Raw genomic sequence first — 61,482 nt, forward strand, 5'->3', positions numbered from 1 at the left:
TGCCTCTCGTAAGCCCACAGTAACTGGCTGGGCGCACTAATGTAGCGCGGGCACTTATTTTGTGAGCGCTCTCCAGCCAGTTACGCCCCCTACACACGGCGGCGTGCGTTGCCGCTTCAACGATTCACCGAACTGCATTGTGGGAGCAAAGCGTAGCTTCTCTCGAGGTGCTCGCTGCAAAAGTAGAGCAATGTTCTACTTTTGCCGCCTCGACGGAGGCGTCAGCCAATCAAATCCCTCGTATGTAAATCTGACAGTACAAGCAGTAGCCAATCAAACCGGGTGTATGTTGGGAGAGCCAGACCGCAGCTATTTCCCATATGTCAACAAAAGGAGGAGAAAATGATCGTGCGGTAGGGAACATACAGGGACACAAACCGGAGGAGCCAGGCATGGGGGGAGGTGGCAGAGACAGTGGGGGAAACGGGTAGGTTGTCGCTTGTTTGGGGAGTTTATATCCAGTGTGCTTCGTTTGAATGGACAGCTAGCAAGCAGACAGTATATTTAGCCAGCATGGATGTAGCATGAATGCTTTGCTTTGTATGTCCGGGGCGGGACATTCATGTGGTTGGTTGTTGGTCGGGCTGCTCGCGTTGACTCCCCAAGCTCAAGACACGCCCACCGCCAAGCGGCAACGCACGCCGCCGTGTGTAGGGGCCGTACTGTGGGGTGAGGTGAGGCACAGATGAGCCCTGCCTCACCTCAGAATGCGTCACCCCACAGAAACTGGCTGGAAGCGGGCCCTCAGCGCATGCCTGCACCATCTCACTGTATGTCACCAATGTAATGTTTGTAGATCCCTTTATTACATTTATCCTCGCCATCCATAATCTCTAAATAACTTATTTCACGTATATATGATATTTAGGCTCGCTGGTCTCATCGTACAACAGCAATGAGAAAAGCACCAGGGGAGGCAGCCATAACCTCTGCCGCACTGAAGGGGGCGCACGTGAGCCCACAGGTTCTTGTTGCTACTGTTATTCTACACAGGGACGGTAGACGCGAACAACAAACTAGACTTTTGAAACTACAGGAAGATAAGGAGGACTTTTACAAACAAGTAATAGAGATTGCTGTCCAGAAGGAGAGCATGGACTTCATCTTCAAATCAAGGTAATGAAAATGGAATGTTACTAAGAAAGAACAATCCAATATTTAGATTGTGGGTATCCTTTTGTTGAACGGTCTCTTTAAAATGAATCGAAGCATCAGACTAAAAAAGCTTTTGAAAATAACCGAATATTTCGATTAAAGGTGGGGTAGGTAAGTTTGAGAAACCGGCTAGAATTTGAAAATACACAACCAGAGAAAATCTGCCACTTCCTCACAGAGCCCCTCCCCCAACACACACGAACGCGCACATGACCAATGAGGGCACGAGATAAGTGTGTGCCCTGATGGAAGGCTGACAGGCAGGTAGGCCATCAGTATCACGGCTTCTACAGATGACATTTTTGTATGGATTTGTTGTCAAAGCACTTCAGATATTCATTGCTATCGGGATGTTAAGAGCATTCCATGGAATATAACAACAAGTGTATCTCGAGCCGGTTTCTGAAACTTACCTACCCCACCTTTAAGGTCAAAATATAATATTTGTAAATCTGACTCTGAGTCAGTGCCTCACCAGCCATGAAGCTCACCGCACGTCACTGTAATAGACTCATATTAGAATACAATCTCCACAAAAAGAGTTTTAAATTATTGTTACAGTGGATGAAGGGGGGGGAGGGGTGTCCAAAGTCAGAGATGAATATTGATAGGGCCACATTTCACCCCGAGTGACTCAAAACTATTCTGCTGGGTCTTCCCAGACCCGAACACCAAATTATACACTTTCAGACCTTCAGACTTGGCTAAAATTGTCAAAATCAGTTGTGTTCATATAGCTGTTGTGGAGGATATCATGAAGCCTGAACTTGAAACGGGTCACGGGAGACCCGAACACAACATAAGGGTTAAACAAAAATATTTAAAACATAAATACTGGGCTCTGCTGCCATCTACTGAGTAAAAGCTGCATTACATGTAAATACATTTGGTTCAGTGTAAATAAGATTAAATAAAATGTACTTTATGAATCCCAATTTTGAAAACAAGGCATTGCACATAACAACAAATTAAAAGAGTGGAAATAACACATTCTAAAATAGAAACATGTCACAATAGAAATAAACCAGCATTAGAGAGTAGACAACATATACAGATGACCGTGAAGATAAAACATCTATAAACTGTCTGACAAATAAAAACACTATTGAAGGGCCAATTTTCTGTTAACACAATATACATAATATAAGCAGTATATTATTAAGTGTGCATGGAATGGAGTATTCAATTCAATTCAATATCAAATGTACAGTGTGAATGTTATAAGTCCAGTCACAAGGAGAAACTATGGAGAAGTGAGTTCTCTGCCAGCCAAATGTAAATGCATTTTGTATTCAGACCTTTTGTTTGAATTTTAGCAGCCTGTCCTCCCACAAAAAACGACCAAATAGGTCGATTGTTCAGCAGCTTATTACGACCTAGTCACGTTTTAAAGTGTAGCACCTCTAGTGGTCGTGTAAGTAACAACATGCTCCCGTTGATTGCAAACGCTCCCGAGGGTCGTTTATTCACAAATAACCCTTTCTGGAAAATCCTAAATTGTGCAATAGTTTGGCCATTAAAACGCTTTCTGATTCGAAGTGTATATTGTACTCTTAGAATCCACGTCCAGTCGATGTGTAGGATCTATAGTTTGATAGATATTACGAAGATGATTTGAGGTCTCGCCAGGAGAACGTGTACTACGTCTTTACGCAGCGTCAATGTAAAGTTGGAGTCAACCCTCATGGGGTGAAAACAGTTTTTCCGGTCTCGAAGTTTTCATAGTAAAACCGGAAGTATTCCCCTCTCAGTCAAATGATTACAGTGATATCTGCATTACTCATCCACTAAAAAACATCAGTGTATCCTTGTTAATCACACAATATTGATTGGTTTAAATTGTGAACAATGCTTTTGTGTTTGTTCGATTCGGCACTACAGTTTCCGAAGACACTACACTACCCAGAATCCTCAGCTATCGTTTGGGACTACAACCTCTGCTTTGCTTTACAAACCACGTGATTAGTCCTCAAGCTCTGTGATTGGATGTTGGAGTGGCAGTGTGACAAGGTTACGCAGAGCGTCAACAGCTCTTTGAAATGGAATGTAACCACGGCAGACTTTCCAAAACTGGACTCCGAGGGAGGATTGCGCACGACCACTAGAGCACCTAGTGGTCGTGTAAGAAACAACATACACTTTAAAACGTGTCTCTGGGTCGTAATAAGGGCATGAACAATATATGGTCGTTTTTTGTAGGAGGACAGGCTGATACAGTAATACTTGGTCTGGTTATATGATCTTGATGTAGGAACAATTATGAACCTTAACATGAATATTATTGTTGTGGTGAAAGGTGAGGGGTGACAGTATGATATGATTCTTACCTGATGTATATTTAAAAAAATATATATTGATTGTTTTTATTAATACATTTTAATTATTGGTTTATATAGTATTTTTTCTCTCTGTTTTTATTAGTTTTTGTTGTTATTTTGAGTTCAATTATTAATTTAATTAACTATAATTGTCATTTCTTTTTAATTATGTATTTTTCTGTATCTTGTTCATTTTCTTGAAATCCAATTCAAAATTGAGAAACAAAGAGAATGCATATGTTTATGCACACATGAAAACACACACACTTGTATGTGTTTTCATTCATTTAAGTTTGAGATCGTATTCAATCGAATTACCTGTGTAAATATATAAAATGTATGGAAATAAAGGTTGGTTAAAATGACTTCTTTACACACATAGAAGTGTACATTCATGTCTTTATTGTGGTCCAAAGCATGTTAACAGAGTAACCGTTTTACAGTGACCTGGTTCAATCAGACATAATGTAACATCTCAGTTGCTAAGGACAAGTTATGCGAGATGCACAAACTGAGGGAGAATAAGCCCAACAATATGTATCGTTCCATTTAGGATTGTGGTTGGTGTGGCCACAGTTTTCTTTTCCATTGTTATTGTTCGGCTCTCCTGATTGCCAAAAGAATACCTTGGCTGCAGACCCATCAGACCACATCCATCTTCCTTCTTGGTGGACGTCACTGAGTCCGATCCAGGTCAATCCCTCACTAGGGTCAAAGTTCTTGATCAGTGATGTGACAAAATCATCTTCGGCCTGACTGTGGATAGACACCAGGTTGGCTCCGTCTGACACACAGTGGAACTCTGCTTCAGCCCAGGTCAAATGTGCGGCGGTGTACTTGTAGCAGCGGTCGTTGAAGGCGAACCAGAACATAGGACAGTTGCCACGCTGAAGCTTCACTTGAGGGTCATCTGAAGGAGACGCAGCACCCAGAGCCAGACCCAACAGGAAGAGGAACAACAGCATGATGATGTCTCTCCGTCACAGGCGCAGGAGGAAGGGTTGGTTGTCGGTTGAGTTTATTTGAAGCGTTCGATGGGATAGAGACTCTGAAGGATACAGATGACCGGGTGCTTTTTATATGCATCGGAGAGGGTGTTTTCACTGTTGGCTTAATGTTATTGGTCAACTGAACTTGGCATACTCTGTCTGTTTCACACAACCACACAGTGTCTGGACATCAGCTAAAAAAAGACTACCGGCTCAGCTGGCGATGTCACACGAAATCAATCATTTATTTTCAATCAAACCAAATACAGGTATTAAATAAAACGTTTGGACTGCCAAAGAGTCCCAGAAAAACATGCTTTTCCGCAAGAAAATGTTAATGGTCAGTGATCACAGTCTGTCGAAGTGTGTTGAAATAAGATTTTCATGCAAAGAAATAGACTAACCAGCACATCACACTAAAGACAAAAAAGTGGGTCCGCACTTTGAAATCATCCTTTCTGAATGTTCTGTTGTTAGAGATTGTATACGTTACTTTGCTGTGCATGTGAGAAATGATGAAGAACACTTTGTTAAAATAATTGATCGTGCATTGTACATTACTCTCCACGGGGCCTGAGTGAGACAATATGTAAAGTGTGTTAATCTGTCTGTCTCTCAATCACAACATTTCATCAGTGAGTGTGTCATAAACCTTGATGTGTGTGTTCGTTAAAAATATTCCAAGAGTAGGTACTGATGGGACTTGAACAGCTGTTACACTCATTAAACCGCTCTTAAAAATAATAATCTAGATGCTTCAGTAATGAACAATTACAGGCCCATATCAAACCTGCCATTTCTAGGTAAAATCATTGAAAAAGTTGTTTTTCAACAGTTGAGTAATTTCTTGCATTTAAATAACTGTTTCGATGTGCTCCAGTCAGGCTTTCGTCCAAACCACAGCACTGAGACTGCTCTTGTAAAGGTCTTTAATGACATCCACTTAAACACAGACAGTGGCAGAACTTCAGTGTTAGTATTATTAGATCTCAGTGCTGCGTTTGACACTGTTGACCACAACATATTACTAGACCGACTGGAAAACTGGGTGGACTTTCGGAAACAGTTCTAAATTGGTTTGAATCCTACTTAAAGGACAGAAACAACTTTGTTTCTAAAGGTAAATACATATGTGAGTTGACAAATATGACATGTGGGGTTCCTCAAGGCTCCATCTTGGGGCCTCTTCTCTTTAACATCTACATGCTACCACTGGCTCAGATAATGAAGATCAACAAAATAAGTTACCATAGCTATGCAGATGACACACAAATGTACGTAACAATTTCACCAGGAGACTATGCTCCAATTCAAACACTGAGTAAGTGCATTGAACAAATCAATGACTGGATGTGTCAGAACTTTCTCCAATTAAACAAAGATAAAACTGAGGTAATGGTTTTTGGAGCCAAGGCAGAACGTTTAAAAGTTAGCGCTGAGCTTCAGTCTGCAATGTTCAAACCAACAGATAAAGTCAGAAATCTAGGTGTAGTCATGGACTCTGACCTGAGTTTCAACAGTCACATTAAAACAGTTACTAAATCAGCCTACTATCACCTAAAGAACATATCTAGGATTAAAGACTAATGTCACAGCAGGATTTGGAAAAACGTGTCCATGCCTTTATCTTCAGTAGACTCGACTACTGTAATGGTGTCTTCACAGGTCTCACTAAAACATCTATTAGGAAGCTGCAGCTGATTCAGAACGCCGCTGCTTGAGTCCTCACTGACACTAAGGAAGTGGATCACCTCACTCCTGCTCTGAAGTCTTTACACTGGCTTCCTGTGTGTCAAAGAATAGATTTCTAAATACTGCTGCTGGTTTATAAAGCACTGAATGGTTTAGGCCCAAAATACATTTCTGACCTCCTGCTAAATTATGAACCATCCAGATATCTCAGGTCTTCAGGGACTGGTCAGCTTTCTGTCCCCAGAGTCAGAACTAAACATGGAGAAGCAGCGTTCAGTTATTATGCTCCAAGTATCTGGAACAGACTCCCAGAAACCTGCAGGTCCGCTGCAACTCTGACTACTTTTAAATCCAGCAAGAAGACTTTTCTTTTTGTCGCTGCTTTTAATTGAACTATTAATATCTTAAACTGCACTGTAACTTTTATCCATGTATTTTTCCTTAATGTTTATTTTATTAGCTTTTCTTTTTTAATGCTTAATGTCTTTCATTTTTTTGTAAAGCACTTTGAATTGCCTTGCGTTGAAAAGTGCTATATAAATAAACTTGCCTTACCTTGCCTTGCTGTTGGCACCTGTGCTGTTCCCACACTTATCTAATACACTGAGACTGACGTGGACAAAAGACACTTTAAAATACCAACAAGCAGGTGATACATGTGTATAATGAAAAATCTCCATGTTGATACTGTTGGGCGGTGGTGGCGAAGTCGATAGGGACTTGGCTTGGCAACTGGAAGGTCACCAGTTCAAGTCCCGGCAAGACTAAGTGCTACGAAGTGCTACCAAGGCACCGTTCCCCACACTGCTCCCCGGGCGCCTAACACTAGGATGGGTCAAATGCAGAGAAACAATTTCCCCACGAGGGATTAATAAAAGTCCATCTTATCTTATCTTATCTTGTTCACTGTTCCTGCTAATTATTTGAATATTACCTGTGTACTTGCACAATGAACACGAAAAGGAACAATTCATTTATAACATCCTTTTAAAACATTTTATTTAGGACACCACATTACCAGAGTGACTTCTCAACGTAGGCTAAATGAATGTTGATAAAATGACCTTCCCACATTTGTACGAAAATTCCGGACCTCCGACATACTTTTCACGAGACCTTTCTCCGACACTTAGTATGAACAGATCACCGCTCTGATTTATAAGATCTAGCTTTCCAACAATTATTTACTTTTTTTTTTACAAAAAGCATCTTTAAAACTACACGATGCATCTTTGATGAGAGTTATAACTTTGAGATTGTCTTTGAGATCCCGTCGACTTTCCTCATTTTTATTAAATTACATTTGCTCAAAAAATGAGTTTCGTCCCTGTTCATATTACATTACATTACATTACATTGCATTTAGCTGACGCTTTTATCCAAAGCGACTTACAATAAGTGCGTTCGACCAGGAATATAACCTTGAAGAAAACAGAATCATAAAGTACATCAGGCTTCATAGAGCAAACATTTCAAGTGCTACTCAACTGGCTTTAGATAAGCCAGTCCTTTATTAGTATATAAGTGCTTTGTTAATAGTTCTATCGCTCGAACTGGAGTCGAAAGAGATGAGTTTTCAGTCTGGAAGGTGTGTGAGCTTTCTGCTGTCCTGATGTCAATGGGGAGCTCATTCCACCATCTTGGAGCCAGGATAGCAAACCCACGTGTTTCTGCTGATGGGAACTTGGGTCCCCCTCGCAGCGAGGGTGCAGCGAGTCGTTTGGCTGATGCAGAGCGGAGTGCACGTGCTGGGGTGTACGGTTTAACCATGTCCTGGATGTAGGAAGGGCCAGATCCATTTGCAGCATGGTACGCAAGTACCATTGTACGCAGTGGTCTGTGCATCCGATCATCAGATCAAGGGGGGTGCTGGGGAACTCCAGTTCGAAACCCGCTCATGCCGCCACTGCGTCAGGCCGTTGTCCGGGCAAGACACTTCACCCGGATTTGCTCCTGTGGGTATTGTCCACAGTACATGTATACTATCAATGTGTACTTGTAAAAGCGCCTCGATGACCCCGAGGCGTGAAGATGGACGGTGTGGCGCAGTGCGCTGTGCATTGATCAAGGGGTGAAACCCCGCCGCTGCTGCGTCTGTAAAGCCGTTGTGTCCTTGGGCAAGACACTTCACTTGAACTTGCTCCTGTGGGTATTGTCCACAGTACATTGCATGTATAACAAATGTGTGTATTTGTAAAGCGCTTTGAGCATCTGGAAAAGCGCTATAATAAATGTAAGGAATTATTATTAGTCTAGGCGTTGAGGTGACGAGAGCCTGGACCAGAACCTGCGTGGCTTTTCTGGGTCAGCTGGGGACGTATCCTCCTGATGTTGTAAAGCGTGTATCTGCAGCAGCGGGTTTGTAGCAGCGATGTTTGCAGTGAAGGACACGTTGTTATCGAGGGTCACACCCAGATTCCTTGCAGTCTGAGTCGGGGAAAACAACAGAGGTGCCGATGTTGATTGTTAATATGTCATTTGAACTTAAAGTTAAAAAGAAGATAAATACTTTTCATTGCAAACCATTTCTGCGTTATTGAACCATATCTTTCACAGAGCTCAGTGAGACGGGATTTTAAGTTGTTTTGTTATGTTCGTCAACAGATTGCATTTTTAATAGTGAGTTATTTGAGAAAAGCTGAGGTGAGTATTCATCACGACCCACATGTTAGATGTGTAGTGTACGGTTGTCTGGAACTGTTGTTACAGCTGTGCTGCTCCCACATGTATCTGATACAGAGACTGAAAAAGACATGGAAACATGTTGCAATAGTTTGAATCAACACAGACAAGCAAGTCAAATACAGCATCTGTGGATACAAAATGTCACTGTTTACTGTTTTACTAATTCTTTGAATATTACATTTGTACTTGCATGATGAAGATTAAATGAATGTTGTATTATTGCATAATGTGAAACATTTTGTTTGAGCCACAACAATAGAGTGACTTCCCAACTTAGGGTAAATGAATGTTGATGAAATTACCTTTGAACATTTGTAATTTCAGAGCTCTAATGTATTCACACGGAACAAGTAAAAACCTAACTTTAACAGTCAGACCTTTTGGATGTCCTGCTCATTACAGCATGTAACACCAAGAGGACACTGACCTGCTCTCTCAGCTGCTCTCAAGTGAAAACAAAACATATAGAACTATAAATAATACAAAAATACATAAATACAAATTACTACATTGAATAGTAATTTAATAATAATAATAATAATAATAATAATGCATTTTATTTTTAGGCACCTTTCATGACACCCAAGGACACCGTACTATTTAAAAAAAAAAATTCAAAAAAAAAAATTCAAATAATAAAGTAAAAGCTAATAGGCAACAGAACATGATAAAAAAATTAAAAAATTAAAAAAATGGATACATTTGATAACACAATCATTCTGTTTGACTAACACAATGACCAGTGGAGTTTGTGTGTATGTAAAGTTTATAGTAAACATTTCTAACAGAAGGCCTTATGAGCTGACCCTCTCTGATTTATTAGATCTAGTGTTTCAACAACCACCGACGTTGCTTAACCGCTGGCGGGGTCTTAACAGGTTTTTTTCACGACACTGCGTCTCAGGGCTTCTTAATATTTAAAAGACTATGAATGTGTCATATCCTCCTAACGGGAAGAAACTCAGCTAACTGATGATACGAACCATGTTTACCGAAACAAAACACAAGTCTCACAAGAAGAGTCTAAATGAGCCCTGAGCGAAAACATGCTAACGCACTTAGCACAAAACTCTAGGTATAAATCGATCGGTAAGGTTATCGGATCTGCACAAACAAGCTTAGCTAGCATGCTGAGAGTCCACAGATTATAGAAATATAAGTCTCATCACTGAGCGATCAGAACTCGCGACAGGGGAAGCAAATACAGACAACACATCACACAACGTAGCAAAACACGGAGATACACCTTTAGCTGTTATTCTGATCAAAAGTCGAGTTCAATGGCATTAAAACGATAAAAACGCGGCTGAACGTTAATCCATAGGTTAATCCAATGTGTCTGTCACTTTTGAAAAAAGTATTGATAATCCATCATTCGATTTGTATGTAAAAATCGGAGAATAAAATGTAGCTGCTAATGGTAGCCACCAGAGTGTATCGCAGCTTCCGGTTGTGGCTACGCGTCACTCTCACTCCTTATTTGGTAACGTGTGTGTGTATGTGGAAACTTTCCCTCGATTCCATTGGCTCTAGCGGCTAGAAAGAGATGGCAATCAGCAAAACCGACCAAGGGGGGCCAAGAGATAGGCAAGATTCCACCCAAATGACCCCAGAAGTGGGTTTTTTGTGCTAAATCTCTCTAAAAAGGTCACATTTCACTTGTTTGCATCAATCTTGAAACAGGGTACTTATTATATGTTATAGTTTGAATTCCTAAAGCTTTTAGTCTACCATCCCATCATTCAAGGGTGGTTTTCACTATAAGTAAGGGTTTATGTGACGGACCATATAATTTACATGTTTTTACTATGTTCAATCTGAATTTACTTTAAAATAAAAAACATCGATATTAATTCTGACTTTTCTACATCCAACTCACAGGTATATCAATACTTTGAGAAAAAATATTATTAATGTAACTCTTTTAGAAGGGAAGATATGGTCATTTGTTCTGGGAATGTCCTTTTCGAGCCTGAGACCTGAAAAACAAGCTTGGGGCTTAACAGGAAATACTAGATAGTTTTGTCATTATCCCATTACTTTCTATAAAGACTGCAGTGTTGCATTGTCCAGAAAAAGTTACTCAGTCTAGCTTTAAAGGGGAGATCCATTCTCCAAATGTATAAACAAGGCTCAATCAGTGTCCTTGTGATTATGTCAGACCATTAATGCATTTCAGTCAGACAACTTACGTTTGTAATGTTTATTAGAAGCAGCCTTTAGTTTGAGTTTGGCATCTAGGCTTGGGCCTCATCACTCCACAAATGTACATAGAACATTGAGTGATGATTAAATAACAATCCCATTGAACCTACAGGGGCGGACTGGGACTACAAATCACCCCGGGACTCTCGACCGCCCCACTTTGGTACCGCCGGCCCACCTCGGTAACGCAAGTAATTATCCGACCGGCAAGTAAATACCGCTAGCGAATTGTCAACGGGGGGGTTCTAGACTTATCCGACCGGCCCACATCGTCCGACCGGCCCACTTCAGTACCGGCCCATCGGAATTCGTCCCGAACGTCCCGATGGCCAGTCGGCCCATGATGCTTGGGCAGAAGCTGGGGTGGTGGGGGCTCAGTAACGGCCCGTCCACACAGCGGCGTGCGTTGAAAGCTTCACCATTCACTTTAAATGGGGTGACGTCACTTTTCGTCGAACTGCATTGTGGGAAGCGACGCGGAGCTTTCCTGGCGTGGCTCGCTGCAAAAGTTGAGCAATGTTCAACTTTTGAAGCCTCGGCAGAAGCGTCAGCCAATCGAATCATATGCCAGTACAAGCTCTAGCCAATAAAACTGCTGCTTGTGAGTCAGGGGGCGGGAGATTCATGTGATTGGTTGTTGGTCGAGTTTCAGACACGCCCGCCGGCAAGCTTCAACGCACGCTGCTGTGTGGACGGGCCGTGACTCTTTGTAACCTCTGGCACAACAATTTCCTTCGGGATATCTTATCTCGTATCTTAATAATCCCTTCACCAGCTCTACCAGTTTAATAAAACGTGCATGTATTCAATCTGAAACTAAACTTAATGGGTAGAAGTGAAACAAGTCTGTGCCAGTGGTTGCAACACCATGGAAGATGTTGAACACATTATTATATACTAGGGATGCACGATATTGGTTTTTTGAAACCGATACCGATAACTTCCTGCTTCTCAAGACCGATAATAAAAAAAATGTTACGCCACTAATTATTTTAACGCGATTAACGCATGTGTATTTTTTTTCCTCGGCCGCCCCGTAGTTTCAGAGCGCATCGAGTTTAAAATACCATCTACAAGCTGATGCTGACAGCCCCGCTCCTGCTGCCTGTGGCAGACCACACTTTAGGAAAATCCTAAATTGTGCAATAGTTTGGCCATTAAAACGCTTTCTGATTCGAAGTGTATATTGTACTCTTAGAATCCACGTCCAGTCGATGTGTAGGATCTATAGTTTGATAGATATTACGAAGATGATTTGAGGTCTCGCCAGGAGAACGTGTACTACGTCTTTACGCAGCGTCAATGTAAAGTTGGAGTCAACCCTCATGGGGTGAAAACAGTTTTTCCGGTCTCGAAGTTTTCATAGTAAAACCGGAAGTATTCCCCTCTCTGTCAAATGATTACACAGTGATATCTGCATTACTCATCCACTAAAAAACATCAGTGTATCCTTGTTAATCACACAATATTGATTGGTTTAAATTGTGAACAATGCTTTTGTGTTTGTTCGATTCGGCACTACAGTTTCCGAAGACACTACACTACCCAGAATCCTCAGCTATCGTTTGGGACTACAACCTCTGCTTTGCTTTACAAACCACGTGATTAGTCCTCAAGCTCTGTGATTGGATGTTGGAGTGGCAGTGTGACAAGGTTACGCAGAGCGTCAACAGCTCTTTGAAATGGAATGTAACCACGGCAGACTTTCCAAAACTGGACTCCGAGGGAGGATTGCGCACGACCACTAGAGCACCTAGTGGTCGTGTAAGAAACAACATACACTTTAAAACGTGTCTCTGGGTCGTAATAAGGGCATGAAACAATATATGGTCGTTTTTGTAGGAGGACAGGCTGATACAGTAATACTTGGTCTGGTTATATGATCTTGATGTAGGAACAATTATGAACCTTAACATGAATATTATTGTTGTGGTGAAAGGTGAGGGGTGACAGTATGATATGATTCTTACCTGATGTATATTTAAAAAAATATATATTGATTGTTTTTTATTAATACATTTTAATTATTGGTTTATATAGTATTTTTTCTCTCTGTTTTTATTAGTTTTTGTTGTTATTTTGAGTTCAATTATTAATTTAATTAACTATAATTGTCATTTCTTTTTAATTATGTATTTTTCTGTATCTTGTTCATTTTCTTGAAATCCAATTCAAAATTGAGAAACAAAGAGAAATGCATATGTTTATGCACACATGAAACACACACACTTGTATGTGTTTTCATTCATTTAAGTTTGAGATCGTATTCAATCGAATTACCTGTGTAAATATATAAAATGTATGGAAATAAAGGTTGGTTAAAATGACTTCTTTACACACATAGAAGTGTACATTCATGTCTTTATTGTGGTCCAAAGCATGTTAACAGAGTAACCGTTTTACAGTGACCTGGTTCAATCAGACATAATGTAACATCTCAGTTGCTAAGGACAAGTTATGCGAGATGCACAAACTGAGGGAGAATAAGCCCAACAATATGTATCGTTCCATTTAGGATTGTGGTTGGTGTGGCCACAGTTTTCTTTTTCCATTGTTATTGTTCGGCTCTCCTGATTGCCAAAAGAATACCTTGGCTGCAGACCCATCAGACCACATCCATCTTCCTTCTTGGTGGACGTCACTGAGTCCGATCCAGGTCAATCCCTCACTAGGGTCAAAGTTCTTGATCAGTGATGTGACAAAATCATCTTCGGCCTGACTGTGGATAGACACCAGGTTGGCTCCGTCTGACACACAGTGGAACTCTGCTTCAGCCCAGGTCAAATGTGCGGCGGTGTACTTGTAGCAGCGGTCGTTGAAGGCGAACCAGAACATAGGACAGTTGCCACGCTGAAGCTTCACTTGAGGGTCATCTGAAGGAGACGCAGCACCCAGAGCCAGACCCAACAGGAAGAGGAACACAGCATGATGATGTCTCTCCGTCACAGGCGCAGGAGGAAGGGTTGGTTGTCGGTTGAGTTATTTGAAGCGTTCGATGGGATAGAGACTCTGAAGGATACAGATGACCGGGTGCTTTTTATATGCATCGGAGAGGGTGTTTTCACTGTTGGCTTAATGTTATTGGTCAACTGAACTTGGCATACTCTGTCTGTTTCACACAACCACACAGTGTCTGGACATCAGCTAAAAAAGACTACCGGCTCAGCTGGCGATGTCACACGAAATCAATCATTTATTTTCAATCAAAACCAAATACAGGTATTAAATAAAACGTTTGGACTGCCAAAGAGTCCCAGAAAAACATGCTTTTCCGCAAGAAAATGTTAATGGTCAGTGATCACAGTCTGTCGAAGTGTGTTGAAATAAGATTTTTCATGCAAAGAAATAGACTAACCAGCACATCACACTAAAGACAAAAAAGTGGGTCCGCACTTTGAAATCATCCTTTCTGAATGTTCTGTTGTTAGAGATTGTATACGTTACTTTGCTGTGCATGTGAGAAATGATGAAGAACACTTTGTTAAAATAATGATCGTGCATTGTACATTACTCTCCACGGGGCCTGAGTGAGACAATATGTAAAGTGTGTTAATCTGTCTGTCTCTCAATCACAACATTTCATCAGTGAGTGTGTCATAAACCTTGATGTGTGTGTTCGTTAAAAATATTCCAAGAGTAGGTACTGATGGGACTTGAACAGCTGTTACACTCATTAAACCGCTCTTAAAAATAATAATCTAGATGCTTCAGTAATGAACAATTACAGGCCCATATCAAACCTGCCATTTCTAGGTAAAATCATTGAAAAAGTTGTTTTTCAACAGTTGAGTAATTTCTTGCATTTAAATAACTGTTTCGATGTGCTCCAGTCAGGCTTTCGTCCAAACCACAGCACTGAGACTGCTCTTGTAAAGGTCTTTAATGACATCCACTTAAACACAGACAGTGGCAGAACTTCAGTGTTAGTATTATTAGATCTCAGTGCTGCGTTTGACACTGTTGACCACAGCATATTACTAGACCGACTGGAAAACTGGGTGGACTTTCGGAAACAGTTCTAAATTGGTTTGAATCCTACTTAAAGGACAGAAACAACTTTGTTTCTAAAGGTAAATACATATGTGAGTTGACAAATATGACATGTGGGGTTCCTCAAGGCTCCATCTTGGGGCCTCTTCTCTTTAACATCTACATGCTACCACTGGCTCAGATAATGAAGAACAACAAAATAAGTTACCATAGCTATGCAGATGACACACAAATGTACCTAACAATTTCACCAGGAGACTATGCTCCAATTCAAACACTGAGTAAGTGCATTGAACAAATCAATGACTGGATGTGTCAGAACTGTCTCCAATTAAACAAAGATAAAACTGAGGTAATGGTTTTTGGAGCCAAGGCAGAACGTATAAAAGTTTAGCGCTGAGCTTCAGTCTGCAATGTTCAAACCAACAGATAAAGCCAGACATCTAGGTGTAGTCATGGACTCTGACCTGAGTTTCAACAGTCACATTAAAAACAGTTACTAAATCAGCCTACTATCACCTAAAGGAACTGGGATTAAAGGATTAAAAGACTAATGTCACAGCAGGATTTGGAAAACGTGTCCATGCCTTATCTTCAGTAGACTCGACTACTGCAATGGTGTCTTCACAGGTCTCACTAAACACTCTATTAGGAAGCTGCAGCTGATTCAGAACGCCGCTGCTCGAGTCACGTCACTGACACTAAGAAAGTGGATCACATCACTCCTGGTTCTGAAGTCTTCACACTGGCTTCCTGTGTGTCAAAGAATAGATTTCTAAAGTACTGCTGCTGGTTTATACAAGGCACTGAAGGGTTTAGGCCCAAATACATTACTGACCTCCTGCTAAATGATGAACCATCCAGATCTCTCAGGTCTTCAGGGACTGGGTCAGCTTTCTGTCCCCAGAGTCAGAATAAACATAGGAAGAAGCAGCGTTCAGTTATTATGCTCCAAGTATCTGGAACAAACTCCAGAACCTGCAGGTCCGCTGCAACTCTGACTACTTTCAAATCCAGGCTGAAGACTTTTCTTTTTGTCGCTGCTTTTTAATTGAACTTTCATATCTTTAACTGCACTGTAACTTTTATCCATGTACTTTTTCTTGTAATGTTAATTGAACTATTCATATTTTAGACTGCACTGTAACATTTATCCATGTATTTTTCCTTAATGTTTATTTTATTAGCTTTTCTTTTTTAATGCTTAATGTCTTAATAAATAAAACTTGCCTTGCCTTGCTGTTGCCACCTGTGGCTGTTCCCACACTTATCTAATACACTGAGACTGACGTGGACAAAAAGACACTTTAAATACCAACAAGCAGGTATACATGTGTATAATGAAAAAATCTCCATGTTGATACTGTTGGGCGAATTAGATAGGGACTTGGCTTGCCAAATGGAAGGTCACCAGTTCAAGTCCCGGCAAGACCAAGTGCTACCGAAGTGTCCTGAGCAAGGCACGTTCCCACCACTGCTCCCCGGGCGCCGTTCAAAATGGCAGCACACTGCTCCTACACTAGATGGGTCAAATGCAGAGAAACAATTTCCCCACGAGGGATTAATAAAAGTCCATCTTATCTTATCTTGTTCACTTCACCGGCTTTGCTCCTGTGGGTATTGTCCACAGTAGATGTATAATACTAATGTGTACTTGTAAAAGCCGCCTCAATGACCTCGAGGCGTGAAGATGGACGGTGTTGGAGCAGTGCGCTGTGTGCAATGATCATCAGATCAAGGGGTGAAACCCGCCGCTGCTGCGTCTGTAAAGCCGTTGTGTCCTTGGGCAAGACACTTCACTGAACTTGCTCCTGTGGGTATTGTCCACAGACATTGCATGTATAAAAATGTGTGTGTATTGTAAAGCGCTTTGAGCACTGGAAAAGCGCTATAATAAATGTAAGGAATTATTATTAGTCTAGGCGTGAGGTGACGAGAGCCTGGACCAGAACCTGCGTGGCTTTCTGGGTCAGCTGGGGACGTATCCTCCTGATGTTGTAAAGCGTGTATCTGCAGCAGCGGGTTGTAGCAGCGATGTTTGCAGTGAAGGACACGTTGTTATCGAGGGTCACACCCAGTCTGAGTCGGGGAAACAGCAGAGGTGCCGATGTTGATTGTTAATATGTCATTTGAACTTAAAGTTAAAAAGAAGATAAATACTTTTCATTGCAAACCATTTCTGCGTTATTGAACCATATCTTTCACAGAGCTCAGTGAGACGGGATTTTAAGTTGTTTTGTTATGTTCGTCAACAGATTGCATTTTTAATAGTGAGTTATTTGAGAAAAGCTGAGGTGAGTATTCATCACGACCCACATGTTAGATGTGTAGTGTACGGTTGTCTGGAACTGTTGTTACAGCTGTGCTGCTCCCACATGTATCTGATACAGAGACTGAAAAAGACATGGAAACATGTTGCAATAGTTTGAATCAACACAGACAAGCAAGTCAAATACAGCATCTGTGGATACAAAATGTCACTGTTGTCACTGTTTTACTAATTATTTGAATATTACATTTATACTTGCATGATGAAGATTAAATGAATGTTGTATTATTGCATAATGTGAAAAGAAAACATTTTGTTTGAGCCACAACAATACCAGAGTGACTTCCCAACTTAGGGTAAATGAATGTTGATGAAATTACCTTTGAACATTTGTAACATTATTTCAGAGCTCTAATGTATTCACACGGAACAAGTAAAAACCTAACTTTAACAGTTTTGGATGTCCTGCTCATTACAGCATTTAACACCAGAGACAGAGACACTGACCTGCTCTCTCAGCTGCTCTCAAGTGAAAACAAAACATATAGAACTATAAATAATACAAAAATACATAAATACAAATTACTACATTGAATAGTAATTTAATAATAATAATAATAATAATAATAATAATAATACATTTTATTGTTAGGCGCCTTTCATGACACCCAAGGACACCGTACGATTTAAAAAAAAAAACTAAATTTAAAAAAAAATAAAGTAAAGCTAATAGGCAACAGAACATGAAAAAAAAAAAAAAAAAAAAAAAAAATGGATACATTTGAAAACACAATCATTCTGTTTGACTAACACAAGGACCAGTGGAGTTTGTGTGTATGTAAAGTTGTATAGTAAACATTTCTAACAGAAGGCCTTATGAGCTGACCCTCTCTGATTTATTAGATCTAGTGTTTCAACAACCACCGACGTTGCTTAACCGCCGGCGGGGTCTTAACAGGTTTTTTTCACGACACTGTGTCTCAGGGCTTCTTAATATTTAAAAAACGATGAATGTGTCATATCCTCCTAACGGGAAGAAACTCAGCTAACTGATGATACGAACCATGTTTACAGAAACAAAACACAAGTCTCACAAGAAGGGTCTAAATGAGCCCTGAGCGAAAACATGCTAACGCACTTAGCACAAAACTCTAGGTATAAATCGATCGGTAAGGTTATCGGATCTGCACAAACAAGCTTAGCTAGCATGCTGAGAGTCCACAGATTATAGAAATATAAGTCTCATCACTGAGCGATCAGAACTCGCGACAGGGGAAGCAAATACAGACAACACATCACACAACGTAGCAAAACACGGAGATACACCTTTAGCTGTTATTCTGATCAAAAGTCGAGTTCAATGGCATTAAAACGATAAAAACGCGGCTGAACGTTAATCCATAGGTTAATCCAATGTGTCTGTCACTTTGAAAAAAGTATTGATAATCCATCATTCGATTTGTATGTAAAAATCGGAGAATAAAATGTAGCTGCTAATGGTAGCCACCAGAGTTGCTCGATCAGCTTCCGGTTGTGGCTACGCGTCACTACTCTCTCAATCCTTATTTGGTACACGTGTGGTGTGTATGTGGAACTTTCCCTGTTCCTCGATTCCATTGGCTCTAGCGGCTGAAAGAGATGGCAATCAGCAAAAAAACCGACCAAGGGGGGCCAGAGATAGGCAGATCCACCCAAATGACCCCAGAAGTGGGTTTTTTGTGCTAAATCTCTCTAAAAAGGTCACATTTCACTTGTTTGCTCAATCTTGAAACAGGGTACTTATTATATGTTATAGTTTGAATTCCTAAAGCTTTTAGTCTACCATCCCATCATTCAAGGGTGGTTTTCACTATAAGTAAGGGTTTATGTGACGGACCATATAATTTACATGTTTTTACTATGTTCAATCTGAATTTACTTTAAAATAAAAACATCGATATTAATTCTGACTTTTCTACATCCAACCTCACAGGTATATCAATACTTTGAGAAAAAATATTATTAATGTAACTCTTTTAGAAGGGAAGATATGGTCATTTGTTCTGGGAATGTCCTTTTCGAGCCTGAGACCTGAAAAACAAGCTTGGGGCTTAACAGGAAATACTAGATAGTTTTGTCATTATCCCATTACTTTCTATAAAGACTGCAGTGTTGCATTGTCCAGAAAAAGTTACTCAGTCTAGCTTTAAAGGGGAGATCCATTCTCCAAATGTATAAACAAGGCTCAATCAGTGTCCTTGTGATTATGTCAGACCATTAATGCATTTCAGTCAGACAACTTACGTTTGTAATGTTTATTAGAAGCAGCCTTTAGTTGAGTTTGGCATCTAGGCTTGGGCCTCATCACTCCACAAATGTACATAGAACATTGAGTGATGATTAAATAACAATCCCATTGAACCTACAGGGGCGGACTGGGACTACAAATCACCCCGGGACTCTCGACCGCCCCACTTTGGTACCGCCGGCCCACCTCGGTAACGCAAGTAATTATCCGACCGGCAAGTAAATACCGCTAGCGAATTGTCAACGGGGGGGTTCTAGACTTATCCGACCGGCCCACATCGTCCGACCGGCCCACTTCAGTACCGGCCCATCGGAATTCGTCCCGAACGTCCCGATGGCCAGTCGGCCCATGATGCTTGGGCAGAAGCTGGGGTGGTGGGGGCTCAGTAACGGCCCGTCCACACAGCGGCGTGCGTTGAAAGCTTCACCATTCACTTTAAATGGGGTGACGTCACTTTTCGTCGAACTGCATTGTGGGAAGCGACGCGGAGCTTTCCTGGCGTGGCTCGCTGCAAAAGTTGAGCAATGTTCAACTTTTGAAGCCTCGGCAGAAGCGTCAGCCAATCGAATCATATGCCAGTACAAGCTCTAGCCAATAAAACTGCTGCTTGTGAGTCAGGGGGCGGGAGATTCATGTGATTGGTTGTTGGTCGAGTTTCAGACACGCCCGCCGGCAAGCTTCAACGCACGCTGCTGTGTGGACGGGCCGTGACTCTTTGTAACTCTGGCACAACAATTTCCTTCGGGATATCTTATCTCGTATCTTAATAATCCCTTCACCAGCTCTACCAGTTTAATAAAACGTGCATGTATTCAATCTGAAACTAAACTTAATGGGTAGAAGTGAAACAAGTCTGTGCCAGTGGTGCAACACCATGGAAGATGTTGAACACATTATTATATACTAGGGATGCACGATATTGGTTTTTTGAAACCGATACCGATAACTTCCTGCTTCTCAAGACCGATAATAAAAAAATTACGCCACTAATTATTTTAACGCGATTAACGCATGTGTATTTTTTTTCCTCGGCCGCCCCGTAGCTTCAGAGCGCATCGAGTTTAAAATACCATCTACAAGCTGATGCTGACAGCCCCGCTCCTGCTGCCTGTGGCAGACCACACTTTAGGAAATCCTAAATTGTGCAATAGTTTGGGCCATTAAAACGCTTTCTGATTCGAAGTGTATATTGTACTCTTAGAATCCACGTCCAGTCGATGTGTAGGATCTATAGTTTGATAGATATTACGAAGATGATTTGAGGTCTCGCCAGGAGAACGTGTACTACGTCTTTACGCAGCGTCAATGTAAAGTTGGAGTCAACCCTCATTGGGTGAAAACAGTTTTTTCCGGTCTCGAAGTTTTCATAGTAAAACCGGAAGTATTCCCCTCTCTGTCAAATGATTACACAGTGATATCTGCATTACTCATCCACTAAAAAACATCAGTCTATCCTTGTTAATCACACAATATTGATTGGTTTAAATTGTGAACAATGCTTTTGTGTTTGTTCGATTCGGCACTACAGTTTCCGAAGACACTACACTACCCAGAATCCTCAGCTATCGTTTGGGACTACAACCTCTGCTTTGCTTTACAAACTACGTGATTAGTCCTCAAGCTCTGTGATTGGATGTTGGAGTGGCAGTGTGACAAGGTTACGCAGAGCGTCAACAGCTCTTTGAAATGGAATGTAACCACGGCAGACTTTCCAAAACTGGACTCCGAGGGAGGATTGCGCACGACCACTAGAGCACCTAGTGGTCGTGTAAGAAACAACATACACTTTAAAACGTGTCTCTGGGTCGTAATAAGGGCATGAACAATATATGGTCGTTTTTTGTAGGAGGACAGGCTGATACAGTAATACTTGGTCTGGTTATATGATCTTGATGTAGGAACAATTATGAACCTTAACATGAATATTATTGTTGTGGTGAAAGGTGAGGGGTGACAGTATGATATGATTCTTACCTGATGTATATTTAAAAAAATATATATTGATTGTTTTTATTAATACATTTTAATTATTGGTTTATATAGTATTTTTTCTCTCTGTTTTTATTAGTTTTTGTTGTTATTTGAGTTCAATTATTAATTTAATTAACTATAATTGTCATTTCTTTTTAATTATGTATTTTTCTGTATCTTGTTCATTTCTTGAAATCCAATTCAAAATTGAGAAACAAAGAGAAATGCATATGTTTATGCACACATGAAAACACACACACTTGTATGTGTTTTCATTCATTTAAGTTTGAGATCGTATTCAATCGAATTACCTGGTAAATATATAAAATGTATGGAAATAAAGGTTGGTAAAATGACTTCTTTACACACATAGAAGTGTACATTCATGTCTTTATTGTGGTCCAAAGCATGTTAACAGAGTAACCGTTTTACAGTGACCTGGTTCAATCAGACATAATGTAACATCTCAGTTGCTAAGGACAAGTTATGCGAGATGCACAAACTGAGGGAGAATAAGCCCAACAATATGTATCGTTCCATTTAGGATTGTGGTTGGTGTGGCCACAGTTTTCTTTTCCATTATTATTGTTCGGCTCTCCTGATTGCCAAAAGAATACCTTGGCTGCAGACCCATCAGACCACATCCATCTTCCTTCTTGGTGGACGTCACTGAGTCCGATCCAGGTCAATCCCTCACTAGGGTCAAAGTTCTTGATCAGTGATGTGACAAAATCATCTTCGGCCTGACTGTGGATAGACACCAGGTTGGCTCCGTCTGACACACAGTGGAACTCTGCTTCAGCCCAGGTCAAATGTTGCGGCGGTGTACTTGTAGCAGCGGTCGTTGAAGGCGAACCAGAACATAGGACAGTTGCCACGCTGAAGCTTCACTTGAGGGTCATCTGAAGGAGACGCAGCACCCAGAGCCAGACCCAACAGGAAGAGGAACAACAGCATGATGATGTCTCTCCGTCACAGGCGCAGGAGGAAGGGTTGGTGTCGGTTGAGTTTATTTGAAGCGTTCGATGGGATAGAGACTCTGAAGGATACAGATGACCGGGTGCTTTTTATATGCATCGGAGAGGGTGTTTTCACTGTTGGCTTAATGTTATTGGTCAACTGAACTTGGCATACTCTGTCTGTTTCACACAACCACACAGTGTCTGGACATCAGCTAAAAAAAAGACTACCGGCTCAGCTGGCGATGTCACACGAAATCAATCATTTATTTTCAATCAAACCAAATACAGGTATTAAATAAAACGTTTTGGACTGCCAAAGAGTCCCAGAAAAACATGCTTTTCCGCAAGAAAATGTTAATGGTCAGTGATCACAGTCTGTCGAATTGTGTTGAAATAAGATTTTCATGCAAAGAAATAGACTAACCAGCACATCACACTAAAGACAAAAAGTGGGTCCGCACTTTGAAATCATCCTTTCTGAATGTTCTGTTGTTAGAGATTGTATACGTTACTTTGCTGTGCATGTGAGAAATGATGAAGAACACTTTGTTAAAATAATTGATCGTGCATTGTACATTACTCTCCACCGGGGCCTGAGTGAGACAATATGTAAAGTGTGTTAATCTGTCTGTCTCTCAATCACAACATTTCATCAGTGAGTGTGTCATAAACCTTGATGTGTGTGTTCGTTAAAAATATTCCAAGAGTAGGGTACTGATGGGACTTGAACAGCTGTTACACTCATTAAACCGCTCTTAAAAATAATAATCTAGATGCTTCAGTAATGAACAATTACAGGCCCATATCAAACCTGCCATTTCTAGGTAAAATCATTGAAAAAGTTGTTTTTCAACAGTTGAGTAATTTCTTGCATTTAAATAACTGTTTCGATGTGCTCCAGTCAGGCTTTCGTCCAAACCACAGCACTGAGACTGCTCTTGTAAGGTCTTTAATTGACATCCACTTAAACACAGACAGTGGCAGAACTTCAGTGTTAGTATTATTAGATCTCAGTGCTGCGTTTGACACTGTTGACCACAACATATTACTAGACCGACTGGAAAACTGGGTGGACTTTCGGAAACAGTTCTAAATTGGTTTGAATCCTACTTAAAGGACAGAAACAACTTTGTTTCTAAAGGTAAATACATATGTGAGTTGACAAATATGACATGTGGGGTTCCTCAAGGCTCCATCTTGGGGCCTCTTCTCTTTAACATCTACATGCTACCACTGGCTCAGATAATGAAGATCAACAAAATAAGTTACCATAGCTATGCAGATGACACACAAATGTACGTAACAATTTCACCAGGAGACTATGCTCCAATTCAAACACTGAGTAAGTGCATTGAACAAATCAATGACTGGATGTGTCAGAACTTTCTCCAATTAAACAAAGATAAAACTGAGGTAATGGTTTTTGGAGCCAAGGCAGAACGTTTAAAAGTTAGCGCTGAGCTTCAGTCTGCAATGTTCAAAACCAACAGATAAAGTCAGAAATCTAGGTGTAGTCATGGACTCTGACCTGAGTTTCAACAGTCACATTAAAACAGTTACTAAATCAGCCTACTATCACCTAAAGAACATATCTAGGATTAAAGACTAATGTCACAGCAGGATTTGGAAAAACGTGTCCATGCCTTTATCTTCAGTAGACCTCGACTACTGTAATGGTGTCTTCACAGGTCTCACTAAACATCTATTAGGAAGCTGCAGCTGATTCAGAACGCCGCTGCTTGAGTCCTCACTGACACTAAGGAAGTGGATCACCTCACTCCTGCTCTGAAGTCTTTACACTGGCTTCCTGTGTGTCAAAGAATAGATTTCTAAATACTGCTGCTGGTTTATAAAGCACTGAATGGTTTAGGCCCAAAATACATTTCTGACCTCCTGCTAAATTATGAACCATCCAGATATCTCAGGTCTTCAGGGACTGGTCAGCTTTCTGTCCCAGAGTCAGAACTAAACATGGAGAAGCAGCGTTCAGTTATTATGCTCCAAGTATCTGGAACAGACTCCCAGAAACCTGCAGGTCCGCTGCAACTCTGACTACTTTTAAATCCAGCAAGAAGACTTTTCTTTTTGTCGCTGCTTTTAATTGAACTATTAATATCTTAAACTGCACTGTAACTTTTATCCATGTATTTTTCCTTAATGTTTATTTTATTAGCTTTTCTTTTTTAATGCTTAATGTCTTTCATTTTTTTGTAAAGCACTTTGAATTGCCTTGCGTTGAAAAGTGCTATATAAATAAACTTGCCTTACCTTGCCTTGCTGTTGGCACCTGTGCTGTTCCCACACTTATCTAATACACTGAGACTGACGTGGACAAAAGACACTTTAAAATACCAACAAGCAGGTGATACATGTGTATAATGAAAAATCTCCATGTTGATACTGTTGGGCGGTGGTGGCGAAGTCGATAGGGACTTGGCTTGGCAACTGGAAGGTCACCAGTTCAAGTCCCGGCAAGACTAAGTGCTACGAAGTGCTACCAAGGCACCGTTCCCCACACTGCTCCCCGGGCGCCTAACACTAGGATGGGTCAAATGCAGAGAAACAATTTCCCCACGAGGGATTAATAAAAGTCCATCTTATCTTATCTTATCTTGTTCACTGTTCCTGCTAATTATTTGAATATTACCTTTGTACTTGCACAATGAACACGAAAAGGAACAATTCATTTATAACATCCTTTTAAAACATTTTATTTAGGACACCACATTACCAGAGTGACTTCTCAACGTAGGCTAAATGAATGTTGATAAAATGACCTTCCCACATTTGTACGAAAATTCCGGACCTCCGACATACTTTTCACGAGACCTTTCTCCGACACTTAGTATGAACAGATCACCGCTCTGATTTATAAGATCTAGCTTTCCAACAATTATTTACTTTTTTTTTTACAAAAAGCATCTTTAAAACTACACGATGCATCTTTGATGAGAGTTATAACTTTGAGATTGTCTTTGAGATCCCGTCGACTTTCCTCATTTTTATTAAATTACATTTGCTCAAAAAATGAGTTTCGTCCCTGTTCATATTACATTACATTACATTACATTGCATTTAGCTGACGCTTTTATCCAAAGCGACTTACAATAAGTGCGTTCGACCAGGAATATAACCTTGAAGAAAACAGAATCATAAAGTACATCAGGCTTCATAGAGCAAACATTTCAAGTGCTACTCAACTGGCTTTAGATAAGCCAGTCCTTTATTAGTATATAAGTGCTTTGTTAATAGTTCTATCGCTCGAACTGGAGTCGAAAGAGATGAGTTTTCAGTCTGGAAGGTGTGTGAGCTTTCTGCTGTCCTGATGTCAATGGGGAGCTCATTCCACCATCTTGGAGCCAGGATAGCAAACCCACGTGTTTCTGCTGATGGGAACTTGGGTCCCCCTCGCAGCGAGGGTGCAGCGAGTCGTTTGGTTGATGCAGAGCGGAGTGCACGTGCTGGGGTGTACGGTTTAACCATGTCCTGGATGTAGGAAGGGCCAGATCCATTTGCAGCATGGTACGCAAGTACCATTGTACGCAGTGGTCTGTGCATCCGATCATCAGATCAAGGGGGGTGCTGGGGAACTCCAGTTCGAAACCCGCTCATGCCGCCACTGCGTCAGGCCGTTGTCCGGGCAAGACACTTCACCCGGATTTGCTCCTGTGGGTATTGTCCACAGTACATGTATACTATCAATGTGTACTTGTAAAAGCGCCTCGATGACCCCGAGGCGTGAAGATGGACGGTGTGGCGCAGTGCGCTGTGCATTGATCAAGGGGTGAAACCCGCCGCTGCTGCGTCTGTAAAGCCGTTGTGTCCTTGGGCAAGACACTTCACTTGAACTTGCTCCTGTGGGTATTGTCCACAGTACATTGCATGTATAACAAATGTGTGTATTTGTAAAGCGCTTTGAGCATCTGGAAAAGCGCTATAATAAATGTAAGGAATTATTATTAGTCTAGGCGTGAGGTGACGAGAGCCTGGACCAGAACCTGCGTGGCTTTCTGGGTCAGCTGGGGACGTATCCTCCTGATGTTGTAAAGCGTGTATCTGCAGCAGCGGGTTGTAGCAGCGATGTTTGCAGTGAAGGACACGTTGTTATCGAGGGTCACACCCAGATTCCTTGCAGTCTGAGTCGGGGAAACAGCAGAGGTGCCGATGTTGATTGTTAATATGTCATTTGAACTTAAAGTTAAAAAGAAGATAAATACTTTTCATTTCAAACCATTTCTGCTTTATTTAACCATATCTTTCACAGAGCTCAGTGAGACGGGATTTTAAGTTGTTTTGTTATGTTCGTCAACAGATTGCATTTTTAATAGTGAGTTATTTGAGAAAAGCTGAGGTGAGTATTCATCACGACCCACATGTTAGATGTGTAGTTTACGGTTGTCTGGAACTGTTGTTACAGCTGTGCTGCTCCCACATGTATCTGATACAGAGACTGAAAAAGACATGGAAACATGTTGCAATAGTTTGAATCAACACAGACAAGCAAGTCAAATACAGCATCTGTGGATACAAAATGTCACTGTTTACTGTTTTACTAATTCTTTGAATATTACATTTGTACTTGCATGATGAAGATTAAATGAATGTTGTATTATTGCATAATGTGAAAACATTTTGTTTGAGCCACAACAATAGAGTGACTTCCCAACTTAGGGTAAATGAATGTTGATGAAATTACCTTTGAACATTTGTAATTTCAGAGCTCTAATGTATTCACACGGAACAAGTAAAAACCTAACTTTAACAGTCAGACCCTTTTGGATGTCCTGCTCATTACAGCATGTAACACCAGAGGACACTGACCTGCTCTCTCAGCTGCTCTCAAGTGAAAACAAAACATATAGAACTATAAATAATACAAAAATACATAAATACAAATTACTACATTGAATAGTAATTTAATAATAATAATAATAATAATAATAATGCATTTTATTTTTAGGCGCCTTTCATGACACCCAAGGACACCGTACTATTTAAAAAAAAAAAATTCAAAAAAAAAATTCAAAATAAATAAAGTAAAAGCTAATAGGCAACAGAACATGATAAAAAAATTAAAAAATTAAAAAAATGGATACATTTGATAACACAATCATTCTGTTTGACTAACACAATGACCAGTGGAGTTTGTGTGTATGTAAAGTTTATAGTAAACATTTCTAACAGAAGGCCTTATGAGCTGACCCTCTCTGATTTATTAGATCTAGTGTTTCAACAACCACCGACGTTGCTTAACCGCTGGCGGGGTCTTAACAGGTTTTTTTCACGACACTGCGTCTCAGGGCTTCTTAATATTTAAAAGACTATGAATATGTCATATCCTCCTAACGGGAAGAAACTCAGCTAACTGATGATACGAACCATGTTTACCGAAACAAAACACAAGTCTCACAAGAAGAGTCTAAATGAGCCCTGAGCGAAAACATGCTAACGCACTTAGCACAAAACTCTAGGTATAAATCGATCGGTAAGGTTATCGGATCTGCACAAACAAGCTTAGCTAGCATGCTGAGAGTCCACAGATTATAGAAATATAAGTCTCATCACTGAGCGATCAGAACTCGCGACAGGGGAAGCAAATACAGACAACACATCACACAACGTAGCAAAACACGGAGATACACCTTTAGCTGTTATTCTGATCAAAAGTCGAGTTCAATGGCATTAAAACGATAAAAACGCGGCTGAACGTTAATCCATAGGTTAATCCAATGTGTCTGTCACTTTGAAAAAAGTATTGATAATCCATCATTCGATTTGTATGTAAAAATCGGAGAATAAAATGTAGCTGCTAATGGTAGCCACCAGAGTGTATCGCAGCTTCCGGTTGTGGCTACGCGTCACTCTCACTCCTTATTTGGTAACGTGTGTGTGTATGTGGAACTTTCCCTCGATTCCATTGGCTCTAGCGGTTAGAAAGAGATGGCAATCAGCAAAACCGACCAAGGGGGGCCAGAGATAGGCAAGATCCACCCAAATGACCCCAGAAGTGGGTTTTTTGTGCTAAATCTCTCTAAAAAGGTCACATTTCACTTGTTTTGCATCAATCTTGAAACAGGGTACTTATTATATGTTATAGTTTGAATTCCTAAAGCTTTTAGTCTACCATCCCATCATTCAAGGGTGGTTTTCACTATAAGTAAGGGTTTATGTGACGGACCATATAATTTACATGTTTTTACTATGTTCAATCTGAATTTACTTTAAAATAAAAAACATCGATATTAATTCTGACTTTTCTACATCCAACTCACAGGTATATCAATACTTTGAGAAAAAATATTATTAATGTAACTCTTTTAGAAGGGAAGATATGGTCATTTGTTCTGGGAATGTCCTTTTCGAGCCTGAGACCTGAAAAACAAGCTTGGGGCTTAACGGAAATACTAGATAGTTTTGTCATTATCCCATTACTTTCTATAAAGACTGCAGTGTTGCATTGTCCAGAAAAAGTTACTCAGTCTAGCTTTAAAGGGGAGATCCATTCTCCAAATGTATAAACAAGGCTCAATCAGTGTCCTTGTGATTATGTCAGACCATTAATGCATTTCAGTCAGACAACTTACGTTTGTAATGTTTATTAGAAGCAGCCTTTAGTTTGAGTTTGGCATCTAGGCTTGGGCCTCATCACTCCACAAATGTACATAGAACATTGAGTGATGATTAAATAACAATCCCATTGAACCTACAGGGGCGGACTGGGACTACAAATCACCCCGGGACTCTCGACCGCCCCACTTTGGTACCGCCGGCCCACCTCGGTAACGCAAGTAATTATCCGACCGGCAAGTAAATACCGCTAGCGAATTGTCAACGGGGGGGTTCTAGACTTATCCGACCGGCCCACATCGTCCGACCGGCCCACTTCAGTACCGGCCCATCGGAATTCGTCCCGAACGTCCCGATGGCCAGTCGGCCCATGATGCTTGGGCAGAAGCTGGGGTGGTGGGGGCTCAGTAACGGCCCGTCCACACAGCGGCGTGCGTTGAAAGCTTCACCATTCACTTTAAATGGGGTGACGTCACTTTTCGTCGAACTGCATTGTGGGAAGCGACGCGGAGCTTTCCTGGCGTGGCTCGCTGCAAAAGTTGAGCAATGTTCAACTTTTGAAGCCTCGGCAGAAGCGTCAGCCAATCGAATCATATGCCAGTACAAGCTCTAGCCAATAAAACTGCTGCTTGTGAGTCAGGGGCGGGAGATTCATGTGATTGGTTGTTGGTCGAGTTTCAGACACGCCCGCCGGCAAGCTTAATCACACATATGATTGGTTTAAATTGTGAACAATGCTTTTGTGTTTGTTCGATTCGGCACTACAGTTTCCGAAGACACTACACTACCCAGAATCCTCAGCTATCGTTTGGGACTACAACCTCTGCTTTGCTTTACAAACACGTGATTAGTCCTCAAGCTCTGTGATTGGATGTTGGAGTGGCAGTGTGACAAGGTTACGCAGAGCGTCAACAGCTCTTTGAAATGGAATGTAACCACGGCAGACTTTCCAAAACTGGACTCCGAGGGAGGATTGCGCACGACCACTAGAGCACCTAGTGGTCGTGTAAGAAACAACATACACTTTAAAACGTGTCTCTGGGTCGTAATAAGGGCATGAACAATATATGGTCGTTTTTTGTAGGAGGACAGGCTGATACAGTAATACTTGGTCTGGTTATATGATCTTGATGTAGGAACAATTATGAACCTTAACATGAATATTATTGTTGTGGTGAAAGGTGAGGGGTGACAGTATGATATGATTCTTACCTGATGTATATTTAAAAAAATATATATTGATTGTTTTTATTAATACATTTTAATTATTGGTTTATATAGTATTTTTTCTCTCTGTTTTTATTAGTTTTTGTTGTTATTTTGAGTTCAATTATTAATTTAATTAACTATAATTGTCATTTTTTTAATTATGTATTTTTCTGTATCTTGTTCATTTTCTTGAAATCCAATTCAAAATTGAGAAACAAAGAGAAATGCATATGTTTATGCACACATGAAAACACACACACTTGTATGTGTTTTCATTCATTTAAGTTTGAGATCGTATTCAATCGAATTACCTGTGTAAATATATAAAATGTATGGAAATAAAGGTTGGTAAAATGACTTCTTTACACACATAGAAGTGTACATTCATGTCTTTATTGTGGTCCAAAGCATGTTAACAGAGTAACCGTTTTACAGTGACCTGGTTCAATCAGACATAATGTAACATCTCAGTTGCTAAGGACAAGTTATGCGAGATGCACAAACTGAGGGAGAATAAGCCCAACAATATGTATCGTTCCATTTAGGATTGTGGTTGGTGTGGCCACAGTTTTCTTTTCCATTGTTATTGTTCGGCTCTCCTGATTGCCAAAAGAATACCTTGGCTGCAGACCCATCAGACCACATCCATCTTCCTTCTTGGTGGACGTCACTGAGTCCGATCCAGGTCAATCCCTCACTAGGGTCAAAGTTCTTGATCAGTGATGTGACAAAATCATCTTCGGCCTGACTGTGGATAGACACCAGGTTGGCTCCGTCTGACACACAGTGGAACTCTGCTTCAGCCCAGGTCAAATGTGCGGCGGTGTACTTGTAGCAGCGGTCGTTGAAGGCGAACCAGAACATAGGACAGTTGCCACGCTGAAGCTTCACTTGAGGGTCATCTGAAGGAGACGCAGCACCCAGAGCCAGACCCAACAGGAAGAGGAACAACAGCATGATGATGTCTCTCCGTCACAGGCGCAGGAGGAAGGGTTGGTTGTCGGTTGAGTTTATTTGAAGCGTTCGATGGGATAGAGACTCTGAAGGATACAGATGACCGGGTGCTTTTTATATGCATCGGAGAGGGTGTTTTCACTGTTGGCTTAATGTTATTGGTCAACTGAACTTGGCATACTCTGTCTGTTTCACACAACCACACAGTGTCTGGACATCAGCTAAAAAAAGACTACCGGCTCAGCTGGCGATGTCACACGAAATCAATCATTTATTTTCAATCAAACCAAATACAGGTATTAAATAAAACGTTTGGACTGCCAAAGAGTCCCAGAAAAACATGCTTTTCCGCAAGAAAATGTTAATGGTCAGTGATCACAGTCTGTCGAAGTGTGTTGAAATAAGATTTTTCATGCAAAGAAATAGACTAACCAGCACATCACACTAAAGACAAAAAAGTGGGTCCGCACTTTGAAATCATCCTTTCTGAATGTTCTGTTGTTAGAGATTGTATACGTTACTTTGCTGTGCATGTGAGAAATGATGAAGAACACTTTGTTAAAATAATTGATCGTGCATTGTACATTACTCTCCACGGGGCCTGAGTGAGACAATATGTAAAGTGTGTTAATCTGTCTGTCTCTCAATCACAACATTTCATCAGTGAGTGTGTCATAAACCTTGATGTGTGTTCGTTAAAAATATTCCAAGAGTAGGTACTGATGGGACTTGAACAGCTGTTACACTCATTAAACCGCTCTTAAAAATAATAATCTAGATGCTTCAGTAATGAACAATTACAGGCCCATATCAAACCTGCCATTTCTAGGTAAAATCATTGAAAAAGTTGTTTTTCAACAGTTGAGTAATTTCTTGCATTTAAATAACTGTTTCGATGTGCTCCAGTCAGGCTTTCGTCCAAACCACAGCACTGAGACTGCTCTTGTAAAGGTCTTTAATGACATCCACTTAAACACAGACAGTGGCAGAACTTCAGTGTTAGTATTATTAGATCTCAGTGCTGCGTTTGACACTGTTGACCACAACATATTACTAGACCGACTGGAAAACTGGGTGGACTTTCGGAAACAGTTCTAAATTGGTTTGAATCCTACTTAAAGGACAGAAACAACTTTGTTTCTAAAGGTAAATACATATGTGAGTTGACAAATATGACATGTGGGGTTCCTCAAGGCTCCATCTTGGGGCCTCTTCTCTTTAACATCTACATGCTACCACTGGCTCAGATAATGAAGACAACAAAATAAGTTACCATAGCTATGCAGATGACACACAAATGTACCTAACAATTTCACCAGGAGACTATGCTCCAATTCAAACACTGAGTAAGTGCATTGAACAAATCAATGACTGGATGTGTCAGAACTGTCTCCAATTAAACAAAGATAAAACTGAGGTAATGGTTTTTGGAGCCAAGGCAGAACGTAAAAGTTAGCGCTGAGCTTCAGTCTGCAATGTTCAAACCAACAGATAAAGCCAGACATCTAGGTGTAGTCATGGACTCTGACCTGAGTTTCAACAGTCACATTAAAACAGTTACTAAATCAGCCTACTATCACCTAAAGAACTATTAAAGGATTAAAAGACTAATGTCACAGCAGGATTTGGAAAAACGTGTCCATGCCTTTATCTTCAGTAGACTCGACTACTGCAATGGTGTCTTCACAGGTCTCACTAAAACATCTATTAGGAAGCTGCAGCTGATTCAGAACGCCGCTGCTCGAGTCCTCACTGACACTAAGAAAGTGGATCACATCACTCCTGTTCTGAAGTCTTACACTGGCTTCCTGTGTGTCAAAGAATAGATTTCTAAATACTGCTGCTGGTTTATAAAGCACTGAATGGTTTAGGCCCAAAATACATTACTGACCTCCTGCTAAATTGATGAACCATCCAGATCTCTCAGGTCTTCAGGGACTGGTCAGCTTTCTGTCCCCAGAGTCAGAACTAAACATGGAGAAGCAGCGTTCAGTTATTATGCTCCAAGTATCTGGAAAACTCCCAGAAACCTGCAGGTCCGCTGCAACTCTGACTACTTTCAAATCCAGGCTGAAGACTTTTCTTTTTGTCGCTGCTTTTAATTGAACTATTATTTTAACTGCACTGTAACATTTATCCATGTATTTTTCCTTAATGTTTATTTTATTAGCTTTTCTTTTTTAATGCTTAATGTCTTAATAAATAAACTTGCCTTGCCTTGCTGTTGCCACCTGTGCTGTTCCCACACTTATCTAATACACTGAGACTGACGTGGACAAAAGACACTTTAAAATACCAACAAGCAGGTGATACATGTGTATAATGAAAAATCTCCATGTTGATACTGTTGGGCGAAGTAGATAGGGACTTGGCTTGCCAACTGGAAGGTCACCAGTTCAAGTCCCGGCAAGACCAAGTGCTACCGAAGTGTCCCTGAGCAAGGCACCGTTCCCCACACTGCCCCGGGCGCCGTTCAAAATGGCAGCACACTGCTCCTAACACTAGGATGGGTCAAATGCAGAGAAACAATTTCCCCACGAGGGATTAATAAAAGTCCATCTTATCTTATCTTGTTCACTTCACCCGGATTTGCTCCTGTGGGTATTGTCCACAGTAGATGTATATACTAATGTGTACTTGTAAAAGCGCCTCAATGACCTCGAGGCGTGAAGATGGACGGTGTGGCGCAGTGCGCTGTGCATTGATCAAGGGGTGAAACCCGCCGCTGCTGCGTCTGTAAAGCCGTTGTGTCCTTGGGCAAGACACTTCACTGAACTTGCTCCTGTGGGTATTGTCCACAGACATTGCATGTATAAAAATGTGTGTGTATTGTAAAGCGCTTTGAGCACTGGAAAAGCGCTATAATAAATGTAAGGAATTATTATTAGTCTAGGCGTGAGGTGACGAGAGCCTGGACCAGAACCTGCGTGGCTTTCTGGGTCAGCTGGGGACGTATCCTCCTGATGTTGTAAAGCGTGTATCTGCAGCAGCGGGTTGTAGCAGCGATGTTTGCAGTGAAGGACACGTTGTTATCGAGGGTCACACCCAGTCTGAGTCGGGGAAACAGCAGAGGTGCCGATGTTGATTGTTAATATGTCATTTGAACTTAAAGTTAAAAAGAAGATAAATACTTTTCATTGCAAACCATTTCTGCGTTATTGAACCATATCTTTCACAGAGCTCAGTGAGACGGGATTTTAAGTTGTTTTGTTATGTTCGTCAACAGATTGCATTTTTAATAGTGAGTTATTTGAGAAAAGCTGAGGTGAGTATTCATCACGACCCACATGTTAGATGTGTAGTGTACGGTTGTCTGGAACTGTTGTTACAGCTGTGCTGCTCCCACATGTATCTGATACAGAGACTGAAAAAGACATGGAAACATGTTGCAATAGTTTGAATCAACACAGACAAGCAAGTCAAATACAGCATCTGTGGATACAAAATGTCACTGTTGTCACTGTTTTACTAATTATTTGAATATTACATTTATACTTGCATGATGAAGATTAAATGAATGTTGTATTATTGCATAATGTGAAAAGAAAACATTTTGTTTGAGCCACAACAATACCAGAGTGACTTCCCAACTTAGGGTAAATGAATGTTGATGAAATTACCTTTGAACATTTGTAACATTATTTCAGAGCTCTAATGTATTCACACGGAACAAGTAAAAACCTAACTTTAACAGTTTTGGATGTCCTGCTCATTACAGCATTTAACACCAGAGACAGAGACACTGACCTGCTCTCTCAGCTGCTCTCAAGTGAAAACAAAACATATAGAACTATAAATAATACAAAAATACATAAATACAAATTACTACATTGAATAGTAATTTAATAATAATAATAATAATAATAATAATAATAATACATTTTATTGTTAGGCGCCTTTCATGACACCCAAGGACACCGTACGATTTAAAAAAAAAAACTAAATTTAAAAAAAAATAAAGTAAAGCTAATAGGCAACAGAACATGAAAAAAAAAAAAAAAAAAAAAAAAAATGGATACATTTGAAAACACAATCATTCTGTTTGACTAACACAAGGACCAGTGGAGTTTGTGTGTATGTAAAGTTGTATAGTAAACATTTCTAACAGAAGGCCTTATGAGCTGACCCTCTCTGATTTATTAGATCTAGTGTTTCAACAACCACCGACGTTGCTTAACCGCCGGCGGGGTCTTAACAGGTTTTTTTCACGACACTGTGTCTCAGGGCTTCTTAATATTTAAAAAACGATGAATGTGTCATATCCTCCTAACGGGAAGAAACTCAGCTAACTGATGATACGAACCATGTTTACAGAAACAAAACACAAGTCTCACAAGAAGGGTCTAAATGAGCCCTGAGCGAAAACATGCTAACGCACTTAGCACAAAACTCTAGGTATAAATCGATCGGTAAGGTTATCGGATCTGCACAAACAAGCTTAGCTAGCATGCTGAGAGTCCACAGATTATAGAAATATAAGTCTCATCACTGAGCGATCAGAACTCGCGACAGGGGAAGCAAATACAGACAACACATCACACAACGTAGCAAAACACGGAGATACACCTTTAGCTGTTATTCTGATCAAAAGTCGAGTTCAATGGCATTAAAACGATAAAAACGCGGCTGAACGTTAATCCATAGGTTAATCCAATGTGTCTGTCACTTTGAAAAAAGTATTGATAATCCATCATTCGATTTGTATGTAAAAATCGGAGAATAAAATGTAGCTGCTAATGGTAGCCACCAGAGTGTATCGCAGCTTCCGGTTGTGGCTACGCGTCACTCTCACTCCTTATTTGGTAACGTGTGTGTGTATGTGGAACTTTCCCTCGATTCCATTGGCTCTAGCGGCTAGAAAGAGATGGCAATCAGCAAAACCGACCAAGGGGGGCCAGAGATAGGCAAGATCCACCCAAATGACCCCAGAAGTGGGTTTTTTGTGCTAAATCTCTCTAAAAAGGTCACATTTCACTTGTTTTGCATCAATCTTGAAACAGGGTACTTATTATATGTTATAGTTTGAATTCCTAAAGCTTTTAGTCTACCATCCCATCATTCAAGGGTGGTTTTCACTATAAGTAAGGGTTTATGTGACGGACCATATAATTTACATGTTTTTACTATGTTCAATCTGAATTTACTTTAAAATAAAAAACATCGATATTAATTCTGACTTTTCTACATCCAACTCACAGGTATATCAATACTTTGAGAAAAAATATTATTAATGTAACTCTTTTAGAAGGGAAGATATGGTCATTTGTTCTGGGAATGTCCTTTTCGAGCCTGAGACCTGAAAAACAAGCTTGGGGCTTAACAGGAAATACTAGATAGTTTTGTCATTATCCCATTACTTTCTATAAAGACTGCAGTGTTGCATTGTCCAGAAAAAGTTACTCAGTCTAGCTTTAAAGGGGAGATCCATTCTCCAAATGTATAAACAAGGCTCAATCAGTGTCCTTGTGATTATGTCAGACCATTAATGCATTTCAGTCAGACAACTTACGTTTGTAATGTTTATTAGAAGCAGCCTTTAGTTTGAGTTTGGCATCTAGGCTTGGGCCTCATCACTCCACAAATGTACATAGAACATTGAGTGATGATTAAATAACAATCCCATTGAACCTACAGGGGCGGACTGGGACTACAAATCACCCCGGGACTCTCGACCGCCCCACTTTGGTACCGCCGGCCCACCTCGGTAACGCAAGTAATTATCCGACCGGCAAGTAAATACCGCTAGCGAATTGTCAACGGGGGGGTTCTAGACTTATCCGACCGGCCCACATCGTCCGACCGGCCCACTTCAGTACCGGCCCATCGGAATTCGTCCCGAACGTCCCGATGGCCAGTCGGCCCATGATGCTTGGGCAGAAGCTGGGGTGGTGGGGGCTCAGTAACGGCCCGTCCACACAGCGGCGTGCGTTGAAAGCTTCACCATTCACTTTAAATGGGGTGACGTCACTTTTCGTCGAACTGCATTGTGGGAAGCGACGCGGAGCTTTCCTGGCGTGGCTCGCTGCAAAAGTTGAGCAATGTTCAACTTTTGAAGCCTCGGCAGAAGCGTCAGCCAATCGAATCATATGCCAGTACAAGCTCTAGCCAATAAAACTGCTGCTTGTGAGTCAGGGGGCGGGAGATTCATGTGATTGGTTGTTGGTCGAGTTTCAGACACGCCCGCCGGCAAGCTTCAACGCACGCTGCTGTGTGGACGGGCCGTGACTCTTTGTAACTCTGGCACAACAATTTCCTTCGGGATATCTTATCTCGTATCTTAATAATCCCTTCACCAGCTCTACCAGTTTAATAAAACGTGCATGTATTCAATCTGAAACTAAACTTAATGGGTAGAAGTGAAACAAGTCTGTGCCAGTGGTGCAACACCATGGAAGATGTTGAACACATTATTATATACTAGGGATGCACGATATTGGTTTTTTGAAACCGATACCGATAACTTCCTGCTTCTCAAGACCGATAATAAAAAAAATGTTACGCCACTAATTATTTTAACGCGATTAACGCATGTGTATTTTTTTTCCTCGGCCGCCCCGTAGCTTCAGAGCGCATCGAGTTTAAAATACCATCTACAAGCTGATGCTGACAGCCCCGCTCCTGCTGCCTGTGGCAGACCACACTTTAGGAAAATCCTAAATTGTGCAATAGTTTGGCCATTAAAACGCTTTCTGATTCGAAGTGTATATTGTACTCTTAGAATCCACGTCCAGTCGATGTGTAGGATCTATAGTTTGATAGATATTACGAAGATGATTTGAGGTCTCGCCAGGAGAACGTGTACTACGTCTTTACGCAGCGTCAATGTAAAGTTGGAGTCAACCCTCATGGGTGAAAACAGTTTTTCCGGTCTCGAAGTTTTCATAGTAAAACCGGAAGTATTCCCCTCTCTGTCAAATGATTACACAGTGATATCTGCATTACTCATCCACTAAAAAACATCAGTCTATCCTTGTTAATCACACAATATTGATTGGTTTAAATTGTGAACAATGCTTTTGTGTTTGTTCGATTCGGCACTACAGTTTCCGAAGACACTACACTACCCAGAATCCTCAGCTATCGTTTGGGACTACAACCTCTGCTTTGCTTTACAAACACGTGATTAGTCCTCAAGCTCTGTGATTGGATGTTGGAGTGGCAGTGTGACAAGGTTACGCAGAGCGTCAACAGCTCTTTGAAATGGAATGTAACCACGGCAGACTTTCCAAAACTGGACTCCGAGGGAGGATTGCGCACGACCACTAGAGCACCTAGTGGTCGTGTAAGAAACAACATACACTTTAAAACGTGTCTCTGGGTCGTAATAAGGGCATGAACAATATATGGTCGTTTTTTGTAGGAGGACAGGCTGATACAGTAATACTTGGTCTGGTTATATGATCTTGATGTAGGAACAATTATGAACCTTAACATGAATATTATTGTTGTGGTGAAAGGTGAGGGGTGACAGTATGATATGATTCTTACCTGATGTATATTTAAAAAAATATATATTGATTGTTTTTATTAATACATTTTAATTATTGGTTTATATAGTATTTTTTCTCTCTGTTTTTATTAGTTTTTGTTGTTATTTTGAGTTCAATTATTAATTTAATTAACTATAATTGTCATTTTTTTAATTATGTATTTTTCTGTATCTTGTTCATTTTCTTGAAATCCAATTCAAAATTGAGAAACAAAGAGAAATGCATATGTTTATGCACACATGAAAACACACACACTTGTATGTGTTTTCATTCATTTAAGTTTGAGATCGTATTCAATCGAATTACCTGTGTAAATATATAAAATGTATGGAAATAAAGGTTGGTAAAATGACTTCTTTACACACATAGAAGTGTACATTCATGTCTTTATTGTGGTCCAAAGCATGTTAACAGAGTAACCGTTTTACAGTGACCTGGTTCAATCAGACATAATGTAACATCTCAGTTGCTAAGGACAAGTTATGCGAGATGCACAAACTGAGGGAGAATAAGCCCAACAATATGTATCGTTCCATTTAGGATTGTGGTTGGTGTGGCCACAGTTTTCTTTTCCATTGTTATTGTTCGGCTCTCCTGATTGCCAAAAGAATACCTTGGCTGCAGACCCATCAGACCACATCCATCTTCCTTCTTGGTGGACGTCACTGAGTCCGATCCAGGTCAATCCCTCACTAGGGTCAAAGTTCTTGATCAGTGATGTGACAAAATCATCTTCGGCCTGACTGTGGATAGACACCAGGTTGGCTCCGTCTGACACACAGTGGAACTCTGCTTCAGCCCAGGTCAAATGTGCGGCGGTGTACTTGTAGCAGCGGTCGTTGAAGGCGAACCAGAACATAGGACAGTTGCCACGCTGAAGCTTCACTTGAGGGTCATCTGAAGGAGACGCAGCACCCAGAGCCAGACCCAACAGGAAGAGGAACAACAGCATGATGATGTCTCTCCGTCACAGGCGCAGGAGGAAGGGTTGGTTGTCGGTTGAGTTTATTTGAAGCGTTCGATGGGATAGAGACTCTGAAGGATACAGATGACCGGGTGCTTTTTATATGCATCGGAGAGGGTGTTTTCACTGTTGGCTTAATGTTATTGGTCAACTGAACTTGGCATACTCTGTCTGTTTCACACAACCACACAGTGTCTGGACATCAGCTAAAAAAAGACTACCGGCTCAGCTGGCGATGTCACACGAAATCAATCATTTATTTTCAATCAAACCAAATACAGGTATTAAATAAAACGTTTGGACTGCCAAAGAGTCCCAGAAAAACATGCTTTTCCGCAAGAAAATGTTAATGGTCAGTGATCACAGTCTGTCGAAGTGTGTTGAAATAAGATTTTCATGCAAAGAAATAGACTAACCAGCACATCACACTAAAGACAAAAAAGTGGGTCCGCACTTTGAAATCATCCTTTCTGAATGTTCTGTTGTTAGAGATTGTATACGTACTTTGCTGTGCATGTGAGAAATGATGAAGAACACTTTGTTAAAATAATTGATCGTGCATTGTACATTACTCTCCACGGGGCCTGAGTGAGACAATATGTAAAGTGTGTTAATCTGTCTGTCTCTCAATCACAACATTTCATCAGTGAGTGTGTCATAAACCTTGATGTGTGTGTTCGTTAAAAATATTCCAAGAGTAGGTACTGATGGGACTTGAACAGCTGTTACACTCATTAAACCGCTCTTAAAAATAATAATCTAGATGCTTCAGTAATGAACAATTACAGGCCCATATCAAACCTGCCATTTCTAGGTAAAATCATTGAAAAAGTTGTTTTTCAACAGTTGAGTAATTTCTTGCATTTAAATAACTGTTTCGATGTGCTCCAGTCAGGCTTTCGTCCAAACCACAGCACTGAGACTGCTCTTGTAAAGGTCTTTAATGACATCCACTTAAACACAGACAGTGGCAGAACTTCAGTGTTAGTATTATTAGATCTCAGTGCTGCGTTTGACACTGTTGACCACAACATATTACTAGACCGACTGGAAAACTGGGTGGACTTTCGGAAACAGTTCTAAATTGGTTTGAATCCTACTTAAAGGACAGAAACAACTTTGTTTCTAAAGGTAAATACATATGTGAGTTGACAAATATGACATGTGGGGTTCCTCAAGGCTCCATCTTGGGGCCTCTTCTCTTTAACATCTACATGCTACCACTGGCTCAGATAATGAAGAACAACAAAATAAGTTACCATAGCTATGCAGATGACACACAAATGTACCTAACAATTTCACCAGGAGACTATGCTCCAATTCAAACACTGAGTAAGTGCATTGAACAAATCAATGACTGGATGTGTCAGAACTTTCTCCAATTAAACAAAGATAAAACTGAGGTAATGGTTTTTGGAGCCAAGGCAGAACGTTTAAAAGTTAGCGCTGAGCTTCAGTCTGCAATGTTCAAACCAACAGATAAAGTCAGAAATCTAGGTGTAGTCATGGACTCTGACCTGAGTTTCAACAGTCACATTAAAACAGTTACTAAATCAGCCTACTATCACCTAAAGAACATATCTAGGATTAAAGACTAATGTCACAGCAGGATTTGGAAAAACGTGTCCATGCCTTATCTTCAGTAGACTCGACTACTGTAATGGTGTCTTCACAGGTCTCACTAAAACATCTATTAGGAAGCTGCAGCTGATTCAGAACGCCGCTGCTTGAGTCCTCACTGACACTAAGGAAGTGGATCACCTCACTCCTGCTCTGAAGTCTTTACACTGGCTTCCTGTGTGTCAAAGAATAGATTTCTAAATACTGCTGCTGGTTTATAAAGCACTGAATGGTTTAGGCCCAAAATACATTTCTGACCTCCTGCTAAATTATGAACCATCCAGATATCTCAGGTCTTCAGGGACTGGTCAGCTTTCTGTCCCCAGAGTCAGAACTAAACATGGAGAAGCAGCGTTCAGTTATTATGCTCCAAGTATCTGGAACAGACTCCCAGAAACCTGCAGGTCCGCTGCAACTCTGACTACTTTTAAATCCAGCAAGAAGACTTTTCTTTTTGTCGCTGCTTTTAATTGAACTATTAATATCTTAAACTGCACTGTAACTTTTATCCATGTATTTTTCCTTAATGTTTATTTTATTAGCTTTTCTTTTTTAATGCTTAATGTCTTTCATTTTTTTTGTAAAGCACTTTGAATTGCCTTGCGTTGAAAAGTGCTATATAAATAAACTTGCCTTACCTTGCCTTGCTGTTGGCACCTGTGCTGTTCCCACACTTATCTAATACACTGAGACTGACGTGGACAAAAGACACTTTAAAATACCAACAAGCAGGTGATACATGTGTATAATGAAAAATCTCCATGTTGATACTGTTGGGCGGTGGTGGCGAAGTCGATAGGGACTTGGCTTGGCAACTGGAAGGTCACCAGTTCAAGTCCCGGCAAGACTAAGTGCTACGAAGTGCTACCAAGGCACCGTTCCCCACACTGCTCCCCGGGCGCCTAACACTAGGATGGGTCAAATGCAGAGAAACAATTTCCCCACGAGGGATTAATAAAAGTCCATCTTATCTTATCTTATCTTGTTCACTGTTCCTGCTAATTATTTGAATATTACCTTTGTACTTGCACAATGAACACGAAAAGGAACAATTCATTTATAACATCCTTTTAAAACATTTTATTTAGGACACCACATTACCAGAGTGACTTCTCAACGTAGGCTAAATGAATGTTGATAAAATGACCTTCCCACATTTGTACGAAAATTCCGGACCTCCGACATACTTTTCACGAGACCTTTCTCCGACACTTAGTATGAACAGATCACCGCTCTGATTTATAAGATCTAGCTTTCCAACAATTATTACTTTTTTTTTTTACAAAAAGCATCTTTAAAACTACACGATGCATCTTTGATGAGAGTTATAACTTTGAGATTGTCTTTGAGATCCCGTCGACTTTCCTCATTTTTATTAAATTACATTTGCTCAAAAAATGAGTTTCGTCCCTGTTCATATTACATTACATTACATTACATTGCATTTAGCTGACGCTTTTATCCAAAGCGACTTACAATAAGTGCGTTCGACCAGGAATATAACCTTGAAGAAAACAGAATCATAAAGTACATCAGGCTTCATAGAGCAAACATTTCAAGTGCTACTCAACTGGCTTTAGATAAGCCAGTCCTTTATTAGTATATAAGTGCTTTGTTAATAGTTCTATCGCTCGAACTGGAGTCGAAAGAGATGAGTTTTCAGTCTGGAAGGTGTGTGAGCTTTCTGCTGTCCTGATGTCAATGGGGAGCTCATTCCACCATCTTGGAGCCAGGATAGCAAACCCACGTGTTTCTGCTGATGGGAACTTGGGTCCCCCTCGCAGCGAGGTTGCAGCGAGTCGTTTGGTTGATGCAGAGCGGAGTGCACGTGCTGGGGTGTACGGTTTAACCATGTCCTGGATGTAGGAAGGGCCAGATCCATTCGCAGCATGGTACGCAAGTACCATTGTACGCAGTGGTCTGTGCATCCGATCATCAGATCAAGGGGGGTGCTGGGGAACTCCAGTTCGAAACCCGCTCATGCCGCCACTGCGTCAGGCCGTTGTCCGGGCAAGACACTTCACCCGGATTTGCTCCTGTGGGTATTGTCCACAGTACATGTATACTATCAATGTGTACTTGTAAAAGCGCCTCGATGACCCCGAGGCGTGAAGATGGACGGTGTGGCGCAGTGCGCTGTGCATTGATCAAGGGGTGAAACCCGCCGCTGCTGCGTCTGTAAAGCCGTTGTGTCCTTGGGCAAGACACTTCACTTGAACTTGCTCCTGTGGGTATTGTCCACAGTACATTGCATGTATAACAAATGTGTGTATTTGTAAAGCGCTTTGAGCACTGGAAAAGCGCTATAATAAATGTAAGGAATTATTATTAGTCTAGGCGTGAGGTGACGAGAGCCTGGACCAGAACCTGCGTGGCTTTCTGGGTCAGCTGGGGACGTATCCTCCTGATGTTGTAAAGCGTGTATCTGCAGCAGCGGGTTGTAGCAGCGATGTTTGCAGTGAAGGACACGTTGTTATCGAGGGTCACACCCAGATTCCTTGCAGTCTGAGTCGGGGAAACAACAGAGGTGCCGATGTTGATTGTTAATATGTCATTTGAACTTAAAGTTAAAAAGAAGATAAATACTTTTCATTGCAAACCATTTCTGCGTTATTGAACCATATCTTTCACAGAGCTCAGTGAGACGGGATTTTAAGTTGTTTTGTTATGTTCGTCAACAGATTGCATTTTTAATAGTGAGTTATTTGAGAAAAGCTGAGGTGAGTATTCATCACGACCCACATGTTAGATGTGTAGTGTACGGTTGTCTGGAACTGTTGTTACAGCTGTGCTGCTCCCACATGTATCTGATACAGAGACTGAAAAAGACATGGAAACATGTTGCAATAGTTTGAATCAACACAGACAAGCAAGTCAAATACAGCATCTGTGGATACAAAATGTCACTGTTGTCACTGTTTTACTAATTATTTGAATATTACATTTATACTTGCATGATGAAGATTAAATGAATGTTGTATTATTATTGCATAATGTGAAAAGAAAACATTTTGTTTGAGCCACAACAATACCAGAGTGACTTCCCAACTTAGGGTAAATGAATGTTGATGAAATTACCTTTGAACATTTGTAACATTATTTCAGAGCTCTAATGTATTCACACGGAACAAGTAAAAACCTAACTTTAACAGTTTTGGATGTCCTGCTCATTACAGCATTTAACACCAGAGACAGAGACACTGACCTGCTCTCTCAGCTGCTCTCAAGTGAAAACAAAACATATAGAACTATAAATAATACAAAAATACATAAATACAAATTACTACATTGAATAGTAATTTAATAATAATAATAATAATAATAATAATAATAATAATACATTTTATTGTTAGGCGCCTTTCATGACACCCAAGGACACCGTACGATTTAAAAAAAAAAACTAAATTTAAAAAAAAATAAAGTAAAAGCTAATAGGCAACAGAACATGATAAAAAAAAAAAAAAAAAAAAAAAAAAAAAAAAAAATGGATACATTTGAAAACACAATCATTCTGTTTGACTAACACAAGGACCAGTGGAGTTTGTGTGTATGTAAAGTTGTATAGTAAACATTTCTAACAGAAGGCCTTATGAGCTGACCCTCTCTGATTTATTAGATCTAATGTTTCAACAACCACCGACGTTGCTTAACCGCCGGCGGGGTCTTAACAGGTTTTTTTCACGACACTGTGTCTCAGGGCTTCTTAATATTTAAAAAACGATGAATGTGTCATATCCTCCTAACGGGAAGAAACTCAGCTAACTGATGATACGAACCATGTTTACAGAAACAAAACACAAGTCTCACAAGAAGGGTCTAAATGAGCCCTGAGCGAAAACATGCTAACGCACTTAGCACAAAACTCTAGGTATAAATCGATCGGTAAGGTTATCGGATCTGCACAAACAAGCTTAGCTAGCATGCTGAGAGTCCACAGATTATAGAAATATAAGTCTCATCACTGAGCGATCAGAACTCGCGACAGGGGAAGCAAATACAGACAACACATCACACAACGTAGCAAAACACGGAGATACACCTTTAGCTGTTATTCTGATCAAAAGTCGAGTTCAATGGCATTAAAACGATAAAAACGCGGCTGAACGTTAATCCATAGGTTAATCCAATGTGTCTGTCACTTTGAAAAAAGTATTGATAATCCATCATTCGATTTGTATGTAAAAATCGGAGAATAAAATGTAGCTGCTAATGGTAGCCACCAGAGTGTATCGCAGCTTCCGGTTGTGGCTACGCGTCACTCTCACTCCTTATTTGGTAACGTGTGTGTGTATGTGGAACTTTCCCTCGATTCCATTGGCTCTAGCGGCTAGAAAGAGATGGCAATCAGCAAAACCGACCAAGGGGGGCCAGAGATAGGCAAGATCCACCCAAATGACCCCAGAAGTGGGTTTTTTGTGCTAAATCTCTCTAAAAAGGTCACATTTCACTTGTTTTGCATCAATCTTGAAACAGGGTACTTATTATATGTTATAGTTTGAATTCCTAAAGCTTTTAGTCTACCATCCCATCATTCAAGGGTGGTTTTCACTATAAGTAAGGGTTTATGTGACGGACCATATAATTTACATGTTTTTACTATGTTCAATCTGAATTTACTTTAAAATAAAAAACATCGATATTAATTCTGACTTTTCTACATCCAACTCACAGGTATATCAATACTTTGAGAAAAAATATTATTAATGTAACTCTTTTAGAAGGGAAGATATGGTCATTTGTTCTGGGAATGTCCTTTTCGAGCCTGAGACCTGAAAAACAAGCTTGGGGCTTAACAGGAAATACTAGATAGTTTTGTCATTATCCCATTACTTTCTATAAAGACTGCAGTGTTGCATTGTCCAGAAAAAGTTACTCAGTCTAGCTTTAAAGGGGAGATCCATTCTCCAAATGTATAAACAAGGCTCAATCAGTGTCCTTGTGATTATGTCAGACCATTAATGCATTTCAGTCAGACAACTTACGTTTGTAATGTTTATTAGAAGCAGCCTTTAGTTTGAGTTTGGCATCTAGGCTTGGGCCTCATCACTCCACAAATGTACATAGAACATTGAGTGATGATTAAATAACAATCCCATTGAACCTACAGGGGCGGACTGGGACTACAAATCACCCCGGGACTCTCGACCGCCCCACTTTGGTACCGCCGGCCCACCTCGGTAACGCAAGTAATTATCCGACCGGCAAGTAAATACCGCTAGCGAATTGTCAACGGGGGGGTTCTAGACTTATCCGACCGGCCCACATCGTCCGACCGGCCCACTTCAGTACCGGCCCATCGGAATTCGTCCCGAACGTCCCGATGGCCAGTCGGCCCATGATGCTTGGGCAGAAGCTGGGGTGGTGGGGGCTCAGTAACGGCCCGTCCACACAGCGGCGTGCGTTGAAAGCTTCACCATTCACTTTAAATGGGGTGACGTCACTTTTCGTCGAACTGCATTGTGGGAAGCGACGCGGAGCTTTCCTGGCGTGGCTCGCTGCAAAAGTTGAGCAATGTTCAACTTTTGAAGCCTCGGCAGAAGCGTCAGCCAATCGAATCATATGCCAGTACAAGCTCTAGCCAATAAAACTGCTGCTTGTGAGTCAGGGGGCGGGAGATTCATGTGATTGGTTGTTGGTCGAGTTTCAGACACGCCCGCCGGCAAGCTTCAACGCACGCTGCTGTGTGGACGGGCCGTGACTCTTTGTAACTCTGGCACAACAATTTCCTTCGGGATATCTTATCTCGTATCTTAATAATCCCTTCACCAGCTCTACCAGTTTAATAAAACGTGCATGTATTCAATCTGAAACTAAACTTAATGGGTAGAAGTGAAACAAGTCTGTGCCAGTGGTGCAACACCATGGAAGATGTTGAACACATTATTATATACTAGGGATGCACGATATTGGTTTTTTGAAACCGATACCGATAACTTCCTGCTTCTCAAGACCGATAATAAAAAAAATGTTACGCCACTAATTATTTTAACGCGATTAACGCATGTGTATTTTTTTTCCTCGGCCGCCCCGTAGCTTCAGAGCGCATCGAGTTTAAAATACCATCTACAAGCTGATGCTGACAGCCCCGCTCCTGCTGCCTGTGGCAGACCACACTTTAGGAAAATCCTAAATTGTGCAATAGTTTGGCCATTAAAACGCTTTCTGATTCGAAGTGTATATTGTACTCTTAGAATCCACGTCCAGTCGATGTGTAGGATCTATAGTTTGATAGATATTACGAAGATGATTTGAGGTCTCGCCAGGAGAACGTGTACTACGTCTTTACGCAGCGTCAATGTAAAGTTGGAGTCAACCCTCATTGGGTGAAAACAGTTTTTCCGGTCTCGAAGTTTTCATAGTAAAACCGGAAGTATTCCCCTCTCTGTCAAATGATTACACAGTGATATCTGCATTACTCATCCACTAAAAAACATCAGTCTATCCTTGTTAATCACACAATATTGATTGGTTTAAATTGTGAACAATGCTTTTGTGTTTGTTCGATTCGGCACTACAGTTTCCGAAGACACTACACTACCCAGAATCCTCAGCTATCGTTTGGGACTACAACCTCTGCTTTGCTTACAAACTACGTGATTAGTCCTCAAGCTCTGTGATTGGATGTTGGAGTGGCAGTGTGACAAGGTTACGCAGAGCGTCAACAGCTCTTTGAAATGGAATGTAACCACGGCAGACTTTCCAAAACTGGACTCCGAGGGAGGATTGCGCACGACCACTAGAGCACCTAGTGGTCGTGTAAGAAACAACATACACTTTAAAACGTGTCTCTGGGTCGTAATAAGGGCATGAACAATATATGGTCGTTTTTTGTAGGAGGACAGGCTGATACAGTAATACTTGGTCTGGTTATATGATCTTGATGTAGGAACAATTATGAACCTTAACATGAATATTATTGTTGTGGTGAAAGGTGAGGGGTGACAGTATGATATGATTCTTACCTGATGTATATTTAAAAAAATATATATTGATTGTTTTTATTAATACATTTTAATTATTGGTTTATATAGTATTTTTTCTCTCTGTTTTTATTAGTTTTTGTTGTTATTTTGAGTTCAATTATTAATTTAATTAACTATAATTGTCATTTCTTTTTAATTATGTATTTTTCTGTATCTTGTTCATTTTCTTGAAATCCAATTCAAAATTGAGAAACAAAGAGAAATGCATATGTTTATGCACACATGAAAACACACACACTTGTATGTGTTTTCATTCATTTAAGTTTGAGATCGTATTCAATCGAATTACCTGTGTAAATATATAAAATGTATGGAAATAAAGGTTGGTAAAATGACTTCTTTACACACATAGAAGTGTACATTCATGTCTTTATTGTGGTCCAAAGCATGTTAACAGAGTAACCGTTTTACAGTGACCTGGTTCAATCAGACATAATGTAACATCTCAGTTGCTAAGGACAAGTTATGCGAGATGCACAAACTGAGGGAGAATAAGCCCAACAATATGTATCGTTCCATTTAGGATTGTGGTTGGTGTGGCCACAGTTTTCTTTTCCATTGTTATTGTTCGGCTCTCCTGATTGCCAAAAGAATACCTTGGCTGCAGACCCATCAGACCACATCCATCTTCCTTCTTGGTGGACGTCACTGAGTCCGATCCAGGTCAATCCCTCACTAGGGTCAAAGTTCTTGATCAGTGATGTGACAAAATCATCTTCGGCCTGACTGTGGATAGACACCAGGTTGGCTCCGTCTGACACACAGTGGAACTCTGCTTCAGCCCAGGTCAAATGTGCGGCGGTGTACTTGTAGCAGCGGTCGTTGAAGGCGAACCAGAACATAGGACAGTTGCCACGCTGAAGCTTCACTTGAGGGTCATCTGAAGGAGACGCAGCACCCAGAGCCAGACCCAACAGGAAGAGGAACAACAGCATGATGATGTCTCTCCGTCACAGGCGCAGGAGGAAGGGTTGGTTGTCGGTTGAGTTTATTTGAAGCGTTCGATGGGATAGAGACTCTGAAGGATACAGATGACCGGGTGCTTTTTATATGCATCGGAGAGGGTGTTTTCACTGTTGGCTTAATGTTATTGGTCAACTGAACTTGGCATACTCTGTCTGTTTCACACAACCACACAGTGTCTGGACATCAGCTAAAAAAAGACTACCGGCTCAGCTGGCGATGTCACACGAAATCAATCATTTATTTTCAATCAAACCAAATACAGGTATTAAATAAAACGTTTGGACTGCCAAAGAGTCCCAGAAAAACATGCTTTTCCGCAAGAAAATGTTAATGGTCAGTGATCACAGTCTGTCGAAGTGTGTTGAAATAAGATTTTTCATGCAAAGAAATAGACTAACCAGCACATCACACTAAAGACAAAAAAGTGGGTCCGCACTTTGAAATCATCCTTTCTGAATGTTCTGTTGTTAGAGATTGTATACGTTACTTTGCTGTGCATGTGAGAAATGATGAAGAACACTTTGTTAAAATAATTGATCGTGCATTGTACATTACTCTCCACGGGGCCTGAGTGAGACAATATGTAAAGTGTGTTAATCTGTCTGTCTCTCAATCACAACATTTCATCAGTGAGTGTGTCATAAACCTTGATGTGTGTGTTCGTTAAAAATATTCCAAGAGTAGGTACTGATGGGACTTGAACAGCTGTTACACTCATTAAACCGCTCTTAAAAATAATAATCTAGATGCTTCAGTAATGAACAATTACAGGCCCATATCAAACCTGCCATTTCTAGGTAAAATCATTGAAAAAGTTGTTTTTCAACAGTTGAGTAATTTCTTGCATTTAAATAACTGTTTCGATGTGCTCCAGTCAGGCTTTCGTCCAAACCACAGCACTGAGACTGCTCTTGTAAAGGTCTTTAATGACATCCACTTAAACACAGACAGTGGCAGAACTTCAGTGTTAGTATTATTAGATCTCAGTGCTGCGTTTGACACTGTTGACCACAGCATATTACTAGACCGACTGGAAAACTGGGTGGACTTTCGGAAACAGTTCTAAATTGGTTTGAATCCTACTTAAAGGACAGAAACAACTTTGTTTCTAAAGGTAAATACATATGTGAGTTGACAAATATGACATGTGGGGTTCCTCAAGGCTCCATCTTGGGGCCTCTTCTCTTTAACATCTACATGCTACCACTGGCTCAGATAATGAAGAACAACAAAATAAGTTACCATAGCTATGCAGATGACACACAAATGTACCTAACAATTTCACCAGGAGACTATGCTCCAATTCAAACACTGAGTAAGTGCATTGAACAAATCAATGACTGGATGTGTCAGAACTGTCTCCAATTAAACAAAGATAAAACTGAGGTAATGGTTTTTGGAGCCAAGGCAGAACGTATAAAAGTTAGCGCTGAGCTTCAGTCTGCAATGTTCAAACCAACAGATAAAGCCAGACATCTAGGTGTAGTCATGGACTCTGACCTGAGTTTCAACAGTCACATTAAAACAGTTACTAAATCAGCCTACTATCACCTAAAGAACTGGGATTAAAGGATTAAAAGACTAATGTCACAGCAGGATTTGGAAAAACGTGTCCATGCCTTTATCTTCAGTAGACTCGACTACTGCAATGGTGTCTTCACAGGTCTCACTAAAACATCTATTAGGAAGCTGCAGCTGATTCAGAACGCCGCTGCTCGAGTCCTCACTGACACTAAGAAAGTGGATCACATCACTCCTGTTCTGAAGTCTTCACACTGGCTTCCTGTGTGTCAAAGAATAGATTTCTAAATACTGCTGCTGGTTTATAAAGCACTGAATGGTTTAGGCCCAAAATACATTACTGACCTCCTGCTAAATGATGAACCATCCAGATCTCTCAGGTCTTCAGGGACTGGTCAGCTTTCTGTCCCCAGAGTCAGAACTAAACATGGAGAAGCAGCGTTCAGTTATTATGCTCCAAGTATCTGGAACAAACTCCCAGAAACCTGCAGGTCCGCTGCAACTCTGACTACTTTCAAATCCAGGCTGAAGACTTTTCTTTTTGTCGCTGCTTTTAATTGAACTATTCATATCTTAAACTGCACTGTAACTTTTATCCATGTACTTTTTCTTGTAATGTTTAATTGAACTATTCATATTTTAGACTGCACTGTAACATTTATCCATGTATTTTTCCTTAATGTTTATTTTATTAGCTTTTCTTTTTTAATGCTTAATGTCTTAATAAATAAACTTGCCTTGCCTTGCTGTTGCCACCTGTGCTGTTCCCACACTTATCTAATACACTGAGACTGACGTGGACAAAAGACACTTTAAAATACCAACAAGCAGGTGATACATGTGTATAATGAAAAATCTCCATGTTGATACTGTTGGGCGAAGTAGATAGGGACTTGGCTTGCCAACTGGAAGGTCACCAGTTCAAGTCCCGGCAAGACCAAGTGCTACCGAAGTGTCCCTGAGCAAGGCACCGTTCCCCACACTGCTCCCCGGGCGCCGTTCAAAATGGCAGCACACTGCTCCTAACACTAGGATGGGTCAAATGCAGAGAAACAATTTCCCCACGAGGGATTAATAAAAGTCCATCTTATCTTATCTTGTTCACTTCACCCGGATTTGCTCCTGTGGGTATTGTCCACAGTAGATGTATAATACTAATGTGTACTTGTAAAAGCGCCTCAATGACCTCGAGGCGTGAAGATGGACGGTGTGGCGCAGTGCGCTGTGCAATGATCATCAGATCAAGGGGTGAAACCCGCCGCTGCTGCGTCTGTAAAGCCGTTGTGTCCTTGGGCAAGACACTTCACCTGAACTTGCTCCTGTGGGTATTGTCCACAGTGACCATTGCATGTATAAAAAATATGTGTAATGTGTATCTGTAAAGCGCTTTGAGCACTGGAAAAGCGCTATAATAAATGTAAGGAATTATTATTAGTCTAGGCGTGAGGTGACGAGAGCCTGGACCAGAACCTGCGTGGCTTTCTGGGTCAGCTGGGGACGTATCCTCCTGATGTTGTAAAGCGTGTATCTGCAGTAGCGGGCTGTAGCAGCGATGTTTGCAGTGAAGGACACGTTGTTATCGAGGGTCACACCCAGTCTGAGTCGGGGAAACAGCAGAGGTGCCGATGTTGATTGTTAATATGTCATTTGAACTTAAAGTTAAAAAGAAGATAAATACTTTTCATTGCAAACCATTTCTGCGTTATTGAACCATATCTTTCACAGAGCTCAGTGAGACGGGATTTTAAGTTGTTTTGTTATGTTCGTCAACAGATTGCATTTTTAATAGTGAGTTATTTGAGAAAAGCTGAGGTGAGTATTCATCACGACCCACATGTTAGATGTGTAGTGTACGGTTGTCTGGAACTGTTGTTACAGCTGTGCTGCTCCCACATGTATCTGATACAGAGACTGAAAAAGACATGGAAACATGTTGCAATAGTTTGAATCAACACAGACAAGCAAGTCAAATACAGCATCTGTGGATACAAAATGTCACTGTTGTCACTGTTTTACTAATTATTTGAATATTACATTTATACTTGCATGATGAAGATTAAATGAATGTTGTATTATTATTGCATAATGTGAAAAGAAAACATTTTGTTTGAGCCACAACAATACCAGAGTGACTTCCCAACTTAGGGTAAATGAATGTTGATGAAATTACCTTTGAACATTTGTAACATTATTTCAGAGCTCTAATGTATTCACACGGAACAAGTAAAAACCTAACTTTAACAGTTTTGGATGTCCTGCTCATTACAGCATTTAACACCAGAGACAGAGACACTGACCTGCTCTCTCAGCTGCTCTCAAGTGAAAACAAAACATATAGAACTATAAATAATACAAAAATACATAAATACAAATTACTACATTGAATAGTAATTTAATAATAATAATAATAATAATAATAATAATAATAATAATACATTTTATTGTTAGGCGCCTTTCATGACACCCAAGGACACCGTACGATTTAAAAAAAAAAACTAAATTTAAAAAAAAATAAAGTAAAAGCTAATAGGCAACAGAACATGATAAAAAAAAAAAAAAAAAAAAAAAAAAAATGGATACATTTGAAAACACAATCATTCTGTTTGACTAACACAAGGACCAGTGGAGTTTGTGTGTATGTAAAGTTGTATAGTAAACATTTCTAACAGAAGGCCTTATGAGCTGACCCTCTCTGATTTATTAGATCTAGTGTTTCAACAACCACCGACGTTGCTTAACCGCCGGCGGGGTCTTAACAGGTTTTTTTCACGACACTGTGTCTCAGGGCTTCTTAATATTTAAAAAACGATGAATGTGTCATATCCTCCTAACGGGAAGAAACTCAGCTAACTGATGATACGAACCATGTTTACAGAAACAAAACACAAGTCTCACAAGAAGGGTCTAAATGAGCCCTGAGCGAAAACATGCTAACGCACTTAGCACAAAACTCTAGGTATAAATCGATCGGTAAGCTTATCGGATCTGCACAAACAAGCTTAGCTAGCATGCTGAGAGTCCACAGATTATAGAAATATAAGTCTCATCACTGAGCGATCAGAACTCGCGACAGGGGAAGCAAATACAGACAACACATCACACAACGTAGCAAAACACGGAGATACACCTTTAGCTGTTATTCTGATCAAAAGTCGAGTTCAATGGCATTAAAACGATAAAAACGCGGCTGAACGTTAATCCATAGGTTAATCCAATGTGTCTGTCACTTTGAAAAAAGTATTGATAATCCATCATTCGATTTGTATGTAAAAATCGGAGAATAAAATGTAGCTGCTAATGGTAGCCACCAGAGTGTATCGCAGCTTCCGGTTGTGGCTACGCGTCACTCTCACTCCTTATTTGGTAACGTGTGTGTGTATGTGGAACTTTCCCTCGATTCCATTGGCTCTAGCGGCTAGAAAGAGATGGCAATCAGCAAAACCGACCAAGGGGGGCCAGAGATAGGCAAGATCCACCCAAATGACCCCAGAAGTGGGTTTTTTGTGCTAAATCTCTCTAAAAAGGTCACATTTCACTTGTTTTGCATCAATCTTGAAACAGGGTACTTATTATATGTTATAGTTTGAATTCCTAAAGCTTTTAGTCTACCATCCCATCATTCAAGGGTGGTTTTCACTATAAGTAAGGGTTTATGTGACGGACCATATAATTTACATGTTTTTACTATGTTCAATCTGAATTTACTTTAAAATAAAAAACATCGATATTAATTCTGACTTTTCTACATCCAACTCACAGGTATATCAATACTTTGAGAAAAAATATTATTAATGTAACTCTTTTAGAAGGGAAGATATGGTCATTTGTTCTGGGAATGTCCTTTTCGAGCCTGAGACCTGAAAAACAAGCTTGGGGCTTAACAGGAAATACTAGATAGTTTTGTCATTATCCCATTACTTTCTATAAAGACTGCAGTGTTGCATTGTCCAGAAAAAGTTACTCAGTCTAGCTTTAAAGGGGAGATCCATTCTCCAAATGTATAAACAAGGCTCAATCAGTGTCCTTGTGATTATGTCAGACCATTAATGCATTTCAGTCAGACAACTTACGTTTGTAATGTTTATTAGAAGCAGCCTTTAGTTTGAGTTTGGCATCTAGGCTTGGGCCTCATCACTCCACAAATGTACATAGAACATTGAGTGATGATTAAATAACAATCCCATTGAACCTACAGGGGCGGACTGGGACTACAAATCACCCCGGGACTCTCGACCGCCCCACTTTGGTACCGCCGGCCCACCTCGGTAACGCAAGTAATTATCCGACCGGCAAGTAAATACCGCTAGCGAATTGTCAACGGGGGGGTTCTAGACTTATCCGACCGGCCCACATCGTCCGACCGGCCCACTTCAGTACCGGCCCATCGGAATTCGTCCCGAACGTCCCGATGGCCAGTCGGCCCATGATGCTTGGGCAGAAGCTGGGGTGGTGGGGGCTCAGTAACGGCCCGTCCACACAGCGGCGTGCGTTGAAAGCTTCACCATTCACTTTAAATGGGGGTGACGTCACTTTTCGTCGAACTGCATTGTGGGAAGCGACGCGGAGCTTTCCTGGCGTGGCTCGCTGCAAAAGTTGAGCAATGTTCAACTTTTGAAGCCTCGGCAGAAGCGTCAGCCAATCGAATCATATGCCAGTACAAGCTCTAGCCATAAAACTGCTGCTTGTGAGTCAGGGGGCGGGAGATTCATGTGATTGGTTGTTGGTCGAGTTTCAGACACGCCCGCCGGCAAGCTTCAACGCACGCTGCTGTGTGGACGGGCCGTGACTCTTTGTAACTCTGGCACAACAATTTCCTTCGGGATATCTTATCTCGTATCTTAATAATCCCTTCACCAGCTCTACCAGTTTAATAAAACGTGCATGTATTCAATCTGAAACTAAACTTAATGGGTAGAAGTGAAACAAGTCTGTGCCAGTGGTGCAACACCATGGAAGATGTTGAACACATTATTATATACTAGGGATGCACGATATTGGTTTTTTGAAACCGATACCGATAACTTCCTGCTTCTCAAGACCGATAATAAAAAAATGTTACGCCACTAATTATTTTAACGCGATTAACGCATGTGTATTTTTTTTCCTCGGCCGCCCCGTAGCTTCAGAGCGCATCGAGTTTAAAATACCATCTACAAGCTGATGCTGACAGCCCCGCTCCTGCTGCCTGTGGCAGACCACACTTCCACGCTCACCGGCAGGCACCGACTGGCCATCGGGAGGACCGGGAGGGTATGTGTGTGTGTGTGTGTGTGTGTGTGTGTGTGTGTGTGTGTGGTGTGTGTGTGTGTGTGTGTGTGTGTGTGTGTGTGTGTGTGTGTGTGTGTGTGTGTGTGTGTGTGGCCCGAGCGAGCGAGAGAGAGACCTTAAGTGCAGTGTTGTTGTTAGCATCTGGTGCTAGCTAGCTGCGCTAACGGATAGAAGGAGCTGTTTAAATGAAAACAGAGGAGCGACATTTCGCCACAACTGCGCCGAGCACTTGACTTTATGCAGGAAGCAGACAGCGGGACATTGTAGGAGAAGTCAGCACACTCAGCACAGATAGTGCAACATGATTGCAGCGTCCAGGCAGCTCCCGTTCGAGCATATGCCTTGAGCTGCAAAACTGGCAAACTTCTTGCCTTTTTCAAAAGCCTCGTGGATAGGTGAAAGCCCCGGTGCCTTTGCAGCTGGCTTTGGATTCACCGCTAGTTTAGCAGCGCAGGCGTCTTCGTAGGCTATGAACACACCATCGTAGCCATGGCGATGTTTCAGGCGACTGATCAGGTTGGAAGTATTATAGCTCGTTGCCTTTTCCCTCCTCTTTGAACTTCTGCATCTGTTAATACAACTAGCAAGCGAACTATCTAACTCTGAAACTTTGAAATAGTCCCATACTACCGACGACATGTTTGTTTACTGTCCTGGCTTCACGGCCGCACGGCATTTACGTCACAGCCAGGCACGAGTTAGGGAGCGCTGGATTTGTGAAGAACTCCCCTCTTCCTAAACCACTAACACCACAGTACTGGCAACACGGGAGGAGCCGAGTGAAAAACAAGCGCCCCTCATCCCAATCCACCCACACCGCAGGATCTTTTTCTTACCCAAAAAATATATTGTATATTATCGCTATTAATACTTTTATCGGGTTTATCGGGATGACGTCATAATTCCTATTATCGTGCATCCCTATTATATACATTGCAAAAATGTACAAATGGTGGCCATAACATAAACCATGTTGTCTGTTATATTGTCCAAGAGAGTACTGTATTCATACCAAACGTTAAAATAGAAGTACAAGATGGATAAAAACAGACTCAAATCTCTGTCTTTCTTCCCCCATGTCGATGCTGGGATCAGCCGCTGCCCTCCAGTGATCCTGAATTAGTCGAAAGCAGGTAAAATATTGAAGTACTTTTCTATTTCCAGCATTAAATGAGCCAGCCTGAGGTAAGAGAGAACTGATGGGAAAGAGTTTACAGCACAGTAAGAGGTGATCCTTTAAAACGAAGCTGTCGCTTTATTGGCGTAATGGGCCCTTTTACACAATGGGCTACTTAATGCTTATAGCTATTATATTTCATTGCCTTCCGTCTAAAGTAGTAGTTATGGATTTTAATTATGCAGTCAGAGCTCCCACAGTGACACATAATTAGATTGGCTACCACTAGCAGTGCAAGTGTTTGGTGTTACCGTCTTCACTTTGTATCTGAAAGCCATCATTTCATCTGAAAAAACCGTCACAACAAGCCGACTTCCTGATTTGGTTTCACTTCGAGTCTTGTCCTTTGGTCTTCTTCAAAGCGCCTGTTCAGGAACCATCTCCTAATGCTCCTTCTGTCAATACTGTTGTGTTCTGTACTTCACAAGCAGCGTGGAGACGAATGGATCCCCAGAACACACTGCTCTCAGAGTGCGAGTCATCACCTGCAGCTCTCGCTCCTTCATCAGATTACTTTCCGTAACGACAAACCACCACCTCTCCGTTTAAGCCACCGTGTTTTCAAGAGGCTCATTTGAACTCATGCATCACCTTCACATGGCTGCCGTGGAGCAAATTGACTGCAATGTTATAGTAAGAGCTTCAGAGTAGTAGTATGCATGCATAGAAGTACACACATGTTCAGATATAGCCAGTTTTTATACTTAGTTTTTATTATTTTCAGGAAAAACAATACAAACAAAAGTAGTGTCAGAGATCAAAGAATGATCTATACATAATGTAACTAAGGTCAGGGTTCGCTGTGGCTTAGTGCAGGGTCTTGTAGGCAGTCCACTTGAACAGTTTCTTTTCAAATTCTGGTAGTTTCATTCTGAGCCTATGGGTGAGTCTTTCCATATGGAGTATTTCTCCTACAACTTCCAACCAATCATTAGCTGCAGGGGGTTCCTCCTGCAGCCATTTCCTGGTGTGATTGCTTTTTTCGTTGATGCCATCAGTATACACACAAGATATTGTCTCCTTATTGGACAATGCTCCTTGTGAGATTTCCTGAATAAAGTACTCAAAGTGTTCGGGACCTCATATCCCAAAATCCGCTTGAGCAAAGTCCATATTTCATCCCAGTATCCCTTCATTTTCGCACATTCCCAAAAAACATGTGTATGTCCAACATTCCTCTCCCCACACAGTCTCCAGCATGCCTCCTGAGTACGTGCGTATTTACTTTTAGTCCTGGGAGTAATGAAAAATCGGATTATATTTTTCCAACGGATATAGGCAGTTTTAAAGGGATATCACCAAAGCTTTTGATATTCTAAATGTCAATCAGAGGCAGATTTATGAGCAAGATCATTTGGCTCTGAGGCCAACAGTGTCGAATACTTTGACAATTTTGTGACACTTTAATTGGTAATTTTGGGTAAAGTCTGCACTTTTTCTTTGTAACTAATTCCCAGCAAGCCAAATATGGCTATTACGTCTGTATTCATGCAGCAGAATTCAAATTAAATAAAGAGGGAATTGAGGGAAATGTGTGTAAAAGACACTTTTTTTTGTAAATGTTCATATTTAAACCTATTGTTTGTGATCAAGACTTTCGTAATTTATTTTAAAGGTCCCATGACACGGCCATTTCTACTGATCATAATTCCATTGTTGAGGTCTACTAGAATAGATTTACATTGTTCAATGTTCCAAACTCACATAGGTTTCTCAAACAGCATCTCTGTATAGTCTGTATCCCCCCCCCCTTCCTGTGAGCCCACTGTGCTCTGATTGGTCGGGACGTTGAGGCTCGTTGCTGCGAGGAGCGGACAGGTTTCCGGGTCGCCGATACAGCGAGAACAAGCGAAACTCATCCTGAGCACACACACACTCACAGCCGAAGTCAAAACAATAAGCGTGGCTTGATATTGAGAGAAAGGTTTCTAACGCTGTGAGAACGGGTCTGCGGAGAGCGTTTCTCCACCATCCCAACTCGTCTATTACCAGCGTTCAGGGAGCTCTATGCAAGTCAATGGGACTCCCTGTTAGTTAGCCAAGGGGTCCTGGTGTGGGAGGGGCTCCGCGGATTGGTCCATTTGGGCCAATCCGGTGATTTGTTGTTGATGTGGGTGTGCACACGTCACAGAACCCAGGAAGCAAACAATGGAGAAAGAGAAATGTCCACCGAGGCGTTCTGGGGCAGCAGACAGGTCTTCTCTGTGTTAGAGTTTTACTCGCTGCAGGGTGCACTTTGAGGGTTTGTGACTGCAGACCGTTCACATGCAGAACAACCTTCATAACACGAGGGGACGGGTGATAACCGGAAAAGCATGACATGGGACCTTTAAGCCTCTGGTACGACTGATTTTGGTGTGCAGATTTGACAATAGCCCTGTGACAGGCAGATTGCATGGAAGTCTTTTCGAACAAACTTTTTTTGATCTTCTGCCCCTCATTTGTCTGCTAGAATGCGCCTCACAAAAGACCCTTTATCATGAAGTAACAAAGAGCCTTTTCCTCACTAGAGAAATGAACGCCTACTCGTGCACTCTGACACTGCCAAACTGGGTAGTATAATTAGTCTGTTCAAGCTCATCTCAATTAAAGATAACCAGCAAAGTACTTGAAAGAACTGTATGCCCTGAGGTTGATTGTCTGAGGTCCACTTTGTGAACCATGAGAGTGAACAGTGGTCTGGACACATTTGAAACGGTTTATGAATGGTCTTAAACATACACATGTTACACATTTTTAAATAAAATGTAATGGGGGAACAGTATGGGGTCAGAATATAAGATTTGTAAAAAATAAGAAATTAAGTAAAAAAAAATTACAGATCAGGGCATTTTTTTGGTGCAAGCAATTTTCACAACCCGGGTAGGAGGCGGGACATCTCTGAGCGGTTGACCAATCACAAGAGAGCCGGCCAACTAACCAATCGGAGCAGACTGGGCTCTGGTTTCAGACAGAGGGTGAAAAGAGGTGCTGCACCACAGGCAGTATGAGAGAAATAAAGAGCTTTTTGAACATCAAAGCATGGAGACATGTAGAGACACTACATACTGATATACACTTGAACATCAGCAGGAGAGGACTCTTTAAAGTAGAGACACTACATACTGATATACACCTGAACATCAGCAGGAGAGGACTCTTTAAAGTAGAGACCCTACATACTGATATACACCTGAACATCAGCAGGAGAGGACTCTTTAAAGTAGAGACACCACATACTGATATACACCTGAACACCAGCAGGAGATGACTCTTTAAAGTAGAGACACCACATTCTGATATACACCTGCACATCAGCAGGAGAGGACTCTTTAAAGTAGAGACACTGCATACTGATATACACCTGAACATCAGCAGGAGAGGACTCTTTAAAGTAGATACACTACATACTGATATACACCTGAACAACAGCAGGAGAGGACTCTTTAAAGTAGAGACACTACATACTGATATACACCTGCACATCAGCAGGAGAGGACTCTTTAAAGAAGAGACACTACATACTGATATACACCTGAACATCAGCAGGAGAGGACTCTTTAAAGTAGAGACACTACATACTGATATACACCTGGACATCAGCAGGAGAGGACTCTTTAAAGTAGAGACACCACATTCTGATATACACCTGAACATCAGCAGGAGAGGACTCTTTAAAGTAGAGACACTGCATACTGATATACACCTGAACATCAGCAGGAGAGGACTCTTTAAAGTAGATACACTACATACTGATATACACCTGAACAACAGCAGGAGAGGACTCTTTAAAGTATAGACACTACATACTGATATACACCTGCACATCAGCAGGAGAGGACTCTTTAAAGAAGAGACACTACATACTGATATACTCCTGAACATCAGCAGGAGAGGACTCTTTAAAGTAGAGACACTACATACTGATATAAACCTGGACATCAGCAGGAGAGGACTCTTTAAAGTAGAGACACTAGATACTGATATACACCTGAACATCAGCAGGAGATGACTCTTTAAAGTAGAGACACTACATACTGATATACACCTGAACATCAGCAGGAGAGGACTCTTTAAAGTAGAGACACTACATACTGATATACACCTGAACATCAGCAGGAGATGACTCTTTAAAGTAAAGACACTACATACTGATATACACCTGAACATCAGCAGGAGAGGACTCTTTAAAGTAGAGACACTACATACTGATATACACCTGAACACAGCAGGAGAGGACTCTTTTAGTACACCATACTGA

At 41.0% G+C, this 61,482-nt stretch overlaps 4 protein-coding genes and 2 pseudogenes across 4 annotated transcripts; all 6 read right to left on the reverse strand.

The window, feature by feature from the left end:
* Positions 1–3,887: 3,887 nt before the first annotated feature.
* Positions 3,888–4,502, reverse strand: LOC117465032 (lactose-binding lectin l-2-like). Its single transcript, XM_034107872.2, has one exon. The coding sequence runs from the start codon at positions 4,436–4,438 to the stop codon at positions 3,956–3,958; it is 483 nt and encodes a 160-aa protein (XP_033963763.1). The 5' UTR covers positions 4,439–4,502; the 3' UTR covers positions 3,888–3,955.
* Positions 4,503–13,420: 8,918 nt separating this feature from the next.
* On the reverse strand, positions 13,421–19,940 carry LOC117464630 (lactose-binding lectin l-2-like; annotated as a pseudogene).
* A 2,026-nt stretch (positions 19,941–21,966) lies between these two features.
* On the reverse strand, positions 21,967–22,551 carry LOC117465190 (lactose-binding lectin l-2-like; annotated as a pseudogene).
* Positions 22,552–30,705: 8,154 nt separating this feature from the next.
* On the reverse strand, positions 30,706–31,320 carry LOC117465145 (lactose-binding lectin l-2-like). Its single transcript, XM_034108061.2, has one exon. The coding sequence runs from the start codon at positions 31,254–31,256 to the stop codon at positions 30,774–30,776; it is 483 nt and encodes a 160-aa protein (XP_033963952.1). The 5' UTR covers positions 31,257–31,320; the 3' UTR covers positions 30,706–30,773.
* A 7,824-nt stretch (positions 31,321–39,144) lies between these two features.
* On the reverse strand, positions 39,145–39,759 carry LOC117465144 (lactose-binding lectin l-2-like). Its single transcript, XM_034108060.2, has one exon. The coding sequence runs from the start codon at positions 39,693–39,695 to the stop codon at positions 39,213–39,215; it is 483 nt and encodes a 160-aa protein (XP_033963951.1). The 5' UTR covers positions 39,696–39,759; the 3' UTR covers positions 39,145–39,212.
* Positions 39,760–48,694: 8,935 nt separating this feature from the next.
* LOC117465143 (lactose-binding lectin l-2-like) lies at positions 48,695–49,309 on the reverse strand. Its single transcript, XM_034108059.1, has one exon. The coding sequence runs from the start codon at positions 49,243–49,245 to the stop codon at positions 48,763–48,765; it is 483 nt and encodes a 160-aa protein (XP_033963950.1). The 5' UTR covers positions 49,246–49,309; the 3' UTR covers positions 48,695–48,762.
* Positions 49,310–61,482: the final 12,173 nt, after the last annotated feature.

Source organism: Pseudochaenichthys georgianus, chromosome 19, assembly GCF_902827115.2.
Source record: "Pseudochaenichthys georgianus chromosome 19, fPseGeo1.2, whole genome shotgun sequence".
In the NCBI taxonomy this organism is placed as follows: Eukaryota; Metazoa; Chordata; class Actinopteri; order Perciformes; family Channichthyidae; genus Pseudochaenichthys; species Pseudochaenichthys georgianus.

Bases quoted from the DNA above. Each gene is read 5' to 3' on its own strand.
- LOC117465032 (XM_034107872.2), bottom strand. From the start codon at position 4,438: ATGCTGTTGTTCCTCTTCCTGTTGGGTCTGGCTCTGGGTGCTGCGTCT.
- LOC117465145 (XM_034108061.2), bottom strand. From the start codon at position 31,256: ATGCTGTTGTTCCTCTTCCTGTTGGGTCTGGCTCTGGGTGCTGCGTCT.
- LOC117465144 (XM_034108060.2), bottom strand. From the start codon at position 39,695: ATGCTGTTGTTCCTCTTCCTGTTGGGTCTGGCTCTGGGTGCTGCGTCT.
- LOC117465143 (XM_034108059.1), bottom strand. From the start codon at position 49,245: ATGCTGTTGTTCCTCTTCCTGTTGGGTCTGGCTCTGGGTGCTGCGTCT.